This window comes from Parasteatoda tepidariorum, chromosome 2 (assembly GCF_982258835.1).
Source record: "Parasteatoda tepidariorum strain Cologne lab strain chromosome 2, Ptep-v5.0, whole genome shotgun sequence".
Lineage (NCBI taxonomy): Eukaryota > Metazoa > Arthropoda > Arachnida > Araneae > Theridiidae > Parasteatoda > Parasteatoda tepidariorum.
In genome coordinates this window covers 100,326,268-100,398,356 of record NC_141756.1, presented here as the reverse complement: position 1 = coordinate 100,398,356, position 72,089 = coordinate 100,326,268, and the positions used below count along the sequence as shown (strand labels likewise).

The window sequence follows — 72,089 nt, the reverse complement described above, 5'->3', positions numbered from 1 at the left end:
AATATCCAAAAATAAATTTTAAAAATAAAATAAGGTAAATAGAGAAAAAAATTAAAAATTAATCCGTAACGAGGACCGAACCTCTGACCACCGAGCCTACAAACGTTTTTCCCCATGGAGCTAACAACCACACCACGACTCACATGTTGCTTCTACGAATATATAGCTTAAAGAACTTCCCTCCGGTTAATCAACAAAATCTATTTTGGCCTATTATGTGCCCCCTAATTAGAGTATAAAAATTTCCTTTGGTACGATTGTTTAGTATGCAAAACTCTAATTTATGGCAGAGTTTGAAAATTATAAGTTAATATTAAAGGGATTTACTGAGTGAGTCGTGTGCGTAGCTCCGGAGTCGAAATTTATTCGTTTTTCTGCTTATATTACCTCTTTCCCAAAGAAAAATGATCAATTTTATATATATAACACTTTATTCACGTTGAAATATCGAAAAATAAATTTTAGAAAATAAAATAATGCAAATAGAGAAAAAAATTAAAAATTAATCCGTAGCGAGGACCGAACTCCTGACCACCGAGCCTACGCACGTTTTTCCCCATGGAGCTAACAACCACACCACGACTCACATGTTGCTCCTACGAATATATAGCTTAAAGAACTTCCCTCCGGTTAATTAACAAAATCTATTTTGGCCCTTAATGTGCCCCCTAATTAGTGTATAAAAATTTCCTTTGGTACGATTGTTTAGTATATAAAACTCTAATTTATGGCAGAGTTTGAAAATTATAAGTTAATATTAAACGGAGTTACGGAATGAGTCGTGTGCGTAGCTCCGGAGTCAAAATGTATTCATTTCTCTGCTTATATTCCCTCTTTCCCAAAGAAAAATAATCATTTTTATATATATCACACTTTAATCACGTTGAAATATCGAAAAGTAAATTTTAAAAAATAAAATAAGGTAAATAGAGAAAAAAATTAAAAATTAATCCGTAACGAGGACCGAACCTCTGACCACCGAGAATACAAACGTTTTTCCCCATGGAGCTAATAACCACACCACGACTCACATGTTGCTTCTACGAATATATAGCTTAAAGAACTTCCCTCCGGTTAATTAACAAAATCTATTTTGGCCCTTAATGTGCCCCCTAATTAGTGTATAAAAATTTCCTTTGGTACGATTGTTTAGTATATAAAACTCTAATTTATGGCTGAGTTTGAACATTATAAGTTAATATTAAAGGGAGTTACGGAGTGAGTCGTGTGCGTAGCTCCGGAGTCAAAATGTATTCATTTCTCTGCTTATATTCCCTCTTTCCCAAAGAAAAATAATCATTTTTATATATATCACACTTTAATCACGTTGAAATATCGAAAAGTAAATTTTAAAAAATAAAATAAGGTAAATAGAGAAAAAAATTAAAAATTAATCCGTAACGAGGACCGAACCTCTGACCACCGAGAATACAAACGTTTTTCCCCATGGAGCTAACAACCACACCACGACTCACATGTTGCTTCCACGAATATATAGCTTAAGAACTTCCCTCCGGTTAATTAACAAAATCTATTTTGGCCCATTATGTGCCCCCTAATTAGTGTATAAAAATTTCCTTTGGTACGATTGTTTAGTAAATAAAACTCTAATTTATGGCAGAGTTTGAATATTATAAGTTAATATTAAAGGGAGTTACGGAGTGAGTCGTGTGCGTAGCTCCGGAGTCGAAATTTATTAGTTTTTCTGCTTATATTCCCTCTTTCCCAAAGAAAAATAATTATTTATATATATATAACACTTTATTCACGTTGAAATATCCAAAAATAAATTTTAAAAATAAAATAAGGTAAATAGAGAAAAAAATTAAAATACAATCCGTAACGAGGACCGAACCCCTGACCACCGAGCCTACAAACTTTTTTCCCCATGGAGCTAACAACCACACCGCGACTCCCACGTTGCTTTCTCGAATATATAGCTTAAAGAACTTCCTTCCGGTTAATTAACAAAATATATTTTGGCCCTTTATGTGCCCTCTAAATAGTGTATAAAAATTTCCTTTGGTACGATTGTTTAGTATATAAAACTCTAATTTATGACTGAGTTTGAAAATTATAAGTTAATATTAAAGGGAGTTACAGAGTGAGTCGTGTGCGTAGCTCCGGAGTCAAAATTTATTCATTTTTCTGCTTATAATCTTTTTTTCCCAAAGAAGAATAATTATTTTTATATAGAGAGCACTTTATTCACGTTGAAATATCGAAAAATAAATTTTAAAAAATAACATAAAGTCAATAGAAAAAAAATTAAAAATTAATCCTCGACTAGGACCGAAGCCCTGACCACTGAGTCTACAAACTTCTTTACCCATGGAGCTAACAACCACACCACGACTCACACGTTGCTTCCCCGAACGAATATATAGCTTATCATTATTTTATTGCGATTTATCATTGAGGGTTCACCGTCCTCTTCACAAGTGAAAAACTTTTCAGTTCCCTCGTATAGAAAAATAAAAATATTTGAATATGAAGTTATAAACATTTTAGTCCCATATTAAGTCGTTTAACATTTTTGTTTTGATGCTCTTCTGAAACCTTTCTTTCAAATAATTGAAAATATATTTTATAGGTATAGCATTTAAACTATAAACGTTTTTTTTCCTGTTGCTAATATAGTAAAAATAACTCATATGCAGGTAGGTAGGTACTTTATTGACGTCGCATTAGAGCTACACAATGGGCTATTGGCGACGGTCTGGGAAACATCCCTGGGGATTATCCGAAGGCATACCATCGCAATTTTGATCCTCTGCAGAGGGGATGCTCCCCTGCTTGGGTAGGCCGACGACCTGCGCACGAAGTCGAGCATTATATGGTAGAATAGCTTAACGCGGACCGATACGGCGCCTCCTCGGTCCCTACGCAGGCTGATCAAAGTGGTTACCCACTCGCTACTGACAGCAGCCAGTAATGCTTCACATCGGAGTTTTATCATAAGTAAATAATTTAAGTGTTTTTGCGTAAAAATAAATTCAGCAGAATCATTTTGAAATTTAAATTAAATATTTAATTAAATATTTTTATTATATTTCATTTAAGAAATTTTTTGACAAATTTTATCAGAGCTGCGGTAGATAGAGCGTTCACCTCTCAATGAGATGCCCTAGTTTGGAAACCCAGAGGTGCTGGGTGATTCGAATTCCGGTCCCGACTCGCTCCGAACACAGTGCTGTCGTAGGATATCCTCAGTGGTAGATGAATCAAGGGTTAGTATACCTCAGCCTTCGGGCTAACGGTGAGATGTTTTCGTGGTTTTCATCTCACTATAATGCAAATGCGAATCAAAAAGACCTCCGCGAAAGCTAGTTTGTTCCAATGCTTGATCTATGAGTTCTCTTGTCTTCTGGGCTGGGTTCAAAATTTCAAGGCTACGTAGTTGAACATAGATAGTCGTAAACTCAGAATTGCGTCTACTGCTCTGTGCCGGCAATATAATAAAAATGTTATTAGGCGGACCTGCAATCCATCGCCTGATTTTTTTTTTATTAGTACTACTATGAGTGAAATATTTTTAAAAATCTAATCACATATACTTTATGAGTTAACAGAAAATGTGAGGTAAAGTATATTTGAGAACATCCCTTTGAATTATCATACAAAGAAAGAAAAAAGCACATAAATTATACAAATAAACTATCTTACCAATACATTCAAGAATTCTTCAAAAAAAATTGTTAAAAACAAATAAATATTTGCATACTTTATAGTTTTCTAGTAACAAATTTCTGAATTTGAAAAATAGTATATTTAATTAAGATAAAGAATAGATCGATCGTCCAAGTTTTCCGAAAATCCATAACATCTCTTAATCATCCACAATCTTATTAGGTCCCTGCAGAAGGGCTTCACCGCCTACTGCGATAATCCCTTCCCCCCTGTCGAGAAACTATGACATAGAAAAAAAGAGAAGAATTGAAAGGCCATTATAAAAAGAAACAGTACAATTTTTTCAACAATCTGACTGGTTTGGATGTTTTTCATCTTACCTTCCAATATCCATTTAACATTATTTTATTGCGATTTATCAATGAGGGGTGAGTAGCCAGCAAATTTCAGCAAAAAATAAGCACCGTTTAAGTATTTTTCACGCTCTCAACAGATATTTTTAATCACTTTCCAAAAAAAAAATCATAATTAGGATCTGTGGAGTAATAACAATTATTTCTTTATATCTTTTAAAGTTCTTTATTTATAAACATAAAACCAACAAAATTCAAAAACATCATTTTCAAGGACTCTACATAAGACTAATAGTAACCGACCTACCCCCGAAGGAGTTTTCGGATAAGGGTTTCACCCGTTGTCACGTGAACTAAATACTACAAATTACAGTAAAGTAAAATCAAAACCAAAAAGATTGATACACATAGGAAAAAATCACGAAAATGAAAAGATCAAACAGATAAAAATAAAACAGAATCCACAAAAACAGTTAAAAGCACTTAAAACACCTAAATGAATAAAATTAACCAACAAAAAAAGTGTCCAAAATACAGGTAAGATCATACAAAAAGTAAGGTCAGGTAAAACAACAAATGGTAAAAATACGAGAAATCACTTTAAAAACATATAAAACAAAAATAAGCTTAATAAAATAAGACTTTGCATAAGCATGATAAAGTAACTAGTTTCTGATAAATTTTGCAGAGAAAATTATGAAAATCATGCATTTTTTGTAATTTAGAACAACAATCGATACGGCAATGAAAAAATCTCCTTTTGAAAGATAGAAAATCAAGCACTTTTTACAAACCCCGGATAAAAAAAGCACCTTTAAGGGCTTTTAAATAACGTAAATAAAACATAAGCACTTTTTAAAAACGCTATACGTACCCTGGAGAAAACGTAGCGGTTGAACATTGATTTAACATTTCGATATTGTTTTGTTTCTACCTATGGGGGGTGCCTCTAAATGATGTCACACGTGGAGGAGAGGAAGAGGGTTCGTGAAATTGTGACAGTTTCTAACAAAAAGGAAGGGTAGCATAATAAAGTTTGCTTTTTAAAAAAAAAAATTAAAGCAGTAAATTTAAGCATTTTATTTTTTATCAAAATAACTTTATAAATAATATATATTATTGTTGTACTCACATACGTTATTGTTACACATAGTTGTTTAAAAATAAAATAGGAAGCACAATCTATAAAATAATGCTTTATATTTTGAGAGCTGCAAATATATTTTTATGTAGTAAGTGACAAGAGGGGGTAGGGGTGAGTGTGACATTTGGATATGGTGAGTGTGACATTTTGTGATAAAATAGTTGTGGATGAAAAATAGTTGGGGAAAAAATGTGTGAGACATCATTTATGAATGATCTCCTAACCTAAATATTAATTTGTGACCCACAAGATGCATATTTTTTTACATCATATTTAACAAAAATTCTTAAATGAAGCACACATTTTAGAATTATAGAGGGAAAAAAATTGAGTTATAGGAAAGGATTATTCTAGGATTATAGGAAGAAAAATATTCATTAAAAAGGCCATTTTTTTCCCACACTATCTAATTTATTTACTGCATTAACAAAGTCTGAAACTTCATCTAAGAATGAAATTATTTAAACTTTGTAGCTTTTAATTCACAGATTAAATTTTTCAAATATTGAAGGTTATTCAGAACAGAAAACCACGATTTTTAAGTGGCAGCTTTCTTAACTTGTTAAGCGTATTTGAAATTCTTATGGGCAGCGTTTTTAAACAAAAAAAAAAAAACAGAATTATTCATATTTTGTTACAGTTTTATCTTGAAATTATAAATATATTTGAAAAACTCTTCTTTACAAAGTCGCTATTTTGTTAAACTTATTGACCGATTTAAAATTCCATCACATGCTACTTAAAATTTATGAGCTTAGAATTACAAAATACACTCAAAAGATTAAATTTATAATGTGGCAATCTTAAAAATATATCAATTTTAACTCAGTTTTAAATTTCACTCAATATCACTAAATTTTAAACTGAAGGTTAAACTAAGGAGAAGAATCAAAGGATGTACCAAACTTAGTTTGGCAATCTGACAGGCGTTGCATAAGGGGGAAAAAAACGAAAATTATTTTGTCTTTAAGGGAATTAATTCTATTGTCAATTTAATTTAACTGTCAAAATACTCACGGGTGAAAAAAAAAGAATGCTGAATTTCGATTAAAATCATTTTGCCAAATATATATAAAAAAACTTTAAAATGCAATAAACAAAAAAAGTACGCTACATTAGAAACATGCATAAGTTAAACAATCAGTTAATTTTTTAAATTTCATGAATTTATCTGTAAATCAAACCACGTTTAATCTTTTCGAAAGCTTATTTCATCTAAAGCGTGATGTCAATAAACTACTATGAAAATATGTATATATTCAAGTTCTTTATAGTTATTTAGTTTTTTCCCCTCCCGATTTTAAAATGGTAATTGTGCTCTCCCTAATAACCTGTAATGTTACGTAATTTATCTTCAGTGGTAGATGGATCATGGGTTGGAGTCAGGCTAACCATGGGACGTTTTCGTGGCTTTCCTCCCCATGTAACGCAGATGCGGGGTAGTTCTATCAAAAAGTTCTCCACGAAAGCAACTCAAATTTGGGTCTGCTGTTCAATGACGGCTATAAAGTATAAAATAACCTGCAATGAGCTTTGGGGGCTCAAGGTATAGCGTATTCGCCTTCCAATGAGGGTGAACTGGGTGCGAATCCCAGAGATGGCTGGTGGATACGAATACCGCACCCGGTTCGCACCGACCACAATGCTGATGTAAAATATCCTCAGTGGTAGACGTATCATAGGTTTGAGTTCCCTTGCTGTCAGGCAAACCGTGGTCAGACACCACTTGTGCAATACATCTGAGCAGTCTTAAGAATCTCTATAAGTTGGTGTTGCTAAGTCTCGAATGTTGGAGCTCCAGTCAATATGTCATCCATGTATAGGTCATTACACAAAACTGATGCGGCCAATGGAGAATTTTTACCCTCGTGGATGGAAATTCGCTTAAGAGTTCTCATTGCTAAATATGGGGCACTAACAGTTCCGTATGTGACGGTGTTTAGCTGTTACACCTTAACGGGTTTGTCAATCTCCTCTTTCCACAAATGTCTTTTTAATTTTTTGTGATTTTCTTTAATGTCAATAAGGCGGTGCATACGACGAATGTCTGCCATGAACGCACATCTGTGCTTTCTAAATCTCACTAACGACGAAAAAATATCATCCTGAATGACTTCACTATTGTATCGAATGGAGCTGAGAGAATTTCGTAGTTAAGGTCGATGCACTGAATACCATTCGTAGTTTTGTTGTGCTCTTTTGAGCCTTATAAATGTCATAATGGGGCATATAATACGAAACTTTGGGTTCATTACTCTGGCTTACTTCAGTCATATGCCCTCATTCTTCATATTCATTCAAAAAGTCTCAATACAATTTTAGGTAGTTTTGGTCACGAGACAAACGAATCCACAGCGATTCAAGTCTCTTAAGAGCTTTGTACCTCGAATCTCACAAAAACTGACCAATGCTTCCGAAATGGTATGGAAACTATATATTTTTTCGTCTTGTCTCTCTTACGCGTTAGCACGTAATGTTCTTCGCATATAGAATTTTCCTTACTTTTAGGTAATTCATTTCCTATCTCATCGATCTTCCAAAATTTTCTCAAATTCGAATTTAATTCATCTGACCCTCATATTAGTTGTTGTTGCTGTTGTTAATTTACGTTGCACTAGAGCTGCACAATGGGCTATAGGCGACGGTCTGGGAAACATCCCGGAGGATGATCCGAAGACATGCCATCACAATTTTGATCCTCTGCGGAGGGGATCCTCATATTAGAACGCTATAACTAGAATTAAGTTAATCGAATCTGGAGACACTATCTTGTTCTTCGCTGCTAATTTGGCAAGATTTAGAATATAAAAAAAAAATCATCAAACCCAAGATTGAATGCACTTCTTGCTTCGTTTCTGACACTTTTAGTTGCTTGATCACCAATAATTTATCCTCATCAGGATCAGGATCATGTTTTCCATTATGGGCAGCGGATGCTATAAAATGCTTGCAATCTTCTTGCATTTTTATTTGACAGTACCCTTTCTGCAAGTCAAGACATGTTAGCCAATTTGCATTTCCAGCCGTGAAGATCATCTCTTGTATGTCTTGTAGTCATGGGAACACTTGGAACCTTAATGACCACGTTTTATCTTCTATAGTCTATGCACATGCGATCGCCAATAGCCCATAGTGCAGCTTTAGTGCGACGTAAATAAATAATTGCACATGCAAATTGTAGCATCCTTCTTAGTTACACCCTACGATGGGATAGGTTATTTCCGCTTCCGGCATTAGTTTTAGCTCCAAGAGCTCCTGAATTTGGCGATCAACTTCTGTTCGATAAGACATTAGCACTTTATACGTATGAGGTCTTGGTCCATCCAGCGTAATAAGTTCTATTTTGTGTTTTATATCTATTATTATGCCTATTATTATGTCTATTTTATTACAGATTAGCACGAGCGCTGTCATGCAAACAGCATTCTCACAAAAGTTTTGAAAAATCGATGCAGATAAAACCACTAGAAAATAATTAAATATCCTTAAAACTCGATAAACTCATAGTTTAAGTGCAGAAGTAAAACGTACTAGAAATAAATATGCAAGCTAACTTTTTCGATCACTAAATTCAAATTCTGAAACTCCATATTATTATCCTTTAAATTAAAATATCACAAACTTTATGAGAAAAAAAACAGTACTTATCGGCTTTTGATACTATGAAGCCAAGTTCACCAATGCAAAATTAGATTAATTGGGAAGATTTCAATATATTTTTGACAATGCATAGCGATATTAAAATTTTCACTCATTAGTCATGAGGTATTAATGTTAATGTGCATCCGGCAACACATCGCTGGTTCAAAGTTAAAACGACTCTTCTGCACTCATTTCTCATATTATTTGAATGAGAAGTGAGTGCAGAAGTGTCTTTTTAACTTTGAACCAGCGACATGGTTCCTATGACAGAATAGTAGAGGTTAAATACTAACAGCGGATAGATGTCCAAACGAACATAAATCGTATATTTGAGTATACACTTAAGACTTAGATCAGTAAGTGTCAACTACTGGGTCTCATTAATATTCAAAAAAAGATGTTTTTAATAGCAAAAAATGTTCGTCTAGGCTTAAAAATGTTAAACAAAACTGGTTGGCAAGCTAAAGTCCATTTTAATTATCAATGAAACGTGTCAAAGACTGATTTAAACTTTCTAACGTGAATATTCATTCACTGAAATGAAATTCATTGGGTCGCATAATTAACAATAGAAAAAAAGTACACAGTTTAATTATTGATTAATTGGATTTATAATTCATCAAAGGCGCTATTAAGATAGATGATTAGGATATTCTTTTTAATGTTAGCATATGTTGTACTGAACATTTTAATAACAAATTTCTCGTGCCCCGAAGTGGACTGATCGTTAAGACACGGTTCCCAGCAGATCACCGAAGTCAAGCATCACTGGCTACTGTCAGTGTGCGGGTGGGTGACCACTAGGATCAGTCTGCGTAGGGACCGAGAGTGTGCGGTATTGGTCCTCGTTAAACTGTGCTACCGTAAAGTGCTCGACTTCGTGCGCGGTCGTCGGGCTACTGAAGCGGGGGTGCCATCCCCTCCGCAGAGGATCAAAATTGTGATGGTATGTCTTCGGATCATCCTCCGGGATGTTTCACAGACCGTCGCCAATAGCCCATTGTACAGCTCTAGTGCGACGTAAATTAGCAACAACAACAACAACTTTCTCGTGATATCATACTTACATGAAAAGGGACACCGTGACATCTTAATAAAATCAAAAAACGGTCGCAGTAATGATTGCTGTGCAATCACAGTTGCGGGTGTGACTGTTTCAATAGGATACCTGTAAGTGACATAGAGTGGGTATCTCGCTCCTGATTGGTTGTTGAAACTTAGCTTTTGCTTACGTTACCTACTGTTCTTTCTATTCTGTTTCGAGTAAGTTAAGACCTTCAAGCATCAATTTTCTTTGACGGATTTTATATTCTTTCACAAAGATTTCAATTCTTTCAGAAACTGTTTATGCAATGAAATTGCCAGATACACAAGCAAAAAGATATCACGGTGAGAATAAAATACATAAACAAATGATAAATCAAAATTAAATAAAAGACGTAGGCGAGAAAGAATTATATCTCAACAAATTCCATGGATACAAGCTCCAATACGGAGCTGTACTTAATTAACTTTAAGTTAATTATTCTAACTTATGTGGAGAAACTTAGGTCAACTTTAACACGCCATTTTGCTTATAACTGATCAGCTGGCCCTGACTTCATAGGTCATTTGTGTGGGTATTGTAATCTTCTTCTTCTTCTTGAAGTGTAAGTACCCAATTGGCCCAAGGAGGTCATAATGTGACTTTGATGTTACTCTTTCTCACGATATCACATAAAAGTCTCCATGACTTTTTATTGTGATTTTTGTCACTTGGTAATCACAAATATACTTTACTGCGACTAAAGTCACTGAGAAAATATCTTGCCACTTTGTTACAACTTTGATCCCATGCAAGACACATGGAAACCCTTTCATGATTTGTCTTGTGACGTAGCTACCACTATGAACTACCACATCAATTCACTACTATATAAGATATGCTAACTCTATTCAATCTTGAGGTGCCATTTGATGATGCAGGTTGACATTGTCAAAAGATCCTTTCCCCACATTTGTGACCTGCAGACGTAATATGATCCCGCCTACTTCGATGGAAGGTTTACATTTAACAGTTGACTTACTATTTGGGACTGTGTCCTTTTCCTCTCCACGCAGCTGCTTCTCAGTCTCATTTACACACTCGACTGCTAATAGCAACACAGGAGAGGCCACACACATAACCGTGAACCTAATACAGCTCTCGCGGCAAGCTCTCGAAATCTGGGGAACTTAATACAGCTCTCCTGGTCTTAGCAAATACTACAACTAGTGGTATCCGTTCATCGAATTCTATCTCTGATAAAATTCTGGTAAGGGTAATATTGTGGCATAACTTCCACTACGATTATTAAACATCAATTCACTAGTATTTAAGACATGCTAACTCGATTTAATCTTGAGGTGCCATTTGATGATGCATGTTGACGTTGTCAAGAGATCCTTTCCCCACATTTGTGACCTGAGGACGTGCTATGATCACGCCTACTTCGATGGAAGGTTCACATTTAACAGTTGACTTGCTATTTGTGACTGCGTCCTTGTCCTCTCCACGCAGCTGCTTCTCAGTCTCATTTACTTGCTTTTCGTGCTAACTTGATTCAATCTTGAAGTGCCTTTCAATAGATGAGGGTTGGCAGTGTCGATAACTGCTATCCCCACACTCTTACTAAAGTTTCAGGAGTATTCTTTGCGACTTATCTCCCTTTGTTCTCATATTTACCTTTTATCGAATTAGTTTCATTGAAGTCAAGTGAATATTTTCAGGGGCAAGATTATCTTATTTTTTATTTCAAGGCTATTTTCCGAAGGCTCCGCCGTCTTAAAAAAGAATGCGTTTTTGCATTCATAATCTTTTTTGCATTGAATTACATAATAACATTAATATCTTAGGAAATACTGCAGATTTGAGCTCAGAAAATATCTAATTTATTTCTTTTATTGAAAATAAAATTATCCGTTTGAAAATATCGCCTCGTAGAACAACATGTAGTAAGCAGCTGCACACTTTCTAACCGGAACTAGAGCAGGCATACAGCTCGAGATTGCTATTGTTTACATTTCTACTAAAAACACCATCCATAAAGACATCCTTGGGATGAATGTTTGTAATTCAAAAATTCACATGTTTTGTATTGCTTTGATTTTTGTTCAACAAAAACAGGTAAATGTGAATATAATAACAGAGAAGAAATCTGAAAAAAATTCTTTTTTAATTCCAATTTCAAAAAGTGAACAACTACTCTCAATGCGCGAACTGTAAACGATCGAACATCTATTGTGAGATTTGAGTGGGGAACACGCAAATATTCGCCTTTCATATTTTGTCTATTGAAAGAACACGTTATATTGAAAACACTACAAGTATAATAATATTGGATGACGTGTTTTTTTTCAAGCTTAAGCGTAAAAATCAGTCGGAAGTAGTAACCCGGTAGTTTTACAATGAATTTCAACCCGCAGCGACATCTGTGCTTAGCTTTGCTTGGTTAACCAACCAGAGTTTTTACCTATATTTCATTAAACAGAAATAGGTAGCTAGAAGCCTTCCAAGCTTACTAATTTAAAACATTTGTTTATTTTTGTATTTTAAGGATAGTGATCATTTGCCTTTCGTTAAATAAGTTACTATCTTTAAAATGTCAGATGATACTGTTTCCCCTTCTTCTAAAAACGGCCTTGAAGATAAGTGCGTTAATCTTATTTAGTTCTTCATTTATTATGAATATTTTGAAATCCTCACATTTCTAATATCTTTTTTTTTCATCCTTTAGAAAAGTTGAAACTATGGATGCCGGAGCTACGGTGTCTTCTAATTCTTATCAAAAATGCTGTAGTTACAATTGGATTAATGTGACTGAAGAGTTTTTCAAGGCAACTGAAGGTTCTAAAATATTATATTGCTAAGCTTTTATTATTTTTATGAGGTCTTTTATGAACATAAAGATGAATAGTTATAAAGTTAAACATTTCATTGCTTAAACCATGTTAAATTTAAATCTTTGTAAACCTTGGCGGTAGCCATTAAATAATGATATCGTGATTCAAACTCCGAAATGAAGTTCTTTTAGAAAATGTTCGTGTTCTATTAGCTTTGCTGACTAAGTTAAATGCACGAGAACGTCACCAAAAATTCACAAAACAAAAACAGAAAGAACGAAACTTTGAAGACAAAAAACGAAAAAAAGATGTTTCAGTTTAACGTAATACTATTTAAAACTATAAATTTTCTAAAAAATTTGAGATAATGTATATGTGTAATTTTAAGATATTGTATGCAACATGTATCTGTTACTTTCATTCTTAAACGAACTTTTAATAAGTATTGTTAACTTTTGTATTATTAATTTTTGTAAAATGAATATAAAACTATTTAATGAGATTAACCAGAAGCTGTTAAAGGAATTTTTGACAGTTTAACTTATGCTTACAATGTTTTTTTTTTTTTTCTTTTAACATTTTAAATTTTTTTTTTCTTTTTAGAATTGGAACTTGGTGAGCTTCTTCATGATGATATGTAAGTTTCAATTCAGATCAATTAAACATCCTAATTTTATAAAGCTGAATCGTGTGGTGAAAATTATTAATGTTTTTATAAACAGGTTTGGTTTGTTTGAAGCAATGTCTGCTATTGAAATGATGGATCCAAAAATGGATGCGGGAATGATGTGCAATAGAGGCAGCAAAAAAGTTTTGAATTTTGACCAAGCACTTAAAGTAATCAAAAAGTTGTTAATGAGCAATTATTGCTCAAAATTCAAAATTATTTTTTGTTTGATTTGTTAAATATTTATTTTGTCATGTTCATTAATTGCCTTGTTTTTAATGCTCTGATAACTTACTCAAACTCAAATAAATAAAAAAATTTCATGTGTGACCTATTAAAATCTACATCTACTACTATTAATCTACAACTTTATATTTTTATCCTCTTTTTTCATTTTTTTTTTTTTTTTAACTCTTATAATAGTTTTGAAAACTAAGGTGTCTATTTTGTGCAAATGTCTATTTTCATTTATTTATATTTTAATTATTTTTATAAATAATTAATTAATTAATTGTCTCATATAGTTGTATAATCTATCTTTCTATCTATCTCTGTCTAATATAGTACAAAGATGATTATGCTCCAGAAAAATTCCAGATTTTTTGCTAACTGCGATCCGGAAATCCATTATCACATTTATGTATAAAAATTCTGTTATATTTTATTTCAAAATATTAGAACTAGAATTTATACTTGGCATCTCTTTCATTAGTAAATATTTTTTTCTGGTGCAATAATAAATGTGATTAGACATAAAACTAATCTTATACATAATTATTATTTTAAATTGTGCTGCATATTATGTATTCAGAATTTCATGTTTTGAAAATATCAATGATTTAAATTTATAAAGATTTAATTTATATTAAATCAATGGGAAAATATCAATGATTTAAATTAAAACTACTTTTTGCAATGCGCCATTAATGATTTTACTGAAGAAATTTTCAGGATTTTTGAATTGGGCTCACAACCACCCCTGATAACAACATTGACTGACTCCTAATAAATCAAGAGTTGGGTGAAGTCATTAAAAGTCAAAGCAATCATTCATTGTATTAATCTGTATTAACTATTTTAATGAGCTGAGAGATTAGTGACTTTTTAATGTTTTTTAATTATTTGCATTAAGGGGGGGTAACCTCACTTTTGGAGATATAAATAATGTTATTTCTTTTTCCATGTAGAAAGTATTTATAAATCAATCTATTGACAATCAATACCCCTACTGATTACAGGCTGGAAAATTGAAGATTAAAGATTTATCTGCTGAAGAACAAATTGGTATAATAGATGCAACTTTGGCATGCTTGGTAAGAATAGCTTTATCCTTCCTTGACAAAATCAGTTATATTTGTATAAAAACTATTATTGTACTTTATTTACTGTTTATGTATTTATTTTTGTCCCGAATATACGCAAACAAAATTTTTTTTTGTTATTAACTATATAATTATCTTCTTAGATCTTGTTTTTTATTATAATAATATTTCATTGATATTCTATGTCTGCATCTGAGGAATTTTTCAGGGCTCAAACGTTTGCTTAATTTCCTTTTAAAAAAAAAAGAAAGTACCCTTAATTGTCCTTAATTATTAAAAATTTCAATATATGTCCTAAAATTTTTAAATTTTCCAAATTTTTGAAGTTAAAAGAAAGAATAAATATTATTTATCTAAAAAAAAGAATTTAAAAGATATTCAGAAATTTTGTTATATGCCTTGAAACAAAGTATGTAACAAATGGAGTCTTCATAGCATGTAAAGTATTTTATTAGTTTACTTCCATTGTTAGAGACAATTACTCTTGACTTTAAGGTATAGAACATTCCATGTGGGGAAATATATAAAAAGCTCTTATCTCTCTTTTCTCTCATCACTATATCATACTCTACTGATTTTCCCGAAAGAATACTCGTATTTTGCTACTACTTAACAATTTTCCCTATTTATACTATTTTCTCGCACTTTTTTAATATATATTAAAAAAATAAGCAATAAATTTTTTCGTATTTTTATTTTTGAAATATCTGTGTTTTCTTAAAAGTGTTTTTTTTTTCCGCTTAAGGGCATGAACTACTGAAATTATTACCTCTTGTATGTCTGTGAATGCATGATAGTATCCTAAAAATTACTCCCATTTGAAAATCAGCATCCTTAAATTTTGAGACAATTTAGTCCTTAATTTTCATATTCTGGACTTCCAGCCCTGATTTTCTTGAAATTTTTGCTGGATAAAATTTTTAATTATGTGTTAATATATTATTATGATATTCTTTCTATGGTTTTTTGCTTACTGACACATTACTGAAGAAGTCCTAGTTATGCTACGAAAAAGTTTTTTTTTTAGTTGTCAACATACTCCCTTTCAAGAATGATACATTCATTTAAACACTCCTGTAACTTTTCGATACCTATTTTGTAAGAGGATTAGTTTTTGCTCTCAAAATAGGCCTCAGTTTCAGCAACAACTTCTTCATTTGAGCTAAATTTCTTTCACTGAAGCATACTTTTGAGATCTGCAAAGTGCCAGTTGTTGTTTGGGGCCAGATCCGTAAATATGTTGGGTGTTGAGTATAATGAGTTCAAAGCATAATTCATTCGATTTAACCATCATTTTCATTGACTAGTGACAAGGGACTTCGTCTTGGTGAATAAGAATTTTATTTTTGTCAGTGAGGTTTTTTTTTTTTTTTTTCAATTTCTTCACTCAGTCTTTCCAATAATGCTTTCTGATATTCGCTATCAATAGTTTAATTTTTTTCAAAATAGTCAAAGAACAAAATACTGTGTCTTAAAAAATGTATCATTTAAAAATTTATTAAGATTACACTTATAAGTCATTTGATGGACTCTTAACATCTTTTTTTTTATTTTGTTATGCATTGTCAATATTCAGTTAAATATAGCAGAAAACTTCAATTCGATAGATATGAAACAAACAAAATATAGTCCCTGTCCTTAAATTATGTGAGTTTGTTGTTTTCCAGGTTACTTGGCTTGAGGGACACTCACTAGCACAGACTGTGTTTACCAATTTGTATCTTCAGAAACCCCATCTTGTGGAAGATAAAATTATAAGAGCCTTCAGTATACATCTGTTAAAAATGTTGGAGGTCATACGAGATTTTGTAAACAAAGCTGGCGTGTTTGAAGAGGTACATGCTTTTGAACTATTTAACCATTTTAATGTTATTTATTAATTTTTTTCTCTAGAAACTCATTTTTCAGGCTGAAGTCTATGCTATCATCTAGTGTTGCAGCAGGGTTCCCACGGCCCTTAAAAACTGCTTAATTTTTATTTTGGAATGTAAGGGCCCTTAAAAGTACTTAATTTTGGTACAAGGTTTTTAAAAGTCCTTAATTTTTCAGCATCACTAGAGTTGATCGGAACAATTTTCAGTTAAATTTTTCAAAACAAAATACCGTTCTTTTATCACCTAGAATTAGACCATGCATCATTTTAGAGACAAAAATGAATGTGTTTGAGGGGGCTACAGGCAAGGGGAAGAAAGCATGTCCTTTTATTAAAATATTGGTTCTTTCATTGTGCTCTTTTAGGGGGGGGGCAGTTTTAAGGTACCTAAGTAGAAGACCCACACTAATCTTCAACATTAACAAAATTCGAGAAATTCTGTTCTACTAGTCATCTGCTTATAGGAATTGAGTAAAACCCTAAGAAAAGAAGTATCAGAAATATTTTTTGAACTGGAATCCATGGCAATAACTATTTCCTAAAATCTTGAAGAATTTATATTTCAATGTGTAATAAGTAACTAAATTTATTGAAAGCAGTGATATTTTTGTAAAATTCATGATCGTACTAATAATTAAACAGATCTGTAATTAACAGGGTTTAAAAAATTCCAGCCCACCTATTTTTTTCATCAAAAACCTGGGTTTTATTGGGTTTTTAATGAAAGTTTCTTGAAAAACACTTTAATTTTTTTTCTGAGTACTAAATAAGAATGCATGATTTGCTTTCTATCAAGAAAGTTACATATTTGTTAACTGTTTATAATTTGTTTAGTTGCAATATAAATTTTTTTTTAAACTTTTAGATTCTTACACTATTATTTTTGTTTCTTAAAGATAAGCAGATTGTTACATATTATTTAAATCTACTCAATTAAAGATGCTTGGATCTTAATAAAATCTTTATTCAGTTAACATTGCAACTTAATATACTGTTAATTTTTTTTTTAAATTTTTATTCAATTTTTGGTTGCTTTAAAAAAAGTTCATGTTTTTCACCAAATTGTTTATTAACATCATGTAAAGTTAATTCCTAATAGCAAGCTTGCCTGGAAATAATTTTGTGTAAAGCTCATCATAAAAGTAAATATAGCACATTTGTTGTTTAGTAATAATTTTTAAATTGTTAAGTTGTATACCGTTTTCAATATGTTTTACATAAAATATTTCAATATTTTTTTTACAAAACGTTAAATGATAAGATGATATTACAGGATTATTTTATAATAAAAGAATACAACTTTTTTTCTGGCCATAGGAATATGTTGATACTTTTGAAAAATCGTTTTAGACCCTCTTGTATACATGTTTACTAACTAATAAGAAACTAATAGTAATAAGAACTAATAAAAAGAAATTGGTTTGAAAATTATAAATCTTCTCAAATGTAATTGTATTTTTATTCTATAAAAATTTGATAAAAATATTTATTGTAATGAATTTAAAAAATATATTGAGTTAAGCCTTATGAAAGGAATGTGGAATGATTTAAGGTGCTTAGATATTAGTATCGCCTGTTTTTACTCAAAATTGGACTTAATTTTACATGGCACAGTTAAGAAAACTATTCTCAAGCATAACTCTAATTCAACTTTTTAGTATTAATTATTTTAATATATACCCTTATAAATTAAACATTTTATTAATAGAAAAGAAAGAATTTTTTAGCGTAACTGAATATTTTGCAAGATTGGCCCACAAATGAATATGTGATGCAGGTCTAGTAGCGAAATATAAAAACTTGTTGTAATAAATTTTTCAATGTTTTTGCCAAATTTCTTTATTTACGCTTTTTTTAAATATACATGAAAAAAATTGCAAATCTAAATTTCTAGCTTAATTTTACAATTCAATTTTCAATGAAATCATTAAAAATTGAATGTGGATTAGTTTCATAGATTATGTTAACATTTCATATGTTAACAATCTGAAAATATTTTTTTTAATAAAACCCAACCTGCTACTTCTTGAAATTCAAAAATTGCCCGCTACTTCTTTGGCGAGCCCTGTTAATGAATGCAATTATATCAGTGCTTACATTGTAATAAAATTGTTTATTTTTTATTTTTTTATTTATTGATTTTTTTTAAGAAATGTAAATAATTGGCACTGTCACTGGTAGTGACAGTGACAAGAGTGGGAACCCTCTGCTGAATATGCTTAGACAGGGATTATCTAAATATACCTACAACATCTGTTCTGACAGTCAGCCTGCTCTTCTATCACTATCAAGATGTAACTTCACCTCTTCACTAGTGTGGGAGTGCTTCTTGGTCTTCAGTGACCTTTCTACTCATAACAAAGTATACCTACATTGGGTGCGTGAACATATTCCTGGTAATCAACTGGCTGATGAAACAGTACGGACTGGCTCCAGTGCGATTTTCTGGGACCCTAAACCAGCTTTGGGAATTTCTCCCACATCCTTCAGGTCATCTATATTAAAGCTCTATGGCACGATTGCTCATGAGCAATGGCGCAACTCAACCTGAAGAGTTAAATCGTGACTGCCCTAGTGTGCCTCAAAAAGAGCTACTTAAGCTAAACAGGAACAGTTTGAGGAAGATCATTGATCATCTCACTGGACACTGCACCCTCAGGAGACACCTATACATAATAGGTATTGAATCTGATTCTCTTTATCAAGGTTGTTTTCTTGAAAAGGAGACTTCGTGACATATACTTACTTTATGAGGTCTATTCTGCTCAAAGATTTAAGCATTTAGGGCAGCATTGCATTAGGGCCTGGGGATTACAAGATATTCCTGTCAGGTGTTTGCTGAACTTAGTTTCAATTTTTCCGCTAGTCATGATCTAGGGTTTGAGTAAAATAGAACCCTGGTCAATGTGCCCTGCTCTTTGGAGCTGCCAGGCCTCTCAGTCTATCTTTAAAAGCCCCATCTTGTTGAGGATAAAATTATGAAGCCTTCCCCGTATATATTTGATTAAAATCTTGGAGATCATAAAAGATTATGTGGATGAAAAATGGCTGCTTCATGTAATAAATTTAAAAGTATTAAGCTTGAGTATATTTTTTTTTATCATAGCAAACTAGGCAAGGAAAAAAATCCCTTCTTTTTATACATTAAACATTTCATTCTTAACATTTGGACTAAGAATGACATAGATTTTTTTTTTTTACACTTTTTCTATTAAATCCATTTTATATTTGAATTTAGGAAGATTTTCAACCTGTTATGTATGGCTATAAATTAGCTAATGAAATACCAATCGGAAAAGCAACCACAATGATGAAAGAAGTTGAAGATGAACTTCAAAAAAAAGTAAAGGTAAGTTTATCTTTTAATTACAATTAAAAATTTGTTTGCTCAACATGGTTTTAAGTTGATGCAGTTTTGTTGAAAAAGTCTTTTCAAGAAATAAATTATAATTAATTCATTATATTTTTTATATGTTTCATATTTTTTCTTAAGGTTGTTCAAATATGAAAACTACAATAAAAATAACTTCACTCTCATTACGCTATGATGTTTATTTGAAATAAACTGACCTTATAATAAATTTACTGATACTGGTACCCAAAAAAAGAAGACATTTGAATGCAAGATAGTCTCTTTAGAAAAATACCTTAAAATCATGGACATTAATAGATTGGAGAAAGTTCTTTTTAGTCTGTTAAAATAAAAAATTTAAATTCTTATTAATTGTTCATAAAGTTAGTATCTTGTGAGAAATTTGAGCTGTTGATTTAATTCACTTTTAATGAACCAATTAAATCAATAGCTTTAAATATTTTTTTGTTTAATAAGAATTTAATTAATTTAAATCTTTCTTGAAAAAAACTCAATTAAAAAATCATTCAAAGTGGGTAAAAAAAATTTTATGCACATAAAGTTATCTTAATGTACAGTAAAATCTTACAGGACTTATAATTTCCCTGATAAAAAAAATTATGTTAAGTAATAACGCTAGTAAAAATTGCGAAATTCGGTTGTTTGGACATAGGCACATGGTTCAAATATAGAGCCATACCCGTAGAGTTCATCATTTCTAATTTTTGGGTATTGCAGTTATTTATAAAAAAAGAAAATTGACAATTTTTTGTTATAAAATTTTTACGTTATCCAGGGGTCACATGCTTATATAATGCTTGCAATAACAAAGCTTGTAGGGGGGAATTTAGTAGTTTCAAATTCATCTAATTTAAAAATAATTGATTTTAATGATATAGAACATAAAATTTTAAAATGGTAGTGATTTGAGGGATCATCTATTACTCTATCAAAGGAAACCTGCAAAATAAAGGGGATTTAAAAATCACCTAAAGTAACAGGGAGGAAATGCTGAGAATTTAGATTTTTTTTTCTTCACAAACTGAGAAAATACAGGGAATATTTTTTTCCGTGTGTCTTTAAAAAAGGTGACCACTGAAAAATTAATCTGTGGAATATTTAGGGATGATATTTCAGCTATACTAAACTATATTATTCACTATAGCACTATTTAAGTGTGTTCAGCTATTCCTTTTAGCAGTTCCAGCAGTTAAAACTAGTATAGTTATATATAACCACCCAATATAACTCACTCAAGAGCACAGTAATTGTTGTGTTTCCTCTTAATATATTGTGCATAATTTAACAGGGAATTTTTTTTCTCCAGATTTGAGTGGCAACTCTGTATTAAATATGTTCAGTTGTATCTTCACTGGTAGGGTGCGTAGCGCTTTTAAAAAGTGCTTAAAGGTGCTTATTTTCGTTTTTTAAAAGCCCTTGAAGGTGCTTTTTTTTCGATGGGTGTTTTTAAAAAGTGCTTAATTTTAACTTTTCCGAAATGTGATAGTTTTCTTTACCATGTTGATTTTCGTCGCAAATTATGCAAAAAGACATTCTCCTATTCAACGTTTTCACAATTAATTCAACCCCAATCTATTTCGGCTTACCGCCGCTCTGTAGTGTATGAAAACACCATTTGTTTTACATGTTTGATAAAATACTTTCGTATACTGAGCTGGATTCAGTGGTAAGGATTTTTGACTCTCATGTGCAATCCTGCCGCATTTTGCAAGAGATTCTCAATTTGAGACTTCATTTTCCTCCCTCTGTAATAGAATCGAAAAATCTCTTGAATTTTAGCTGATTACAGGGACCAACTAAACAATGTCAATTTTTTTTTTCTCTATTAGTGATAATTTCATTTCTCTTAATTTCATCGTTTGTAACACGTCATCATCGTCGTCACTGTAAATAAAACCACCAATTGTCAATAACTTACCAACTCTGTCTAATTATGATGTTTTTCAAAGTGCTTAAAAATATTTTTTGAGTGCTTGAAAAGGGTTTAAAAGATGCTTATTTTTTGTTGAAAACTTTGGCTACGCACCCTAACTGGGTTTCTTTTGACACAATTGAAATCCTACTTTGAAATTATTTGATTAGGGAAATCTTGGACTCAATTACAAATTAAAATTGTTCAAAGCTCCTTCAATAAAATAATAATTTATTGCTCTTTTGCATTAAAATTTGTCTTTATTTGTCAAAGTAATGCACTGTTCAGAAAATTAAAAAAAAATTTTTTGTACTTTCAATTTAACTTAATTTATTATTATTTTAAAAACTTCGTGTATGCTTATTCAAGTACATGTAACTTTTTTGCATTATTTTGTTAGATTACTCGTTCCAAACCTGGCGAAGAGCAACCAACTGAAGTACAAATACAAGTTAGTTACATTTTTTTTCTTTAATAAATTTGTTATTAAAATAGTTTAGCTTTGATTATTCAAGTGTTTTAATATCAAAATGATATTTTGCAGCATGAAGATGCCGTAGCTTTATGTTCTCGGATAAAATTTTGCAGATTATTTTATCAAGCTCTCATGACTTTTCAGAAAAAAAAGGTATCCACGGTTTCAGTAGTCATTTATTATTTACATTTATCAAATTTTTGATACTTTAAGATTTATTTTAACTAATGTTCTTATAGAAAAATAAGTCTATAAATTGATTAAAAAAAAACTATAGAGAATTGTGTAGGTCCTTTTTGTATTAATTTAGGGATGTGTTTGCATTATTTTTCTAAATACATTGGTGTAAGAAATTAAAAGAATTTGCAGGCTTGGTCGATTATCTCTAGAACTACTGAGATGAAATTTTATCTGTGCATGCATTGATACAATACCAAACAAATAACCATTCAACAATTGTAATGCACACGCATGATCCTACATAACACTCGTAGGAGTTGGAAGGTAAGAAACAGCTGTTGCAGAATAAACAAAAAAAAAATGGAGGTTATTAGGGGTATAGTCCCCTCTTACAAATATTCAGGCCTTGCAGCGTTATTTCATGTTTGAAATAAGGCAGAGCTGTTTTCATTCCCCTGATGGTTCTTGGAGGAGGTAGCGAGTTACAATTGCCCTTCCCAGAGCATCCCTGACATGTTCTATGAGGTTGAGGTCTGGAGATCTGGCTGGCCTATCTGTGCGGCAAATATCCTCACTCTCTAGAAATTCGTCGACCAGAAGAGTTCTATCCATTAAAATTAATTCAGGGCCAACTTCACCACTGAAAAAGCAAATATAGGGCTCAAAAACCTCATCCCTATACCTCACACCAATCATAGAGCCCCTTTTTAAAAAAATGGGCCATCCAACATGATGCCTGCCCAGACCATTAAACTTGCTCCTCCATAATGATCGATTTCGCGGACATTGGAGGGTAGGTAGCAGAGTATCTTGTTTCCTCCATATGAATGTACGGCAAGAATTGGTGTTTAAGCTCATCCGAGACTCATCAGCAAAGTAAATGGTCGTCCATTGATCCATACTCCAATCTGCACCACGCTGAACGAACTCTCCTGTTCATAAAAGTGAGCAGGGCATAAACAACAGGTCTTCTTGCAAACCACCCTCTCTTCATCATACTAAGCGCCGTAAGCAGAGGGTTAAGTATGTTCAGCTGTTCCTTTTTTTTCCTTATGTTTTTTCAGCAATTATTACTAGTATAGTTAGCCCTATACAGCTCATACAAGAGTACAGTGATTGTGTTTTTTCCTCTTAATATATTGTGTATAATATGTACGGGGAAAACACAGGAAATTTTTTTCTTCCAAATTTGAGTGGCAACCCTGTTATTTTTTGATTAGAGGGAGCGACTTCAGAAAAACTAAATTATGACAGTGTTTACAGAATAGGAATGCATTTATGAAATGAATTTATAGTTTTTCTTTCTCTTTGCAGTGCCAAGCTGTTGAAGAATGTGATCGTTTTTTAATTCAGTGTTTAGAGCTTATTCCTGTCATTGAAAAGACTATACATTTAGGTATAAGTCCAGATCCAAAGGCAGAAAGCAGCAACAGAGGTTAACAATAGTTTATAGTTAAATTCTAATCTTAATATTTCTTTCAGACAGTTCATTTATTCAGAGATTTGTTTCATGTTAAAAAATATGTATATAATACTTCCCTATTTTATTAATTGTCGGTTACTTTTTCTTGTATTTAGTTGAAAGTATAAAAAATAAAACATCATTATAAGGTTTCAATACATTATGCAGAAATATTTTTAAAATGATGCAATAAGGAAATGATGCAATTTTTTTAATGCTGTTTGAAAGCTAAGAAGAAAGCTAAAAAACACCTAAGAAGGGAAAAAAAATCAATTTTTGGAAAGGTGGCGAAAATTAAAAAAATAATAAAAGATCTGAAAAATGCTTTTAAAAAATTGATTAAAAAAAGTTCTAACTCTCGGGACACTTTTACTCTTCTATGGAACCCTAGAGTTCTGCGGAACATCATTTGGGATATTGCTGCTGTAATACAAATAACTAACACATGAATTCAAGAAAATGTACATAAATGTTTTTCAATCTCATTATACTATTCTGAAACTCTCATGTTATTGAATCAATAAATATATATTTGCTTTTAATTAAATATGCTGTTCATAAAGAAGTAACAAGTGCAATAGCTCTTCTGAAATATTTGTGACATTTTTTGCTTCACTCAGGATTATCATTTTAGATTGTTAACGATTTAATTGAAAAATAAATTTTTAGAAAGTTATTAATCATGGTGCGTATTGTTTTTAAAAACTTGCTTAAAGTGCTTATTTTCGATTTTCGTTTTTTAAAAGCCTTTAAAGGTGCTTTTTTCATTGCGGTTTTTTAAAAAGTGCTTAATTTTTCCCTTTTCGAAAATGAGATTTTTTTTCTTTACCATATCAATTTTTGCCCCGCATTATGCAAAAACCTGCTTTTTGCGTTGTTTTATCTATAATTTTCACAATTCATTCAACAACTATCAATTTTGGTATAATGTCGGTCCATAGCGTATGAAAGCACCAATCATTTTACATGTTTGAAAAATACTTGCTATTCCATCTGTGCATATACACTGAGCTAAGTTCAGTGAGATTCTTGCACTCTCATGTGCAACACAGCTGTATTTTGCAAAATATTCTCAATTTCAGACTTCATTTTCTTCCCTCTGATATCGAACCGAAAAATCTCTTGATCATTTTATAATGGCTAATATAATCAAGAGGAGTTCTTTGTCAGAAACTAGTTATTTAATCATGATCATGTGAAGTCTTTGAAAATTATTCTGCATTTTGTTAATATATATAGTGCTTAAAAATATTTTTTGAGTACTTCAAATGTACTTAAAAGGTGCTTATTTTTTGTTGAAAGACTTGACTACACACCCTGTTAATCGATCATTGTTTATATGAGAATGACATGTTACTAGAACAGTCAGAAGAAAATGCATATAAATTGATCTATCTATCCTGCAATAGTTTTGAAATTGCTTAAAATATGTAAAAAAAAAAAAAAGTTTTTATAGTGTGATTTTTATTTTGTCTTGTGTGTGTTAATATATGGTCTCTATTTATATCAACATATTGTAATAATTTCTTTTTTTTTCTAGCTTTTATTAACTACATATACTGTTGACTTTTTGTTTTTTAAGATTTGTTGACAATAGAGTTTTTGTATGTGTTATTATTTACTTCTAAAATATTAAAATTTCGTTATTTTTCTCTTGCTCTTTATTACTTTTTTAACACAAAAAATTAATATTTTCAGCTGACTATCCAACAATTTTGGGTTTTGAGCCTTTGGTCAATCAACGTCTTTTACCTCCAACATTTCCTCGTTACACTAAAATCAAAACCCGCAAAGAATCTATGAATTATCTACTCTACCTGGTGACACGTCTCAGAACTATCTGCAACATTACTGAATGTATCACTTTCCATTCCGCATTGGTATGCATTATTATTATTACATTATTACAGTGTAACGTCCCATATCCGGACGTCCCTTTTCCGGAAGGGTCAATTTCCCGGACACTTTTTAACAATCACAATAAACAAACATTTCTTCATCTTCCCCACTCTCTTAAAAAAAAAAAAAAGTATTTTGACAGGTTTTTTCCTTTCTTAGCTTCTAATGGTCTATGCATTAAACCCATAAATCAACGGAAAAGAGAACAGAAGATCTACCAAGACCGTACCCTTAGTAACGCTCCTCCTCTGGAAGGCAGGAAAGGGGGGGAGATTTGTTTTCAAAAGAGCACAATTGAGTCCCCTCCCCCCTTCTTTCCTGTGCAGCTGGCTAGTAAAAGAGGCATTTCCTGGAACCTTTCTGATAAAGTGTTAGGGAAAGAAGTACTGTGAAAAAGGGTAAACACAGCAAACATTAAAGTGGAGGGGGAATCCCCTTTAGTCACACAAGAAAAAATAAAGAGAACCCAATCAGCATGCCACGCCTTTATGCTTGATTGATAGCCAATGACAGGAGAGAAAATAAGAACTTGTCACTCCCCCCCCCCCCTTCAACTTGAATGACAAGTAAGAAGGAAATGAATTTTGCTTCTTCACCTACCCACCTTAATGAATGAATGACGGGAATTTCCCCTTCTTGCTTGAAACGTTCTAGTTCAAAATGGCGGAGAGAGCAATTAATATTTTCATAACTGTAAATTTTTTTAGTTTCCTATATTTATTTTTATAATAGCAATAATTATTATTTTTTAAATATTTTGTTTTTGATTGATTAGATATCATTCTAATACTAAAACATTATAGCCAGAAAAATAATGTTATTTAATTTCTGCTTCTTAGATTCAGATCATTTTAATCTCTGTTTACTTTGGGGGTCTATTATACGGAAAAATCGATTATCCGGACTTCGGAAAGTCCCATCGATTCCGGATATGCGACTTTCCACTGTATTACATTATTATCCGCATTATTATTGCAGAAATGAATCCTTTTTTATTTATTGTATAAAATATAGTTGTTAGCATAAAAACTAATTCTTTAGTTTAATATGAAATAGCCAGGAAAGTACTTTTGAACTAGGATGTGAAAGAAAGCAAGAGAGTATTAGAAACTTATTAAAAGGAGAGCTTTTAGATTTCCTGTACATCAAAAAGTGTTTTAATATGTGTCTTAACTCTTCTGAAATTTTATGCCTCCTCCCAAATCATTATTTTTATCAAAAAATTTTAAAATTTTCAAGAATTTTCGAATTCAGAAAGGGAATTTCATTAGAAGAAAAAGGAACTTTCGTGTAAGAATAATATCATGCAAATAAATTTTAGTTAGTTATGAATTTTAATATTTTAAAAAAATAAATTTTTCTATGAAACTCCTATTTTACTAATTATTTTATACTAAAAATTCTCTAAGGAATAGATTATTATATTTAAAAACATTCAGTAGGGAAAAAAGCATTTTATCAAAGATTATAACAATGATTAAAAATGTTATAATCATGTGTAAAATAATGTTAAGAAATCCTTCATTAATCAAAAATTTCTTCTTTTTGCTTTAACTTTTTTTTTCTTTTTTTTTTGCTCCATATTAGTAATATCCTTTTTTTTATGCCTGTTTATTTGCAATAAAATAATGATACATGAATTATGGAATTTGCCAATTGTGGATTTTTTTTTTTATCCTTCTCCATTTTGTTCTCAGGATTTTATGAATGAATTCAGTAAAACTTCTCCTTGTGTGCTCTCTAGATCTGTATTACAGGTAAGTTGAAAATTCTAAATGAACTTAGCCAATCCATGTTTTAATGTTCTTTTTCATACCTTCATTTTATGTTTCAGTTGTTATACTTAAATCATTCTAAATGCAGTGTTCCTGGCAAAGTGCTCGGTACTATGCACATAGTCGATGTCTTAAGAGATGCCATTCGATCTTTTATTAAGCCACCTATTCTAATGCCAAGGTATGTCAGTATTCATAATAGCCTATCAATTCGTTTACACAATAACTTTTCTTACTTCATCACCTTTCCCATTAAAAGAAATTTTTTTATTTAAATCAAAGTGTATCTGTATAAGTTAATTTACAATATCATGGCTGCCAACTCTACTGGATTTTCTAGTAGACTTCTGGATTTTGCCAGTTTCTCCTGGTCTACTGGTTGAATAAAAATTTCTCCTGGTTTTTGTACATTTTTAAAAATTCCTTAAATTGAGTAAATTTCCTTTAAAAAAAACCCTATTGAAATAGAATTTTCGTATAGATTATTTCTTGCATGAATATTTAAATAAGTGTCACTAATACATAAGGAAGCGAGCCTCATTTATAAAATTCTGTTAACTATCTTTGATCCATTAAATGCCTAATACTATTCAAAATTATGAATAAACATAATACATAACATAACATCATTTAATGTGGAATCATAACTGGAAAATATTTAAGTTTTTTTATTTTGATGACTATAAAATCCCTAAATTTCCCCGTGTGTAAAATGTTGAGTATATTTTCAACAATTATCGTAAAGTTTATATTATTGCGTAAAATCTACTGGATTTTTTCATATCCGCGTTTGTAGCTATACAATATGATTAGTTTTATTCTGTGATTGTCTAAGTTCTGTAATTGTCTAAGTAATTAGTAAAATATATTCCAATTTAAAGTTAAGAAATGGATATTTTATGAAATGTATTTCTGAAGACACTCCTTGATACTTTTCAAAAAATGCTGTAGGAATCTGTATATGAGGAGATTTTTTTTCCCTATTTAACGAATGAAATTTATTTCCACTCCCATAACTGGGATGACTCTCAAGAGATTGAATTTGGTACCATTAATTAATATGTTCAATATATCAAACCTGACTATTTTTATGTGACATATATTTCTCAAGTTACCACCCCAGTTTAAGCAATTTTTACTTGATTTACATTTTGCAAGTACAATGCCATCTTTAGTGTAAATTGAAATACAAAAACCTGCAAATCAAAAAACAGTATTATTATTTTTTTTTTAGCAGAGAGAATTTAAATCTGATATAAAAAATGTTGGTTCCAATTTAAGATTCTTAAAGATTTGTTTCCCATAAGAAACTATAAATCCCAGTTTAATTAAGCATATACGAATAGGTAGCATGTGCTTGGTCAGATAGTGCAGTATGGTAGTCTAACCAGGCGCTTATATCATATTATAGCGATTTTTTTAAAAAATTAAACGAGGCGCTCCCTCTGTAAACTTTACAGGGAGTTGACATTTGAACATTATTCTAAACATTCGAACATTGTTCCAAATTTATTCTAACAGACCTTTATTTTTTTTATGAAACATTTTTTTCTCTGTGAAACTTTTTTCTATATGACCCCATGGGAAATGTTCTCATACTGAAAATAACTTTTAGTGCAAGTACTGGTAAATACATGTTTTTTTTAATATTTTTTTCATTCAAGTTGAAATTTAACAATGGACAATGATTTTTTTTATGGATTTTTAAATTTAGATGCAATCTTAAGCCCAAAATTTTACAATAGCTAAATTATTTTGGAATACATGGGGAAAAATATATAAAAATTTACCAGTCATAAATAATTTTTATTTGTAGTGACAATTTTTGAAAATATCTTCTTACTTTACCATATTTTTGTTTTAATTTTTTAATATAATTTTTAATTTTCACAAATTATGTCTAAATTTTCACAAAATAGGTACCTCTCATAAAAACCTAGGCAGACCCCTGAATATTTTGTATAATTTAATTTATTTTGTGTGAAAAGGATGTTCTGCCCCCTACGTTACAACCTATTAACGAACTATTTAAGTGTAACATTAACAATTTCATTCTGTGTTTCAAAATGTTTAGATCCCCTCTGATGATGAATTTGCAAACTAAGGAATATGTCGAAAGCTTTCTCGGTCATTGTGTTCGACCTTTCTGCACATTAATACAGATAACTGGGCACAATAGAGCAAGACAGAGAGACAAGCTGTCTCACTTAATTGAGGAGTTAGCTGCACTACAGGAAGAAGTAAAAACATTTTTATATTCTATTGATTAATTAAACATTTTGATAAGCTTACAAAATACAATACAATTACAATTCTTATATGTGTTGCTGTTCCAAAAATTCAGTCAGGAGAGAGTTATTCGATGTTATTCATTCTTCCTGTACTTTATGCTTTGTCTCGGAAACTATTTAAGATAATAAAAATAATTTACAACTGTTTTCAAAATTTACTTATACTAAGACAATTTTAAACAAAAAAAAAGACTATTTTTAATTATTATTTCTGCAACAAACATAACAAAACGAAATAAGAACAATACAAAACCACATATTGTGCGGTTTTAAGGAGAATCTTACTGTATTCTTCAAGTACTGATCCGGTAAGTAAAGAAAAAAAAAAAAAAAATTTTAACTAATTTAACTCAAATATCTCAATTTTTAAATTTTTTTTTTAAAATTACAATCATAAACCTTCCTTTTTAAGGAATCCTTTTCCTAAAATTCTTTTCTTAAGTGTTAAGCTGTTTTAAATATCAAATTGTGAGTTGGAAAAAATCATTTGTAACTGTATTATCATTTGATGAAAATTTGAGTTCTTATAGAAATTTTAGAGAATTTTTGTGGGCAAAATTGTTACAAAATATAAAGTAAAAAAAAAATAAAAATAATAATAATTATTGAGACTTATTTTTAAGAATTAAGCTCTTAAGTTTTTCATTGTTATCATTATTGATGTAAGTAGGTTTAGGGTGCTGATTACCTGAAAATTTCTAAAAAATGCCCTTAAAAGCTGCAAAAAAAGAAAAACATCAAAAATAACCTTAAAGTAAAAGATAATCTTTAAAAATTATTGAAAACATATTTTTATTCGCTTTTTATGTAAAAAAAATTACAACTTGTGACTTGTATTTATAAATTTAATGAAAAAATAAGGTAATTAAATGAAAAGACATGTAATTTATAAATAAATTAAATTGTAAATAAATATATGATGCAGATAAATAACAATTTATCTGTTGATTGATTTATCTTATTGATTTTTAGTTACAATCTTCAAGAACATCAGAATTGCGTTGTATTATTAAATGTTTTCTGATATTGCCTTTTGTCCGACAACAAATTTTTTATGTTTTGAAAAACCCTGTTTAATCAACTCTCGTTTCGGGAGAATACTTATAATAGCTAGATTTAATTCAAAATGTATACCTATTTATAAGAAAAGAATTATTTCTCGAGCAAAATGTGTTTAAATTGAAAAAACTGATTCAAAATTCATAAATTATTATTTTAAAAAAAGTGAGGAAAAAGATCACCAAGAAAAACCAACTAAATATTAAAAAAATGTATCCTAGACCTGGTAATAAGTATTGATTTTAAAAAGGTATTTTTTTTTTATGTTAATTTAGCTTGTCCTGATCCTGTTTAAAATTTTGAAAGTGATGGTGCTTCTCTTAATGAACATTTTTTCTTATTCATATGGAAAAAAAAAACATTCCTTAAATTTTGATTGCTATATATTTTTCCAACTTCCAATGCTACTTCTTATTATTCTAGAAGCTTCATTGTAAGTAAGTTAGTAATAACAGTCTGCGAGATTAGGGAGAAAAAAAAGTATTTTAAGTATAATGTTCATATTTCATTTTAACTGGAACAATCCTCCAAAATGGTAAAAATTAAGAATAATGTTCATAAACAAGAATGGGTTTATTTTTATGGGCTGATATAGATGTTTTTTTCTTTTTTTTTTTTATAGGCTGATAAAGTGGATGCGTACCTTCACAATGTTTCGACTAACTTGGACAACCATTTTCCACATTTGGCTTGTTTTGGAACTTGGGTTCTTTACCACATCCTAAAAATCATGATTCAATATGTTTTGTCAGGATTTGAATTGGAACTATACTCTAGTCATGAATATACCTACATATTTTGGTATGTTTCTTTCTATCTCGTCCAATTATTAGAATTTATTTTACTGTTTTTCATAGAATAATTTTATGTTATTTAGATTAATGTTTTTAATGATTCAATGCTTACTTTTTCTAAAAGGTGTATTTCATTAGTCATTATTGATTATTAACTTGTTTACCACACTTTCTTTTTCCATCCGATTTTCATAAAGTAGAGTGTAAGGCATTCAAAGGTTTTCCCTGTGCTATTACCTCAACAGAATTAAATCCCGTGCTCTCATGTGTTACTGTTCTGAACGCAAGTAGAGCCAGAAAAATACATTGATTACAATTATATGTATAGAAAAATACATTGACTACCACTTTCTGTTACCCACAGTAGGAAACAAAAAGTTATATTTCTATCTATTTATCCACCTTATTTATGAATTTATTTTTTTTTTAAATAGAAAATTTTAACATATTGCATTTTTTATCCTCTTTTCTTAAAAATGTCATTTGATTAAAATATGATTCAATTTCAGTTAAATGTAGATTATTTGTATAATATTTTATAAATTTTTTTATTTTTAGTATCATATTTTTTTAGGATGACTTAGTTATTGAAAAGATGTTATATTGTTTATTTTTCCTGCAACAGTGTTTCATATTTTAGGATAATTTGTTTATTAATTTTGTACCTAAGGATTAAAAATATCACGTTTCTATTGTTACTTTATTTAATTATATTTTTTTGCTTTGTTTTCATATTTTGATAAAAAGGATTTTTAGCTTAGCTATTTATTCTATTTCATTTAACTTAATAAATGTGAATTAACTATAATTAAACATGGATTGTTTATATATTATTCTTTGGCTGCTAGGCCTATTTTTATTTATAATTGTTCCAAAACTATTAATAACTCTCCAGCCTTCATTAAAAATTATCCCAACCAAACATTCAATTTTGACTATTCATGTTATAAGTAACATTAATGCTTATTTTTACATATTTTGATAGGAATTAATAATCAACTGAGTTAACTTATTTATATGTGTCACAACGTGTCCTGTGTCTTGCATTACACTCGACATATTATGCTGTAACTTATACATTTTTATAAAAATCGACCCAATTATTTTGGTACAAGGAAATTAAAAGGAAAAACTATAAAAAATTGTGATGTATATATATATATATTAAATTTTACCTTGTTGTTTCCCCTTAAATAAATAATCTTTCAAAATATTTATTCTTGTTGATTTTGAATTTATGTAGGATTTAGTTCTTTGATTTAGTTTAAAAGCTTCTTTACCCGAAATTATTTTTGACTGAATCCAATGAATAGTGAGGGAGAAAGGAACTTTCATTGCATTTATTGTTTAAATCCTTCATATAAATTAGTTTTTTGTTTTCACTAGGTATTTGTATGAGTTTCTATATGGGTGGATGGTATCTGCATTATCAAGAGCTAATAGTTACCTCAGTGAACAAGAATGTAAAGCTGGTATTAACTTTTGATTTTTCCTTTCTATACTTATTGAAATTCAAATGTTCTATTACAGTAACAGTAGTGCTGATGAATAGTTTATATACTAGATACAATTGTTATTCTTACATGCTTTAGCATTATCTGTTTTGTAATGTTTAATATATTTTATGTTTATTGTAAACATTTTTTTATGGAAAAAAAAAATGATGAGCATATTCTAGCAACAATATTACATTGACACCAGTTGTCATCAATATTGGTCCTATGTGAACATGTATTGGGGTATCAATATTGAGATGTCTAGAATTCTCAATCCCTATATAGGGCAAATATTGGCCTACATACGATAATATGGGCCTATATTGGCTGAATAATGAATATAAAATATATGGGTTCTATATAAGGTAAATATCAGAAAATAATGACCCTTAGAAAACTTATTGAGCCAAGATTCGTGAATATTGGTCCAATAAAGGCTCGAGTTATTTTGCTCCTAGGGTAGTTGCATAATATTTTGAACTACTTTTCAGCATTTAACATTTACAGCATAAAAGAGGGAATATAACTTTAGGTTACTATTTAATGGTTGTAAGTTATAAGAAAAATTAGAACTTAAAACTCTTTAAAATCATTTTTCAAAAAAACTATCCCACCCATTGTGTTCCCATTTTACATTTCATAAGTTAAAATTCTGTAATTTGGAAAGGTTATAAATTTTTTACCGTGATAAAATTGGGTAATAATTAAACTTTTTGCAGAGTTATCTTTTCATTTTATTTTTAGAACAAATGTCTCAAAAAGGAAGAAATTCTAAAAGGAATAAAAAAAAGAAGAGGATTCAACCACACAAGCGAGAAATTATACTTACTCAAGCATTACAAAATTTATGTGGTGGCTATTACAAGGTTAGTTTAATTTACCAGAAATTAATGAAATGTTTTCTAATTATTTGATCTTCTCTGTAATCATTTGCAGTTATTTTCTCACTCACATTTTACATTTATTTCAACTTTTTGTTTTCTATTACTTCAATAAGCTCAATGTTTTGTTCATTATTATTATTATTTAAAACACTTTCTGTTCTATAAAAGTAACTAACAATGCGATTCTATTAAGAAGGTTCAAATCATTTTTTTTTTTAATAATTAATCTTTAGTCTGTCTTTGTATTTCATTGCGTATGTTGTACATTGCTTAGTTGAAATTTCAGAAAAAAATCATTTAATTGTAATTTTAAGAAATCATTATTTAAAGTTATAACAATGTGTTATGTCTCAATACTAAATTTTATTATATATAATCACACTAAGACAAGAAAACTTATTAAAAGAAGTAAACAATAAAAAAAATTTAAAAAATCAGAAAACAATTAATTGTTTAAAATAAAGAAAAATTAACATTGAAATAATATAACCTCTTTTTCAACTCATTAGGTAATATCCACAGAAAAATTTGTGGATTTAACACTTGCTTAACTAAGCATGGTATAATATTCTCGAAATACTTAAATATTAACGAAGTTATTAAAGATTGTTTTTCCAAGATTATTACTAACAATCAACCCATTTTTTATTTTATTAAGTGCAACAAAATTACTCAAATATTGCTACCATTGATTTTTTGCATGTCTTTAATAGTATTGTATTTTCTAAGCTTAAAGATGTTTTTTTTTATTAATTATTACTATGATCCTAAATTGGGATTTTAAACTTTGGAAAATTCTAATTTATCTATGTTTACTTAATAGTTATCTTTATAATGAGGAAAAAAATATTTCCAATGTTTGCCATACCACAAGAATCTCATTTTTTGCCAGTTCTAGTTAACTTATTTTTGCACTATTATGCTAGTATGAAAAAAAAACTATTCACCAAATATTAAAGATGTTTTCAGATTTATTGATGATTTAATTTTCTTTAATTATTTTTAATTAATAATTTTTATAAAAAATATTTCCCTTGAGAAATTTATCCAGCTTTTTTTTATCTTGATGATAACATTAATTTTTATTCTTTTTTTTTATTTCAGTATTAAAAGATTAGATAATTCTACATTGTTGATATACACAATAAAAGGAATAATTTTAAGTTTAATATTTAAAAAAAACTAATTGCTTGGAATTCCAAGGTTTATAGAAACATTTATAACAAATAGGTTTATAAAAACATTTATAACGGAGTTTAATAAAAATTTCACAGGGGTCATTCACTAATTTACATTAGTAATATGAATTTACTAAGTTTTCTTAGTTAGCTTAATTCTTTACATATCTTTATAAATTCAGTATGATCAATAATATTAATCATGTTAATTTTTGTTGAGTAAACTTTTATAAATAAGTTTTATTTCAATTTAAAAAAATACACCCAATAGCTTTTTTAAATTATAGTTTATCTAATTACAATTTTGGAATAATTTTTTTTACACAATCAAATAAAAATACTATTAATTTAAAAAATAGAATGTGCGACTCACTAGTGAATATATTTAAAATTCTGCATAAATTGTTTTTATGGTGGCTATCATAATCAAGAGTTCTCGTCAGAAATTATTTTTTCCTGATCAAGTAAAAATTTTGATAACGTTTTAGCATTTTGTTTATTTATATACATATATGAACTTTTTACAATAGGAAGAAATTCTTTTTTTTATTTGTGCGTTAATTATGATTTTCTGTTAAAAAAATACTTTGAAGGTGCTTATTTTTGTTGAAAAATTTGGCTACACACTTCTATAATTATTCTCATTTATAAGGCAAACGATTTTGACAAAATTAATGCTTCAGCAGCAAATATAAGCTCCAGTTTAGTGTGTACTCATTACTAATTTCATTCCTAGTTTGTGTACTACCTTTAAGAAATTCCTAAAATCCATCAAATACACATTATTTTGCTAGCATCCCAAAATTTTCACCGCCCATTAGAGGGTGTTATCCCAATGTTGTGAACCTATGGTATAGATTGATGACAATTAAGAGTGTTTTTCTAAGTCTTTCAGTTTTATAAGGATTTTTCATTTATGTCCAGTTCAATATAATAAAGTCTACTGTTAGGAATCGATCCTTTCATTGCATTAAGTGTTGTTAATAGCTCATCTTATTTAAGAAAATTTGCTAGCACATCTTTATTTACGAAAATTTGTTAGCACATAAATTGTTTTGAAAAAATAATGTTTCAACTATAATATTTTTCAAATCTTAACCTACAACTAAAACTAAACTCAGTGGTGCGAGCTCAAAGAGAGCCAAGGCCTACTGTGCCCATCTCAGTTTCTATGGTGCAAGAGCAGATGTTCCGGTCGGGTGGTCAACCGAATGTGGAACCCTCAATATTTAATTCTCAAGCATTCTTGGTACTAATTTTATCGACCCACTGAAGGGATGAAAGGTCGAGTTAACCTTGCCCGACCGGAGGATTGAACCGAGGACTTGTGGCAGAAGAGCGTAAAGCCCTACCACTTAGCCACGACAGTCAAATCTTAACCTGTACATTAAAAATGCGTTTTACAGGGTGCGTAGCTAAATTATTAAAAAAAAAATAAGCACTTTTCAAGCACTCAAAAAATATTTTTAAGCACTTTATAAAATATATCATAACTAGGCAGAGCTGGGAAGTTTTTGACAATTGACGGTTTTATCTTGTTTTAACTGTCATGTCAAAAAAAAAACTTTTGGCATTGTTTTTGACGACTGTCAAAAATCATGTAAAACGAATGGCGTTTTCATACGCTACGGACTGGCTATACTCTGAAATAGATTGGAGTTGAATTACTTATGAAAACGTTGAATAGAACAATGTGAACAGTGTCTTTTTGCATAATTCTAAGCGAAAATCAACACAGTAAAGAAAAAATCTCATTTTGAAAAAAGGAAAATGAAGCACTTTTTGAAAACACCCAATGAAAAAAGCACCTTTAAGGGCTTTTAAAAAACGAAAATAAGCACTTTTCAAAAACGCTACGCATCCTGGTTTTATTATTTATAAAACTTATTTTCCTTTGCAGGCTGTTTGTGGATTCAGTTTAGATGGAAAACTAAAGCGACCCTGTGTGGAATTTGATAACGAAAGAGTCCGCTATGAACATAGATTTGCTCCTTTCAACTCTATCATAACTCCACCCCCAGTCCCGTACTCTCAATTTAAAGATGTGGCAGAAATGTTGCAGTTCCATTCAACTCCAACTGACCTTTACATGGATGCCTGCAAATGCTTTCATCATGCTCGTCTTAATCTTGAAACATTAGCGGATCCTAACGAAGAGGTTTGTTTTATTTTATCCTAAACGTTTCTTTATGTGAAAAAAACATTTTTTTAAATAACTCTGCACACTAAATCTCCATTCATATTGATTGCAGAAATTACTTAAGGAAGATTGATTAATCTGGGGATGTTCGTCGTTAAAAAATTTTGCACTGCTGATTCCAAAAATTTTGATCTGCTGTTTACAAAGATATTATGTAGTTTTCAAAAAAAAAAAAAAACTATTCAATTTAAAAAATTGCTGTACATTATTTTTAAAAAATTACATGAAACTAATTCTACGATCAATAAAAACACTGCGTTCATCCAAGTGCCGTTTCTTTTTCCGCTCTGTATTCCTTTCTCTCTAACCTTGGTGCCATGGTTTTGAAAATAAAATATAACTCACCGTTTGTAACAGATACGACAAGAACTTTTCGCACATTTTCTCTTTCCGGATTATTCTATGATTTATACAGTTGCAGAGTGACTTTGTTGTTTATTCGTCATTTGAGGTCTGTTTGATTTTTAATCGTAATGTGTGGGTATTTAACAGAATAAACTTAAAAGAAAAAGAATTTATTATAACTGAATTGAATAAACAGAACATAATTATACTTTTTAAAAGTGAAAAGCTATTGCTTCATGTTTAAATTATCAGTGTAATAAAAAAAATGCCTTACATATTTCATGATGCATTAAGTGATCTACATGTAAATCGCAAATTGGCTTTAAAAAAATATCATAAATGAAAAGAATCACTTACTTGATAGATTGTTATTCACTCCATCAGGAGTAAGTAAACTTAAAAATAAATATAAGTTCACTGACTATACAGTGCAAAACATAAATTAATCTGGCAAAATTGTTTAAATAAATAAAGATCTGCAATATTATTTTAAACTATTTAATGACAAAATTACTGAGTTAAAAATATTTTTAAATGAATACATTTTAAAATCTGTCAATAATTTTTTTGAAATATTAAAATTTAATTCTCAACCATTATAAAACAAAATTATAAAAAATAGTAATTAATAAAATACTATTTTGATGGAAGTGTTTTATTTAACAATATCCGAGATGAAACTTACACTAACAGAAAAACTGTAAAATTAAAATGACCATAAATATATTCAATTTGCACAATGCAGTCTAATCACATAAGAATCTGATATGTGAGAGAATTACTGTTACCATTTCCATGTTTACTTGAATGAAGATTTAGTACTATAAATAATTATTTGCTAAAATAATCGGGAAGACTTAAATTAACTAGATTGGAACCAGACATGCAGCAAGAATCTTGCCAAATTCAAATAATAAATAAGTAAAATATGGAAAAAAATTTCATTAAAATTGTTTTACATTTGAATTTCAGTTTTCCATTTACATCTATCAAAAAGTTACTGTGTTCGCTCAATATTTTTCCTAATCTCTATTGTGCAAATTTCTTGGGGTTTTTTCTTCAATATTAAAATTAGAGGCATAAGAATTTTACAAAAGCTTAGGTATGGTATAGCACAAAATGGTTGGGAAGTACTGTTCTGTTTCCACAAAAGTTGCATTATAATAAATATTAGAATATCTGAAAGCTTTGGTCATGGTCTTTAGAAAAAAAAAATAGTTCTTTATGGAAGTGCTTTTCTCATAAAAATAAAATACAGTTACATACAAACCATAGTCTGTGAGAAAACGTTTGGCAAATTCTTAATGCAGGGATGTCATTGTGATAGAAAATGGCAAAAGCGGGACACCCTGCTTTTCTTCCATAAGCTTATATAGTGTGTTTATAGTTTGGAGCTTTCATGTTGCAATTCGAGAATTAAAACTCCAGAAATGAACTGCCTATTATTTTTAAGTTTGTACCACATTTAAATAATTTACTAATTATTATTTCAGATGCTGAACTTATTAAAAGTTGCAAAAACTAACTTCATTGTTATGAAGCTCCTACATAGTGGACATAAAGAAGGATCAAAGGTGACAAACTTTTACAATCAAATTTATAACTATAGAAAACTTTCCAGGCGTGAATACTAACTGAATTTTTTTCTTCTTCTTATAGGATCCACCAGAGTTTGATTTTTCTGTTCATAAGAATTTTCCAACACTGAAAGTGATCTGAGTTGTATTTTATGTTTATAATGCATTATTATTTTTATTTTATTTTATATAAAATTGTACAGCTTTATTGTAATTTGACTTAAATAAATTCAAAGGTTTGTTTCTTTTTTCAAATTTATAAAAAGAACTACTTAACATTCTTTCTTAAATTATATAAAAATCTCAGGATACTTGACAAAAATGTTGTATCTGTAAAAATACCTTCATTAAAATTGGATAATGCGATTTTAAAATTGTACATCGCGATCCCTATTTATGCGAATTAAAAATCTAACATCTCGATTTATATTTACGCCTTTTTAAAATCCAAAATCATAATTCATATTCACGTGAGTTTAAAATCCAACGTCTTGATTCGTATTCATGCATTTTTTAAATCCAATATTGAGATATGCAATCACGAGGCTGTAATAACAAAAATCTATTTTCGTATGTATACATGATTTAAAAACTACACATTTCGATTCATGCTCACATGATCTTAAAATTATACATTGTGATTAGAATTGAAGTGATTTAAAATTCAATATCGTAATTAGCATTTTTACGAATTAAAAATTCCAATATCATAGATTCGTATAAGTTTTCTCTTCAATAGTTACTATAAAGGTGTGACATTCTTCATTATTAGGTAATTTAATTATAAATGCTAGTTGAAAAATTATGATTTATGTATAAATTGATTTCTTGCACATAAAATTTGCAGGGTTTTTCACTTTGTGTCACAATCAACCCTGTTTATTTTCAATTTGTTCAGTATGAAAAGTATTGAACAATACTTTAAAAATCCAGCACAAAAGTGAAAGACAATAAAGTTGAAATAATTCCATTTTTTAAATCTATTACTATTATATTTTATCTTTATCAGTGGCTTTACGTGAATAGATTAAGCGAAACACGTACTTGGTTACTTCGTATAAAAATTATATTACCGAATTCAGCAACCACCCATTTTCCTATTCCAAATTATGTTTTGACTAGCTGATGAATGAAAATTTCAAATTCAACTAAGAAATAATACTTGAGTAGCTTAACTTTTGATTTTTTTTCTTCTTTTCTTTATGCAAAGTTTTCTGATAAATTTTATATAATTATTTTCTAGTTTTTAATTTTAAAGGTATTCTTCAATTCTTTTTTAATTTAAATTGTTTATGAAACATATTTTATAAAAGTCTTTAATCATTTGTAATTTTACAATTATCAAACATTATTCCAATTATGAAATTGCGCAATAAGAATCATGCTGTATAGCTTTAAAGTTATATTTTCATTTAAATCGAGTGGAAATTTTAACTTTAAAAAAAAATTCTTACTATTTAAAAGTATAGCTATGTCATTATTTCCGTAAAATAAAACTGTAGGTTTATTTAAATATTTATTAAAGATAAAAATAAAATTACTGTTTGAATTCTTAAATTGTCATATTTAGTAACAGTTTTGATATCAAGCAAAATAATTTAAATTTAACCAAATATCTTCCGTAATTTTTCTTCCACTTTTTTTTATTGAAATTAAATGGAGAAATATTTACGTGACTTAATTTTTTCATTATCTAAAATTTTACTTAAAAAAAAACATGAAACAAAACTTATAGGCACTTGTAGAAAGTTTTTCAGGGGGTGAAACCAGGAAAGCATTTAATATTTTAAAAATTGTCAAAATAATTTTAAGTGAACACATCGGAAATTTTATAATTATTTAAAACTACTATGTATAAAAACAACTATGCTTGACAATAAATTTATATAACAATTAAATTTCAAAAAAAAAAAACTTTGTAAATATTACATTTTATCTAAATTAAATTTGCACAAACATGTAGTAGTTGCATACAAGAATGAGACCAAAAAAACATTTTTTAAATAAACTTTAAAAAGTAGCCTTTAATATTAATGATTAAAGTTAAATTACCATAAGTTTCTATTGTGAGAACGCTGCTATCACAAAATTCATTTTTGTTTAAAACAAAGCAATTCCATTGCTTGTATTTTGCTGATAAGAGATCATGAACATAGTAAATAGGCAGGCACAGTAAAAAATATTTCATATAAATTTTTAAAAAAAGCTAAACCGTTTCACATGCTCAAAAAAAGTTCAGTTTTGAGATTTTTCTATTTCCCGCCATTTAGCATGAAGAAAATTTATATTTAAACATGCGATAATATGGAAATAGGAAAACAACAAAGAAAATATCTTAAAATTAGATATCACAGTAAAATAAATTATAGAAAAAGTTAAAGTAAATAACTAGTGATAAGCACAGCTTTAAAATTTTCTGGGCACTAATTTAAAAGTTTTTTGTTTTTAAATTCTTTAACAATATTTTTAAAATCTTATTTTTAATGGTGTGAAATAAATTTGTATAGTTTAGTTCATTAGCTTTTTACTGATGAGGCTCTACCTAATTTTTGAGCAGAAAGGTAAAAATAAATTACATCCTGCTGTTATAATAAGCATAGACGCTAATAACTATAGATTTAAGGTATCGCTACAAAATTACAGTAAGTTAAGGCAAACAATAGAATAAATGTTTCCTTATTTTTTAAGTTATAGAATAACTCTTAATATCTTGGAATACAAGTATAAACTTTTTTGTGGGTTTATTAACAAAATTGTATTCTGCAATTTAATTAAAAATCATAATGATTCTTCAAAAAGATACCACAAAAATTTCAACAAAAGTTTTGTTAAATATGTAATTTTTTTTATCAGAAAAAACGGTTTTTTATCAACGTGAAATAGTTAAATCTAGTACTACGGTGTCTAAAACATCTAAACCTATCTATGCTATATAAAACACCAATGCATATGTATGTGTGTTACCAAATAGATGAAATTTCTTTCTCGGACTTTCAACAAAGAACTGAAAGCTGAAATACACTCAATGAAAGAACCCATAGACAACTAGACTAACTACTCAATACAGCGCTGATTGTTCTAAATGGATGAATTATTTTAAAAGCTTTTCCATACATGTGATTAAGAAGTGATATGTAAACATAAATAAGTGACATATAAACTAACAGAGTGACATATAAACTAACAAAAACATTTGAATTTATATAAAATGCTTGTTGTGAATAAAATTATGACAACTGAGGCATATTATTTAGTCTTTTTATCAGTTCCGCGCTGAAACAATTACGGAATTCACTACTGTATTTATCAAAGAGCGCATAAGGAGTTTCGTAATGCGTTTTGTCCGGATAATCATCACCTGCTTCATCGAAAGTATCGGACACAACTCGGAAACCACTAGCGGATAATTCAACGCACAACTTCTGCTTTTCTCGTGTTTCAATGTTGAGGAAGATTCGAGACTTTGTCTGAGGTAAACTTGAAGAGATGGCTATGCTATTAAGTGCAAAGCCAACATCTTGAATCACATACTTTGCTTCTTCTTCCCACTCTATAATCTTTTCATCAGCCATTGGTTCCTAAAAAATAAGTTTCAATTTAATTATTTAAATTATGCATATACGGGATATCTTCTAAACCTAACCCAGGGTGCGTAGCCAAATTTTTAAACAGAAAATAAGGAATCAAAAATATTTTTAAGCACATTTAAAAAAATATAATCAGGCAAGTTTTTGACAGTTTTAACTGTCATTTGTCAAAAAAAACCTTTTGGCACAGTTTTTGACAATTGTCAAAAATCATGAAATTTTGAATCATAAAACAAATGGTGTTTTCATACACTGAGGACCGACGATACACCGAAATTGATTGGGGTTGAATTAATTGTGAAAACAATATAAACAGTGTCTTTTTGCATAATACGTGGCGAAAATCAACAGGGTAAAGAGAAAATTAAGAACTTTTTAAAAACACCTTTAAGGGCTTTAAAAAACGAAAATCAAAATTAAGCACTTTTTAAAAACGCTACGCCCACTGTAATCTTCAAATCCATGACTTTCCATAATTTTCCATGAACTTCTACCAATAACTTTCCATTACTTACTCAAGGAAAAACATTATTCAATTTAGTCAACAAAAAAAAAATTTCTAAACGAGTAACTTTTTTTCTTAAAAATAATATTGTTTTATCTGAGCAATGCTTTGCCAATTTAAACAAAAGCAATAAAAATTAACTGAACAATTAAGTAAAGTAAAGAACAAATAACCCAGCAATTATTAGAATATGGTTTTAAAAATATTTAATAATGCCATCAAGGAACATTCACAAAGTTAACATGTTTTCAAAATCTTAAAAGTTAAAATCTTTTTTATCTGGCTAACTCAAATATGCTATTTTCAAAAGGTCAGTTCTAGGGATGATAATTTAATTTCAAAGAAACAAAAGTTTCAACATCATTCCATGTGCTATCAAGTTACTTTAAATATATCAAAAAAAAATTTAATTCCTGCGAACACTGATCACAATGTGTAATTTTTAAATTGGACAAATATGGATTGATTGAGTTGTTGGCTTTTAAAATCTTAATCTTGTGAATACTAACTGCAATTTGTGATTTTTAAATTGTAGGAATATAAATCAAACAATGTGCAATTTTTTAAATCACTCAAATGCGGATTGTGATAACTGATTTTTAAATCGCATGAATATGGATCGCTATGTATGATTTTTAAATCATGTAAACACAAATCGCAATGTGGGATTTTTTTATTTGCTCGGCAAGAAAAAAGGCTCCAATATACTCAAAATCCAAATGATGTACTGGGAATTTCCATGATTTTTTAGCATTTATCACTGAAAATCCTGACTTTCCATGACAAGGTTGAAAGCCATGACTTTCCATCTAGGGCATGCAAACTGGGAAGGAAGAGGGGGAAGCCGCCTCCTCTGTAATCTAAGAGCAGGGGCGAATAATATGTTTCGGCCCTCCTCGAATTAAAACATTAGCGAAAATACATTCAACTAAATTCCAACTAGCATGACAGAAGGAAAATAAAATTTATTTCAACTTTGAAGCTACTTTTTAATTAGAAAACTTTATTTTAGTCTTGAAATAATTGAGGGGAGCGAATAATGTGCTTCACTCTTTCTGAAATTTAAAAATTAATATTATAAATAAGAAATGTGAATTAGATTACATAATTTTTTTTCATTATTTAAGTAAGTTTTTACAGAACATGTTACTAACATTTATAAATATTTAAATATATTATCCATAAAGTTATAAAAAGGCCTCTATAATACCAAATTCTTTCTTCTCAATTTAGAAGCGATCATTTAGGCATGGTACCTTCTGCATTAAATAAAATAATAAATTTCTCTGTTTTTGTATTTGAAGACCAAGGGGGAGGTTCATTTATTATCCATATTTAATTATGGCCATTTCTCACAATAAAGATGACTTGCACTTTGAGGATTACTTAACTTCTACATATCCATAAAGTGGAAAATTAGTTCAGACTGAGAATTATTACACAGTGAAGCTAAGCCATGCTGGGAAAAAACATTTCCTGTCCACGCATACATAGACAATAAAAGCAGAATGAAGTAGACAATGGGAATATAGCTGATTAAGTAACGATTGCAGGGAAAAAACGGTTTATTATCCAACCTAATTAACAAATTAAATTTTTTTGCAACGTTAAATAATTCAAATTTAAAATTTTGTTTTGCAATTTTCAGAGGGCTTGTGAGATTTGTGTATAATTTCATTCTAAAGATTTCAATCAAATACTTACTACAGTAAATTCTGATACCTTGAAATTTGATTTACTCAGAATTAGCTTTCATGGACAACATAAAGTTTTTCTCTCTTGATTTTCATTTGTTGGGTATCACATCAGGTTCATGACTACATTTTAAATTCAAAATACATTAACAAGCCTACATATATATATATATATATATATATATCAGTGTTTTCACTACAGCGCGAGAACGCGAGAATCTCGCATATTTTTTTCTTTTCTCGCATTAAAAAATTATTACCGCGAGAAATTCGCGCATTCTATAAACCAATTTCAAAATTCGCGAATTTCTCGCATTTTGAAAAAAATTTCTCATTGCGCCATTTAGAATAAAATGCGTTTCACTTTTCTTCCTGGATCTTTCATTATTTTCAACATCTGCCCCATTATCTAGCTTCCCTATTTACCAGTATTGTTCAGAACCTTTAAGAACAACAGAATATCATCCCTCCGAACCACGGAACCTCTTTCAGAACGCATTTCTCTGCAACCACATGTTTACCGTAGGTAACGTTTCTCCATGTAAGAAATTCAAATTTTTTGCGCATCAATGTAAGATGGACAAATACCTTGAAAAGGCAAGATCTTCTACTCCGAAACGGACAAATGAAAATGAAACAAATGTGGGTAGAAACGATCAAAACGAAACAAACACGCATTTGATCAACCTAATGAGAACAGCTGTTGAAAAAGTAGATGTAGAACATTTTCCATATGATGATGCAACAAAAATATTAAATGCTTTAAAAATTAGAAGATGTTAAAAACGTATTATAATTAAAGAAATGAATTTTTTTCAAGTCTCTTTGTGTTTTTTTTTATTTTTTTTATTTTATTTTTTATTTTTAGAAATCTCACTTAACTTTTTGAAATCTCACCCTGTTTTTGAGAAAGGGTGAGAAATTCTCACCCATTTTTTTTCTGCGATGAAAACACTGTATATATATATATATATATATACACACAGTTAAACCACGTTATAGTGAACATGGTTTATAGTGAACTCCCGGATATAGTGAACCAAAAGAAGTGAGGAAATTGGATATTATGAACTTTTTCCGTCTTCGACGGATTTTTTTTCATTTTTTGGTAATTATGAAATTTTTGCATAAAATACATATACCAATTTTTAAAACCATCTATTGCGTGGGATGCAGCCAAAAGCATTTTTTTTCCTTGCTTTTCTATCTCAGTTTCCCATCCCTAAACTTTTTGTATGCGAGACAAAAAGTAATAAAAAATGACAAATTTTTTGTTACTATAATCATTTTTGTATTTTAGTCATTTATTTAAATAATGTGCAACAAAAGGGAGCAGTTCAAAAAAAAATTAGTTAAAATTGTTTGCATTACGGATATAGTGAACTGAAATTTCGGTCCCTTGAAGATTCTCTGTATATATATATATGTTACGGTGAAACACCGAAATCTGGAGAACGTCAACATTCACGTAGTCGCTTGGTGTATGTCCGAAATATTTGCTAAATGTATACTATACATTTAACATATAGGGAATTTTATGGATTGTTATTGTCCTCAAAATACAGAAACTTCGTTACACTATCAACTATAAATGGTTTGCAATATTTTCCATTTATGATTGACTTTAAATGGACTTAAAATGTTTTTTTTTTTTTTCATTATGTTAACTCATAATTTTGAATAGTAATAGAAAATAAAATTTTAATTAATTTAAAAAGGGAATATTAAATAAAAATGAATTGAAAAATTTAGAGTAAAAAAAAAAAAAGAAAGCTTCAAACTGCTTACCATTAATGAAGCTCGCTTTATTATATATTAGTACTAATACTCATATAAATATTCAAGCAGGCAATAAAGTGCATAAAAAGTCTATTGTAATAGAGATTTCTCGGAAGAAACTAACTCAATTTTAGAGAATTTTCTAATATGTACAAAACCCAGGAGAAACTGGCAAAATTCAGTAACCTATTGGTAAATCCAAGGGTTGGCAGCATTGATTACAAAAGTGTAGAATAATTGCCAAATCTTGGAAACTTCAGTTCAGAAACATTACATAAGAGGACCAACTCGAAGAGTATAATTAGTAGCCACAGCCAGGCAAACTTCTAAAGATTGTTTTTTTTTTTTCTTCAAAATTATGAAGCAAATCGATACCTAGTCAACAACTTATTAATATATATAGAGAGAGAGATAGATTATAAGCTTACCCTAGGAACTATATTATTTCGAATCAATTCGATAACGTCGAACCATAAAGCGAAAAAATTATTGTTAATCACAGCTTAACTTTCAGGTATTGTGTTTAAAAATAAACAGAATTTAGAAAGGGAGGATTGCAGACTGTTAAAAAATGCGAGGAGCTCTCTGCTTCAGCTTATAGCTCTGTGTTTCCATTAATGCAGTTTATGATTGAGGCTAGATACCTAGCGAATAAATGCAGTAAAAAGTCAGAAACGGGCTACAGATGGCGCAGAGCAGAACTCACTACTTATGGCAACGCTTTGCATGCTTTCATCACTATCGTGTGGAGAGATAGAAAAAGAAAGTACATCAGAGGATTGATTTACAAATTTCTGGAGTTTTCTATACTAGAAATCTCTGCAAGCTCATGACTAGTTATAATTCCGGGTAGCAGTTTTTGGTGCGAAACCATTCGGCTCGCAATTGTGAGTTTTGAGACTTTTTTGCTCGTTGTATTTCCTGTATACGTGTATTTGTAACCTGATTTATAATTTATGTTTAAGAAGAGAATCGTATTAAGAATCGTCATTTGAAGAACTGTTATTTCAAGACGTAAGAATTGTCATTTGAAAGAGGAATTGCTATATAACACTTCTTACATTGTTAACAATATACCAACTTCGAAATTTAAACCTAAATGATAGTTTGTAAAATGAACTTTATCTCGTTGCTTGAACAATATGCTAACGCAAACGTATAATGGTGGACGGTGAGGGTCGAACTAACCATTAAGCAAACTAAGTACGTTCGTAGGACACCTGAAGTGAAGGGGGCACCACAAAGCACGTGCTTTGTGGTGCCCTCTTCACCACGAGAACCTCCCATATGGGAGGTTCTCGTGGTTTTCCTCTGCGTGTAACGTAAATGCGGGTTAGCTCCATTAAAAAGTCCTCCACGAAGGTAAATTTCGTCCAATGCTCGATCAAGGAGTTCCCTTGTCTTCTGGATCGGGTTCAAAACTACAAGGCTACAGAGTTGAATATTGGTGGCCGTAAACCCAAAAAATTGGATCGGCTGTTCAATGACGGATATATAAGATAACCGGGAAAACTTTTCAAGTCAATGCCTGAACTACGAGTAAACTTACGTAATAAGTAGTACCTATAAAAAGTTTTTAAAAGAAAACATTTGCGCTGTATTTTTCTTCCTGTCATAAATAACGATACAAATCTTCGCCGATATATTCTATTTAATTGTTCTTATTTTTAGCAGCGATACTTCGGATTTGTCATTTCATTAATAATTCGGTTTTATTACAACCTTTAGCAACTTTATTTGCAGGTTTTAATAAACATTTCACGGTTGTCGAATCAGAAAAAAAAATTATGCCCTCTTTTCATTTTCTCCCTACAATTGGCTGAGTATACAACATCATATTTGGCATTATAACTTGGTTGTGCAGAATATTTTCTCCTCAGAAAAGATTATTCTGTCAGCACTTTTGCTATCATGCAGATTAGCAATTTCTTACATTTTTGTAACCTTTTTAATTTTTATGCAGTTGTCAAACCTTGAACTTTTCTTTTGCAGTAAGGTTGAAAATCCATATCTTCATTTAATATAACTAGCATAGTTCTCCAACTCATGTTCTCCTCTGCAGCTATTTTATTAGCAGAACAATGTGGATTTCTTCATATCTTTTCACGAAGTCTTTTATTGCACTATTTAGTACGGCCAGATCTGGGTAGATCATTATTATCCACTAATCGATTTATAGTTCCATACACAAATGTTCTATTAAACGCAAGAGATTTTAATTGATTAAAGATTCTACCTACCTTCAAAAAATACATGATCGAAAAGTTGTTTAACCATCAAACTTTTTGATTCCATCTTTAAACTGATTCTAAGTATTTTGCCATAACCCATTTTACGCCAAGGATAGAAATTTTATAAAATGTAGTATTACTTTCATTGAAATATGTTTAAATTACATTCATTACGACAAAAAAAAAAGTTTCGTGCATGATAAATATTTTATTCAAGAAATAAAATGGTGAGTATACGTATCATTGGCCAGATTAATGAACAATACGTTTAGTTCAACAATTATATTTTTAATGGAAATATTCGAAACATTTGGATGCAAATGAATTTAGTAATTGATGTATAAATAAATCATGCTCCCCTCCCACTTTACATCGTCTGCGGGCCTTTTGTTTCATGCTCACTTATTGTATGTCCGATTCTATCACCTCATACTTCTTTTGGTAGAGCTGCAGACGATGGGCGACCTTTGTCAGGATGAGTAACTTGTAATGCACTCTCACCAGATAAAATGCTCTTGGATTCAGATTTTATAAGGGCAATAACTATATAAGATCTAAAGTGGGCCGAGATAGCCTGGTTGGTAGGGCACTGGGCTCATGACCAAGAGCTCGTGGGTTCGATTCCAGGTCGGCCAAAGGTGACTGATGCAAGTTAAATCTGTCGAGTCGCAAAGTCCTCCATGTTCCCATAACAAATCAATACCTCTGGGAGTACTGATCCAGGAGTTTCCTTGTCTTCTGGATTGGTTCAAAATTACAAGGCTACGGAGTTGAACATTAGAAGTCGTAAACCCAAAAGAATTGGGTCGGCTGTTCAACAACGGTTATAAAATAAGGTCTAAAGTCAATAAGTGATATTTTTGAACTAGTTGAAATTCTATCTAGCTTCCATGAATTTACTATAACGCTATCAACGATGTTTGTAAATAACGGCCATCACCATTTCTTACCTTGAATCTTGCTGAATGCAAAATCGTAGGAACCCAAATTTTTCTTTCCATATTTTTGGAGTCATCCAATATACAACCAGCTATGAAATATCGTGAGCTGTGCCATATGCAAAGAAAACTTTTCCTTCCGAATTTGGAATAAACTATAGGAAGAGTTATCAAAATAAATTTTGTGCTGGTTTTGAAACGCTAAGAACAACGCTCAGCACAATAAAACTCTGCCTCAGCACAATAAAACTCTGATAACAATAAAGTTGCACAATAAAACTTTGAATACTATTAACTTCAATAAAACTCTGAAACATTGCATAAAAGAGGGTTTTCAAATTTTGCCTATTTCTCATGCATTTAGCCAATGGTGTGTTAACGCACCATTAAATTTGAATTCAAAAATTTTAATTTTTTAATAATATATACATATATATTTAAAAATTTTATTTTCAGAACTTACAACTTTAACTCATTATAAAAACGCATAATAAATCTCAAGTGGAATAATTATACAGTTTCAAAAAAATTGACTTTTTCAATAACCGTTTGAAGTTAAAAAAATAAATAAAAAATAGCTTGTTTTGAAAATTTATCAACAGAAAGTATTTACTCCAATTGAATTACTAATATTTTATAGACGTCTTCAAAACCCTTAAAAACAGCCGAAAATAAAAATATTGAAAAACATTCGCCACAGCGTTAATAAAAATGATTTATTAAAAGGGTGTGTTTATGCACCTTTGACTGAAAATGGGTTAAGCAAAAATCATCTGCACTCATAGAAAGTGCCAATCGCAGGAATACTGAGACAGCAATTGTAATTACAATTTTTTTGGAGTGTTACAATATTTAGTAGCCACCCTATAGATGAGTATCAGCTTTTCTTGGAAGTAAAGGTGGCTTGTGTGGGATGCTGACCATATTGCCACAATCATGCCATTGGTCGCAAAATTGTCAAGCCTTAACCTCTACAATCCCTATGGCCCACAATGGATTGCTGTGTGAATGTTTTATTTTAATCATTAAGCAATAATGAGGTCTGCATTTGTATGTAATTTTGAACTCAATTTACAACATAACTATCAACAAAGAAACAGTCACTGCTTCAAGCGCAATTAAACAGACTCTTATATCAATTAAGAACCAAGAGAGGAAAACACATGCTATATATATAAGATAATACAAATTTAAGAAAATTTGTCAAGAAATGTAAAAATAAAATCATGAACAAATATAAAAATACTTTATTTACACATGGCTTAAATCTTTTGATAATTTTTATTTTAAGAGCCCCCTGTTTGCAATGCATGAATATAGTTATGAATCTATTTATAAGTTTCATTTTATAACAGACATTAACATAGATCCCTAAACTTTATGCTACTTAAATACTGCTAAAGATGTGTTTATCAAATACGTTTATATGTTTTACAGTAGACTACTGAGAGTTAAGCAAGTATTTAATTTAATATGTGGAAAAGAATTATTATTTTTATTTTAAATTTTATTTTTAAAGGAATTTTTTCACACAGGGGTGCAGAACATACTCTTATTATTCTCTCTGTTATTTGTACTTCTGTGATTAAGATACTGTACAAATTGTTTGACTACATAGCAATTATGAAATTAAATCTATAAATATGCATTAAATATTTTTTAATTGAATTATTAAGTTTGCTGTTAATGAAAATATATTGATTTATGAATTCTATTTTTCAAGACTATTTGCGATAACACAAATTTGATGGGTGAAGATTTAACAGCTGACATAGAAGATAAAATTGATCCTATTTTCACAGTATGTTTCGTTTTGTGTAAAGGAATAAATTTTTTTACCCCGCAGACGTTACAATAAGATAGATTTACATATATTTATTCTGTGAATTATCTACAAATATAAAAAATAATATATAAAAAAATAATAAAAATTATAACAAGTATCACAGGATTAAAAATAAATCACAAAAGTTATGAATTGATGTCCCCATGGCAGAATCGCAGCAACAAGCCGACTTTATCGCAGAACCTTACAGAGTTCATGCAGAAAGATTTTTCTTTTGAAAAGTAAAAAAATTTACTTTTCTTTTCCACTGAAATTTAGACATAATGTTTTGATTATGCATTTAGATAATCACTTTTTGAAGCGCTCAATTTATGCCGATTGTATTGTAAATCGACGTAATATGTTTTCATTGTATTTTCAGCAGCTATTAAAATTGATTTTCATGTGGTTTTTAAATATCCCAATATATTTTAAACGATATGGGAAATTCGAATCATGCATTTGAGAATTTACTTTTTAAGGTAATAATTCTATGGAATTTTTGGCATGCATTTGAGAATTTACTTTTTAAGGTAATAATTCTACGGAATTTTTGGCAGTTATTGGTATTGATTTCTCCATTTTTTTTATACGACATTATTTATTAAAGCAACCTAAGCTTGAAACAATATTATTTATTATAAGAACCTAATCCGGAGTCGTGATGGCTCAGGGGATAGAGTGTTCGCCTCCCAATGAGGTGAACAGGGTACGAATTAAAAGTACCTTGCAGAAAAATATTAGTGCTAGAGAGTTTTGTCGCAGATAGCTCGAAAAAATTCTGCCACAGGGATTGATGTGAAAAAATCACCAAGTCACGAAATAAATGGCATAAATTAAAAATCAGTAGAATCCTTTTCAGTAGAATGATTTAGACAGGTTGCATACTAATAAATAGAATTTTCATCTGGGGCAACATAGGAAGTTTCAGTGACACTACCATCTGCTGAAAAGAAAATATCATAAAACAATTTAAAAAAAAAAAAAAAATGATAATATATAATAACTGTTTCCCTCCAAAATTATAATATAAAACAATCCTACCAGCACATCAAATTCCAATTCTATAGTTGCCTTTTAGTTTTAGTAGACAGCAGATTGACCAACATGCTTTTTTTTTTACTACAAGCTTAACAGTTAATAATTGTCGAATTTGTAACTTTTTTTATTCTGTTATACCCCCTATTCCTTTTTCTACACACCTTTGCGACTTCAAGTTTCTAAGTCTCATAAATTTAAACAGCAAAGCAAAACGTAACATAAAGTAGAAAAAAAATTACCAAAAATAAAAAAAATTATTTAAAATCGCAATAAGTTTTGAAGAAATTAGAATTCTGAAAGAAAAACTCTGTGTTAAGTTCATAAACAAATGGGGTCCTTTGAACTCCAACACTATGGTTGCATTCCTATAGCCTATAGAGCAATCCGAATGGTATTATTTCCAAATAGTTTAGCAGTTAATAATTCATGAACTCCCTATTGTTAAATTCTTTTTATTTCATTGAAAGTATTTCTAAACATCTCAGTGATTTCAAGTTTCTAAGTCGTGTAGTTTTTCCTCAGCAAAACAAAAAATAACCAGGGGTTGAGGCACTCAAAGCAGCGTTTGCCCTTTACGATTTTAATTTAGAGAGAAATTATAATCATTCAGATTTCAAGCAAGAAAACTGAACTGATATTCATAGGGAAAAACTTTTGAGAACATTTAAACCAGGAATGTCTATATTTTACTTTCTTTCACACAGATATTAAAGTATTTCATTAAATTTAATACAGTGAAACCTCTCAGGGAGCGACCACTCTCTGCTCCACAGTGAAATGGTCGTAAATGGAGGTTGGTCGTTTTTAAGGGTTACCTCCATTGATTTCAAAATGTTATCGAAGGTACACGATTTTTCGCAAAGGATTTTAATTTTAGTTAGTGTCATTTTCTTAGTGCGGAAATGACACTTTTGTTGGCTCATGAAAGCCGGATTGATGAATACAATTTAGCAGAAATAAAAATAATCCCTACTTATTGATATATTGAGGCATAAAAGCAAATTAACCAATTATGAATGATAGAACTATTTCAAATAAATAAACAATTATGTTTTTTTGTTTGAGTTTGCATTTAATTTTATATCATAAAAATTAGTTAACTTCAGAAGATGATAAGAGGTTTGTTAAAAATACTTAGCTTTTCTAAAATAACTTTTTTTTCCCTGCTTAACTTTCCACTCTGAAAATAAATCATTGACAGCCCAGTGCATTCTGACTGCAATATGACGTTGTAGATCACTCTTAGAGATCGTCCAAAAGAGCTCTCTAGAGCCTCATACAAATACAGTACAGAACCCGTTATCCGGAAATCAGAAAACCGGAACGAAATTCGATACATTTTCCCGCCATTTTTGAAAAAAAATATTTTTTTTCCTCATAAGATTTTAGAATTTTTCTTTCTTTTTTGAAAGTTGTTTACCACACCATCATTTTAGAAATAATCATTACTGTATTACTTCTTCGTTTTTTCTTCTTTTTAAGATTATTTCCAAAAATTTTTTTTTTTTTAGTTGGGTTTAACATCGAAAAAAAAACGGCTTTTTGTAGCGATTCAGAAAACCGGAAAAATCAGTTATCCGGAATAGCGATGGTCCCGATCGTTCCGGATAATCGGTTCCCTACTGTATTTGGAATACATTTAAACCAACTTATTTGTAAGATAGTATCGAAGTTGCCCCAACAAAATCATATAAGAATGCCTGGAGTAGTAAAAGTTTTGCGATTGGAAAATGACTCAGAAAACTGGATTGAAGAATAACGAGAAAAAAAGATTCTCAGTACCTAAGATTAAAAATCATCTATACGCTAAATTAATAGCTAAACAGCTTCAAGGTTTCAAAGGTGGGCCAATTTGGTGCTATTATTTTATAAAAAGGAAAAAAATATCTGTTAGAACAAGACCACAGATATGGATCTCGTTGATATGGAAACACAATTACTGCACTCTTGTGAGAGTTACATTGGGTTGACTATACAAGCTTTAATTGCTGGAAAAACTTAAGAGAAAAAAAAGGAACAGCTGATCATACTTAAATAATGTTATAGTAAATGAAATAGTTTAGTATAGTTGGAATATAATCCATAACTATCCCATAGATTATGCATTGAGTGGTTACCATTTTTTTAAAAGACGAAAATAAGAAACATAATTCGTTGTATTTTCCCCAGTTTGTAAAGAAAAAAAATCAAAATTCCCCGCCTTTTAGGTGATTTTTAAATTTCCTGTATGTTCCAGGTTTTCCCTGTTCCTCCCGTGGAGTGGCAATCGCGAAAACCTTCCCCCCCCAAGGTAACTGAAATGCAAATTAGGGTTGTAACTCAATTGCGTCTAGTTATACTATCAAGTGAATCCAGTTTCAATCAAAAACTATAGAAAAAGCTTTTAAAATGATTCTTCAAATGCAATATGATAGATTTGCTATGACTAATAATAGAAAACACTTACCATTTACAACAGTTTCATAGACCATAACATATTCATGTCTTGTAAAATATAGATATCTAAAAGAGAATTAAATGTGTATTAAATATAAACATAAAAATGAAAAAAAATTTATTTTTTTTAAATCAAAACCATATTGCAAGTTTTATAAAAATATAAAGTAACCACTATTTCAATTGAGTGTAGTAATATTTTTTAATTTTTAAAAGCTTCACAAAAATGTAATTAGAACAAGCTAATTTTGATTTAAAAAAATCCTTTGACAAAATACTAAGATAATTGATATTGTAAGAGAAGGAGTAACTGACAAAATTGCTAAGATACTGTAGCACTATGAATGGAATTCTTAAATCTGAAACAAATGCATTTTGAAATCGACAAACGTATGCATTGGGTGTTCTTTTTCATAGGGGAGGGTGTTTATCTGACCATTTAATAATTAAGAAGTATCAAAAAGTACATCATAATTCAGACATAAAAAAAAGCAAACTTAGGGATTATATAATTACATATATACAAATATAAGCGTGCCTGAATGTGTGTGTGTGTATATATATATTAGTTACAATACAATAGTGTGAAACGATTCAGAAACATTGAAAAGAAAATAGAATAAATAAAGCTAAAAATGTAAAATAAAACATATCAAGCAAAAAATAGAAAATAAAAATTCTAGCAAATACAGAATAAAACACAAATTGTAATATATAAAGCAATTAGTGAATTCATATGCACTTCCACTTATCTTTCAAAAAATGATTTAAGATATATTCGTAACAAATTTGCTTAATTACAAATATGAAAATAGAAGCGTAAATAGAGGATGATGGGATCATTTCATGGTACATTCTTAAGGAAGTCCAGAATAGAGTTTGATTTGTTAATTACCTTGGATTGGCCCGAAACTGGATCTACACAAGGTAGTAATATTATACTGGATAATTCTGAGTTTATAATTAATATAATTAATGAAGTTGAATTTTAATTTCAAATTTGATGATTTTAGAATAACCATACTAGATATTGAGTCTGATTCCCTTTGTTGAGGTTGTCATCTTGAGGAGGAGACTTAACAACATATAATTTGTGATTGTAAAGTCTATTCTCCTCTAAGATTTGAGTATTTTGAACAAAGACTGCATTAAGGCCTGGAAATTACAAGACATTCCTGTCAGATGTTTGCTGAACTTTGCTTCAGCTATAAAGCTTTTGAGCTAATCAGGATTTAGGGTATGGGTATATTAGACCTTTAGATGATGTGCCCTGCTCTTAGGAGATGCCCAATCTCTAAGTCAGAGCCAAAAGATGCAATTTCAAGCATGACTATTATTCTAGTTTTAGGCCCTAAGAATATAGGGTGCATATAGGTTTGAAAAAAATAGTGGTTATCAAATCTCAATAAATTAAATAAAGCAAAAAACAACATAAAAATATCTAAGAACTTATTTATTTTAAGGACTTACATGATAATTATTAATGCAATTCCTTGTAAACCTGCAACAACTTCAAAGCACAACCCTTTAAATGAAACCTCTGTAAATATGGTTGTAAGAATAAAAGAACCCAAAAGATAACATAAATTTTGCAGGCTTGCAGTAAAGGCAAATATTTTCCCTGAAAAGCAACAACAATAAAAATTTTATTCATTGTGTGCAAAAAAAAACATTAATTATAAAGTTAAAGAATTAGCATAGATTCAGTAAGAAAAATCTTGGATTGAAACAAACTTTACCCCTTTCCTTTTAACTAAGTTCCTGTCCCCCACAAAAAACCTCTTGACTGACATTTTAAGTATCTTATTAGAAAATTTAATTGCCTGTTAATTTTCTAATGATAAGTATACATATTATCAATGACATACTTGAAAAGTAACTTCCTTTAATTTATTAAAAAAAAATTTAAATAAACTCAGATTTTAGTAAAGAAAGTACAGGTAGGAAAAATAGGCAAAATGATTACGAACTATTTTATGGAATTTCAAATTTCTGGTTGTGAATACATCCCTTTTTTCTTAAATGGCGAGAGTTTGGGTCTATTTCCCATTGGCATCAGAAATTCCAGAATTGCTACTCTCTTATCGTTGTATAAGTTCTGAATTTCGTATAATATTTAAATTACCAGTAATAATATGTTTATCGAAAATTCAAAATATTCTTCTTTACAGTGACATTCATAATCGGATATACTAATTTTCCTTAAATTTTTGCTAATGTCACTGTAATTAAAAATAGTTCTACAAAGATATTTATTATATTTAAAGCTTTTAATTATGTTAAAATCTTTTAATAGAAACAAATTTTTTTAAATTCTCCAAAAATATTATGAAATTCTATCTTATCGAAAATAGGGTTTTGAAAGTTAATAACGAAATATAAATGAGTCAAATTTTTCCTTTTATTGTTGAAATTTTACTCAATTTAGCTTTTACAAGATCGAAACAAAGAATTTTGAAGTGTAAATTAATAAAAGACAAGTTATTAAGATCTCGAAGCTTATATATATATAATTATTCTTAAGGAAGAAAACAAAACCTTTCATTGGTTTAATATTATGACATTAATTAAAAAATAATAATGGTCTAATATTATGACGTTTTTCCATATTAGAAATAAAATTTTCATTTAATTTGTCATTATTAAGAGAGTTTTTATTACTTCCTGATCCCTGTTTACTTCATATTCATTTGAATGTTCATCTTTAACGTGAAAAAGTGAGTAAGTTGAGGAGTTTTAAAAGCTAATTTGTGTATGTTGGAAGGTATTGTTTAGCCCATATGGCAAAATTGTTTTGTATAAAAGCATGTAGTAATTTTCTTTTTGTAGTCTTAAATTGATATCTTTTACTATATCTAAAATATTAATTTTAGCACTGTTAAAATTATGTACCCTTAAAATGATTCAATTCTAGGTTATTGATAATTTTATGGCTGTTTATATCTAAACGATATTGATTAATTCTAATATTACTGGTTTGTTCAACATATTTCATAACACAAAAACAACAGGTTAACATATAAATAATATTTTTAATATTATTATTAGAGAAATGAATACCCTTTTCATCAGCATTAACTGTTTTTGACAACATGGATCGCAAGGCAGGAACAGGAAATTCAGAAAGCATGTATAATGCAGCACCTGCAAAATTCAATGTAAGACATTAATAAAGGAAAATATATAAATTTATTACTTACAATGAAAAATTATAAGTTAGAAGCGAATGAAATTTTTAATGAACAGCCAAGTTCACAGTGCCTGGAGAAAAAAAATACATATTTATAAAAATGCAAATATGTTATTTTTATAAATATGACAATATATAATGACAATATGTAATGATAACTTGATATAATGTAAAGATGATAATTTAAGAGAAGAAACACAAGTAAACAATAAATTTGAAAGACAATTTTCCTTAAATTTGTAATATCTTTCTAAATGAGATGCTTTAGATTTTTCAAATCAATAGTATCAACTAAAATGAAGTAAAAGCATAGTAATACTTTTCTTACACATGCTTTTATCTTACAGATCACAAAAATCTTTTTGCATAAAAGGGGCATTTAATATGCTTTGAAAAAAAAAAAAACTCCAAGTAAAAATGCCATGGATGTATAAGTTAACACCGAAACTTTTTTCTCATTTAGGAGTTCAAAAAGTTGACTTATACATCAAAAGTAGAGTAATTATATTTACGTGGATATCCAATTAGCATAAAAAAGTTGAATTCATAAACCACAAAAGTATTTTAAATTTCGTAAAAAACCTAAATTGAATATATAGCTAAAATTTTCACTACTTAGTACTTAAAAGTACTGCTAAATATGAGATGATTTTCATAAAAGGATTAATAGTACAATAAGTTAAGTTGTACAGATCAAAATCTATTTTTACATAAAATACTGAACTATCTAATTGTAATTGCTAATTACATTTCCACAATGTTATAACACAATGCTTGTCAGAACTCGGACTCCCAGGTTAGTGGATGACCCTTGGCCTGAGGATCAGAGCATGAGGGTGAAAGGAAATGTCCTCTAAGTGCAGTTGAGGTAAAGTATTTTTAAAAAGAGGACACTCTTTCATTAGGTATGGATATATGTGCAGTATTAGACTAGATCAGGGTGTGTAGCCAAATCTTTCAACAAAAAATAAGCACCCTTTAGGTACTTTTTAAGCACTATATACGTTGCAAAATAATTTTAAAAAACTTTACACGATCATGATTAAGTAACTAGTTTCTAACTAAGAACTCTTTTCTTGATTATATTAGCCATTATAAAATGATAAAGAGATTTCGCGATTCGATATCAGAGAGTGGAAAATGAAGCCTGAAATAAAGAATATTAGCGAAATGCAGCAGAGTTGCACATGAGAGTACAATAATCCCACCGAACCCAGCTCAGAAGACGCACATGCGAACTCGCTAGCATTTCATCAAACATGTAAAATGATTTGGGCTTTCATACGCTATGGTCCGACAAAATAGATTGTGGTTGAATGAATTGTGAGAAGGTTGAATGAAACAATACGAAAAGCTCGCTTTTGCATAATACGGGGCAAAAATCGACATGGTAAAGAAAAAAAAATCTAATTTCCGAAAAGGGAAAATTAAACACTTTTTAAAAATACTCAAGGAAAAAAGCACTATTAAGGGCTTTTAAAAAACAAAAATAAGTACCGTTAAGCACTTTTTAAAAGTGCTACATAACCATACAAATATCGAGCGACACAGAGAGAAGGATGAGAATCGGAAAATGTGGCTCCAAGAGTAAATTTTAAAGATACTATATTTCCAGGAATAATTATGTTCCTAAGTTTGAAAAATGTAAAGCCAAGACACCATATTTTATTCAATTTAAAAAATCGCATATTTATTGCAAAATATTTTAATTGCTTTATCTGAAAGGGTGCATTTATAATTTTTATAATTCACATATTTTAAAATACAAAGCCACGGCTCTGCATGTTTTTTCAAAACAAAAATAGCCACATAGAAGGATTTCAATCGTCTATATGTAAAAAAAATCTTTCGTTTGAAACACAGTTTTCTTTTGAGGCGCACCTGTCTAAAGGCAGGCTGGCAAGAGGCCCGGAGGGCCTGAATCCTAAAAAGAATCTAATTTTAATATAGATAATAAAAAGTAATCTAGATTTTAATTTAAAAAAAGGGAAAGATATTGATAGAATTGATAGTATTTGAGTTAAAAATTAAAAAGGATTTTGATTTTATTAAAGTTAAAGTTTTGTTTCTTAGAAATTGTTTAAAAATTAAAAATACAAAACAATATATAATTTTTTTTTTTTTTTTTAAATTTTAGAAGCTTCAAACAAGGTATTTTATGAATGCTAAATACATCAAAAATTAAAATAAATAAAGATTGAATACTTTAAAAATAAAACATTATTTATATCTTATATTCTTATTAAAATATTAATAGAAGGTAGGTTACTGTAATAAAGGGGATAAAATACAAATGTTTTTTTTTCCAATGCGAATCTGGATAATGACCTAGATCATATAGGCATCTGAAGGGCAGATTTGTTGGCCACTCTTTCAGGGGCAATATATTAGGTGTGCCAACGTTGCTCCCACAGTAAGGACAGATAGTACAGAGAAGGAAAAAACATCCATGCCTTGTATGGGATTCGAACCCAGAATCTTTCTGATGCAAGGGCAGTTCCCTAACCCTTACACAGGCCGGTCAGCTAAAATACAAATGTAAATGGTGGCAGAAAAAAAAAGTTAAATCATATATTACATATTAATGAATTTAAAACTTCATAGAAAGTGAGACAAATAATAAAATGCATATCTAAACAAATATAACAAGAAATTACAGAAATTCGAAAATTCCAGATTGTTACTCATATATCTATTTAAATCACAATAACTTTGAACAATCTACAAATAAAGAAAACTAAGCACTTAAATATGCATTGGTTTAAAAAAAAATTATAAGTATGTATTAAATAAGTATACATTATGCTTACAACTATAAACCATGCCAACTGTATAACTCAATCCAAACATAACAAAGCCAGCAATTCTTGAAATCATTCCAAGAGCAGCAAAGATATGGTCAGGTACATGGCAAAAGTAAAGTAAAGTCGGTAATCCAAACAATAATGCTAGTCCTTCAACACCAAATTGAATGGAATGAAATAATGTATATTCCTGGAAAGTCCATCCCAGGGTTTTAACAAAGTAGTATCCTAGAGTGGTCTGCACTAAAATAATAAAAAAAAAAAAACATTGTGTATATTACAGAAAATTTCATTCAAAAGAACCAGCTACAGGTTATATATAGGAAAAAATAATTAGAATAAATATATAGGAAAAAATAATTAGAATAAATATTTCCTTTTATAAACTCAGAGAATTTTGAAGAATAATTTTTTGATTGTACAAAAAGAAGAAAAAGACTAATAATAACAAAAAGATACTTTTTCTCAAATGATTCCTCGCGCTATGCTTAGGACGATGCTTTGACAAGCATGCTCAAAGTGCTGTTGAAAACACAAGAGCAGTTAAAGAAAATAAAACTTAGGTGAGGGAAAAAAATATAAATATTAGTTTAATGAAATCGAAGCATTATTTGAAATAAACAACCTATGAAATCTCATTCCCTCATATTCAACTCCGTACAACATTATTTTTCAATGAAATAACCATTTTTTCTTTCTTGTTCAACTTTTATCTTTTAAAATCAACACTCATAGTAATGTTTCGATGTATTAAGTGAAATTTTTTGGTCTTTAAATTGGTTTTTTATTTAGCAAAAAAGCTTGCAACTCATAATTTATATCATTTTTTTCACTTATAGAAGTTCAGTATGTTTCAGATCAATGGTATTACTATTTGGATATAAACAGTGCACATGTTCTGATAAAACTGCAAAACAAATTTCAGCAATTCAGGTGCCTTGAAGATTTTCAGGGAATGTAAAAAGAAACTATAGAAGCAAACTGAATAAATGTCAAGACGGCACTCTCATTTCTTCATTTAAAGTGAATTTACTTTATAAAAATATATTGATTAGTGTTTTAATTTCCTGGAATGGGACAAAGAAAGAATATATAAAGTTATTTTAATTTCATTTGTAGGAATAAGCTCCAGAAGCAAATAAATGCATATTTTTTCTTTCAATCATTGTAAAGAGAGTCACAATTTTGTAATTTATTTTCAAAAAATCTAAATATAAGTGTTTTAATTCTCCCATATGGGATAGTTTAAGAATATTGTTATTTTAATTTTATTTATGAGAAAATAAGCGAATAATGCTTATTTTTTCAATGTGAGAGAATGACTCTTTTGTAACGTTCACTCTGTAATTTTTTCAAGCAGTTAAAAACAATTAAATACATGTTACTACACTAAAATTATTATTTCTGCACCATGCTACATTTCCTCTAAAAAATAAACAAATTATTAAATTAATAATTAAATTAATAATAAATAAATGCATATTTTTTCTTTCAATCATTATAAAGAGAGTCACAATTTTGTAATTTATTTTCAAAAAATCTAAATATAAGTGTTTTAATTCTCCCATATTGGATAGTTTAAGAATATTGTTATTTTAATTTTATTTATGAGAAAATAAGCGAATAATGCTTATTTTTTCAATGTGAGAGAATGACTCTTTTGTAACGTTCACTCTGTAATTTTTTCAAGCAGTTAACAACAATTAAATACATGTTACTACACTAAAATTATTATTTCTGCACCATGCTACATTTCCTCTAAAAAATAAACAAATTATTAAATTAATAGTTAATTATATAAGTAAGAAAATATTGAGTCATTTACCTGCACTACCAAAATAGATCAAGAATAAAGAAAAAAGCATCAGCAGCACTTTCGTTCGTCGCCCCCCTTCTCGAAATCGAAATACCGTTCTAAGTGAATCACTAATATGTTTCAGATTAAACAATCCAGTTGTGTGAGAATCGAGCAACTGCGCATCCGAGGAATGTTTCGGAATACGGAAAGCTATGTAATTCACAATAAGAGCAGATACAATTCCTTCGAAGATAAAAAGCTGAGCAAAGCTGTTCACTTTTGTGTCATAATTCACATGCTTTAAAAACAATCCAGCTATGTATATACCTGTCGTCCCACCTGTAAATAACATAGATTCTAATATCACTATTCGTTTGGATCGAGATTGCTCGTGAGTAAAGTCGGAGATATAGCCAAAAGTGGTGGCAATAATGCCGACACTGCCAAAGGATAAACCCGATATGACTGAACTTATAATGAAAAACGCAGGGTGAGTTTTGATGTACACAGAGAGAATGCAATTGACTGCAGCTGCAAATGTGCTGCCAATTGGAGGTATGAGCATGGGAAACTTTCGACCAAAGCGATCGCTCCAAGAACCAACAAATAGGGAACTCAGAAAAGTGCAGAAGAAGAGACAGCAGTTGTTATACTTCGACCACATAGCCGCTTCTTCAACAGATTCGGTCAAGTTTTGTTTCAGTTCGTAGCTACAGTCACTAATGTTGACTGGATTGTTTAATTGTATGCACGACTTCACAAAAACCAGTTCCTGTATAGCATTCGATTCCATAAAAATAATCATCATGTAGGAGAATAATATGGGCTCAACGGCCACCATTTTTAATTTCATTAAAGTTGACTTAAACTCCATGATGACAATTAGCACAAATGATGACAATTAACACATGTTCAACCTTCTCACGTTATTAGTTTTGTCGTAAGAAAATATGAAATGGTACAAGAAAGGGGATAAATTCAAGCTGATAAAAAAAAATTAGTAACACTTTTGGTAAATTATCATAAATGAGTAAAGAGATAAAAAAAAATAAAGATCGTTAAATGATTATTAATGGTTGTGAAAGATGACCGGTTGTCTGTTGGTAAAGCACTACACTTAAAATTTATACAAAATTTAGTATTTGCTTACAGCTTTCATTGCAAAATGCCTATTTCGATCAAAATGGGCTGCAGGTGGCGTAAGGCAGAGCTCTCTACCAATGGCAACACTTCGCATACTTTTCCCATTAGCGTACGGAGAGTCATAGAGGAAGGAAGTATGTTAGTTTCTCTCTTGATTTTCATATAGATTAAAATCTTTTAAGTTGGAAAACTATATGGAACTGAAGACTGCATTAAACACAGTTCTAAAGAAAAGCATCACGGAAATTTCAAAATATATTTTTATTAAATAAAAAGGAAAAATATTAAAAAAGGGGAAAATATCGTAATACACTCCTATACAACTGAAAAGAGGAAGAGAGGGAAGGGCCAAGACATGAAACCAGTCTCTCCCCTGATCGCATATTCGAGCGATGCTATCGCCGATTGGAGATCGAAAGTCAAGCAGAACTATATACATATGGCAACATTTCACATGCTTTCACCATTAGCATGTGGAAAGACATAGGAGAAGGAAATGAAAAGTGCTAACGATAAAAGTTCTTCATATTGAAAGAAAGATTTTTCATATAAAGTAGATTTTCTTTCAGTCAACAATGTTTTTTTCTTTTTCTAATTTTTGAGATTTTTAGTTAATTTTGTGTGCACAGTAAATTGTTCATTATATAAATCATTTTATTATAAAATCAGACAAAATTATGTAAACAATATAATGCTAGAGAATTAATTATGACCCTGTCAATTTCAATAATTTTTTTTTTATAATGATTGACTCTATAGCATCAGTAGATGATTTTAAATCTGCATCTATTACAAAAGTGTTTGGCTTTGTGTGTTTGGGAACTGAAAATTTGTTTACAGATAAATCTATAGCATCATATTATAGAATTTTTTGCACCTTCTGCACAATAAAACACACTTTAATTGATTAATAATATGTTTAGTAACCTAGCATTATATTTTTAATAGAAGTATAAGCTGAATTTTATTGTTATTTATTTATTTTTTTTGAAATTCAGAACTAATTGGACATTCACAAAAAAAATTTTTTTTTTTGAATATCTTTTCCCCCGCCTAACCGAAAGTACCAAAATTTGTAAACAAAATATTTTACCTTTTTAGTTTTATGATCATAATGGTCTTAAAAAATTAAATATTAAATTTAGTAAAATTAAATATCAAATCTAAGATTCATGAACTGAAAAGTTTTGTACATTAATTTATAATGCAATATGAATTTAAATAAGCAATTATCTTCTCAATTTATAGTAAAAAAAAGGTTTTAATAAACTTTTTGCTGTTTTGTTTTTCTCCAAATTCCACAAATGAACACTTTGATTACAAATTCAACGTGTTTTAAGGAACACTACAATAATCAATAGAAATTGTTTTTCTTTCAATTTAGATATTTACTATTCTACAGTTGTGTCAAGACATTTCGATTTAAAATACTTATTGTTAACACTACCTGCTTCATAAATTCAAAAAAACATATAATACTTATCTTTTGGAGAGGAGGAGCATAATATATTTGGCAAACTATTGTTGATGTGATCGATACTTTTTTAATCGTCGAACTAGGTACTACTTGTTTTGTGTTAATAGGGGCATTATAAAAGCTACACAAGATACTCATATAAGAGCCAGATATAGCTGCTGTATTAATAATTGCTATTTTACGTGTAAAGACATATAAGATCAAAAATGCTTTAAAAAATTGACCCCAAAATATTTGATATTAAGTGTTATTTTTTTAAATTGGAAATTTCTTTTTTGCTTTCAAAGTTTCTATCCGGACTTTAAATACTATGGACTGCATATTAATTACTAAATTAATAATTACATAATTAAAAAATATATCAAAATCTTGTAAATAGAGCAAGACAAGTGAATTATCTATGACCCAAATTATTTACTGTGTTTAAATTTAAAATACATTGTTCGCATTGTAATTCTTATATCAACCGACAAAATCATCAGCAAAAGATTTAATATAAATTTCAATTATTGCGATTTGTGTTTAAATTTACTCGTAATTTTACCATTTAAATGAGTTTTGTGATATTTATAAATTTTAACAGGTCGCGAGTCAGAAAAAAATTTATATCACACCATAAAGAAAGTGCAAGGTTTATATTTTGCAAGGCTATATTTTGAGTGTTATTCCTCATTTGGTTATATTTGTGTAAAATAGCATCTTTTGTTATTTTTTTGGGTAGCATCATAGCAAGCTTGTGGAGTCACCAGAATTCATTTGTTGTTTATTGTTTTGTTGAAAGTTAAATTGAAAGAACGTGTTATATTGAAAGGACTACACGTATAGACGTGAAAATTAGTCGGAAGTAGTGACCCGGAAGTTTTACTACGAATTTTAATCCTAGAGCCATATGTTTAGCTTTACACGATCAACCATCCGTAAGGGTAGTCCACTATAAGCGTTTTTATAGTTGAATGTGACTTCAATATGTCAGACTTTCTAGATAAAATAATGTTCATTAGTTCATAACAAAGTGCTGAATTTTACTTGATTTCGTCCCATTGTTATCCATATAAATAAAGCGGAATGTATGAGTGTGTGTTAATACTTTTACAAATCCGCAATTTTGAAACGGTCCACACAAAATTTAGTATGCATGCGTTGGAAGACACGTTTACCATTTTGCTGATAAAGATTAGGTGGCGCTGACGTTATTGGTGATCGAAATGGGCTACAGGTGGCGTCGAGAAGAACTCTCTATTTATGGCAACACTTCACATGCTTTCACCATTAGTGTCAAATGTTGTTAATACAATTCTAATGGAACACAAATAGTTCTTTCATATTCATTTTATTTATAGTATTTACAATGAGATTATTTCTGGATTAATATAGTTCATCTTTTAAGCATAACAACTCTTTAGCTACACAGCCATTGCAACAACAACTTATATCAAAGACAACAATCAATCAATAATGGTACTGTTGCCAACACCAACTTACAATGTACAGAATTATCATGACATCCCCCTTTTTACGTTATACAATTATACAACATAATCATTTAAATAAGATGGTGACTTACGAACACGATTACTTTTTCTTTGCACATTACTATTTGATATATGACAATTCTGTGAGATTTGAGAATTTGAAGAACTGTTTAAATCAGCTTGGGAATTGCTAATTATATCATCATTAGGATCTATTTCAATTTTAAACTTTGTATTTGACTGTCTTATGTGTTTTCTGTTACGCCTGAAAACTCTACCAGAACTATTTCTAACATAATATGAACGAGGATAGAATTTATCCTTTGAAATTACTTCAGCAGGTTCCCAAGTCTTGTTTTTGAAATTTAGTATTCTAACATTTTCCTTTGGCTGAAGCTCTGATAGTGTATGAGCAGTTTTGTCGTAATGAGATTTTTGAATCTTTTGCCTTACAATTAACTTTTCTTTAATGTTACTAAACAATTTAGCATTTAACAGTCTGTTAGATATTGGTAGTTTAGTTTTTAATCTGCGATTAAACATCATTTGAGCAGGAGAAAGATCAAGGCCTGAAATTGGGGTATTTCTATACTCCATTAATCCTACAAAATAATCTTTCCTATCTTCCCTTGCCTTTCTCATAATGCATTTTACAATTCCTACCCCTCTCTCAACCATTCCATTACTTGGGGAAAAGTGGGGACTAATAAATGAATAGTTAAAATCCCAATCATTTGCAAATTTCTTGTAAACATAACTATTAAATGGAACATTATCTGAGATAACAGTATTAGGAACACCAAATCTAGAAAAAATAGATTTAAGTTTAATAATTACCTCATCTGCTGATTTATTTACAATTTCACTAACTTCAATCCATTTTGAATAATAGTCCATTACAATCAGATAACTTAGATTACCAAAATCCATTATGTCTACTCCAACTTTTTCAAAAGGTCTATTTGGAACTGTGTGGGGCATTAAGGGCTCTTTACTATTAGCTCTTTTAAATTTTTCACAAATTTCACACTGTGATACTAATTTCTCTATATCAGAATTTATCCCAGGCCAATACATTATATCCCTAGCTCTTTTCTTGCACTTTTCTATCCCAAAATGAGCTTCATGAATTAATTGCAACATATCTTTTCGTAAATTTACAGGAACAATTACTTTTTCATTAATAAATAATATACCATCATTAATATGAAGATCATTTTTAACTTTGTAATATGTCTTTGCACTGTTATCTACATTTTTGTAAGAGTTGGGCCAGCCCTCTTTGATATATCTCTGAACTATTTGCAATTCTGAATCTAATGCAGTTTCATTTTTAAATTGTGCAATTCTCTTTTCACTCATAGGTAGATATTTAGAAATAGTATGAACAATGTTTAACATTTCGGGATCATCACTAATGGTTTCATTTTCAAGAAATGCACGTGAAAGTGTGTCAGCTAAAAACATTTGCTTACCTGGTACATAGTTTATTTCATAATTATATTTTAACAATTTTAATACCATTCTTTGCATTCTAGAGGATATTTTATGCATAGGTTTTTTTACAATTGCCAATAAAGGCTTATGATCACTTTGTATAATGACTTTACGCCCATATACAAAATTGTGATACTTCTCAAATGAAAAAACTATTGCCAACAACTCTTTTTCAATTTGTGCATAGTTCTTTTCACTAGTTGTTAAGCTGCGGGAGACAAATGACACAGGTTGATCATTTTGGATTAAACATGAACCCAGGCCATCTTTTGAACTATCACACTGTATCACTATTTTTTCATTTGCGCTAAAAACCTTTAAAACCGGAGCCTTAGTTAACAATTCCTTAATGTTATTAAATGATTCTTCTTGAGTTCCTCCCCAAATAAATTCTACATTTTCATGAATGACTTCTCTCAATGGGGCAGTTACTTTAGAAACATTCGGTATAAATTTTGATAGAAAATTTATCATGCCTAACAACCTTCGAACTTCAGTTTTTGATTTAGGCGTTGGCATGTTAGTAATTGCCTTAATATGACTAGGATCAGCTTTTACACCCAATTCAGAAATTATTTGGCCTACATACTTTACTTCGGGTACTCTATACTGCAATTTATCAGGATTGAATTTTATATTTAGAGACCTAGCTCTTTCTAGAACTTTAGCCATAATTATGTCATGTGTGGCCTCATCAGATCCCGCGACAATTATGTCATCAAAATAAACCTCGACACCTTCGATATCTCCAAACAACTTTTGATTTCTTTTCTGAAATATTTCAGGGGCAGAGGATATTCCAAAAGGCATTTTATTGAATTTATACCTCCCAAATGGGGTATTGAAAGTACAAATTTCAGAACTGGCTTCGTCAAGTGGAACATGCCAGAATCCGTCTTTCAAATCTACGACAGAAAATATCTTTTTACCTTCTAATCTACTGATTATATCATCAGCAGAAGGAATTTGATAATGCTCCCTCTTTATAACCTTATTTAAATCCCTTGGATCTAAGCACAATCTTAAACTCCCATTAGGTTTTTCAACTATTACAAGACTTTGAACCCAATCTGTTGGTTTGTTTACTTTTGACACAATCCCTTCTTTTTCTAACTTTTCAAGTGTGTCTTTTAGTTTAGGCTGCAATGCCTGAGGAACACGCCTTGGAGGGTGAATTACTGGTATTGCATTTTCTTTTAATGTTATGTGATAAGGTTCATCAGGAAATTCACCTGTACCAGTAAATATATCTTTGTAACGATTGATCAGGTCATTTTTATTTATGTTTATACACTTTACAGAATCAATTCTTTCAATTAATTTTAACCTAGAGCATGCATTTAATCCTAATATTGGTTTAGACTTAACATCAACAATGTAGAATTGTAAAGGAACATTTTTAAGTTTGTCAGTTGAGCAATTAATAACAATCGTACCTTCTGGCTTCAATTTAAAATTACCATATGCTGTTAATGACAAATTAGTTTCACTAAGTTTTGGTTTAACATTAACACTATTTAAAACATACATAGGTAAAATATTAACTTCTGCACCCGTATCAAGTTTAAAATCAACATTAAAATACTTATTGTTTACATACAATGTTATACTTTTCAACCATGTCTCACTTACCTTTTCTGTGTTTTTACCCACAGAATTAGCATAAATTTTTAGTTCATTAAGTTCACTAATGTGTTTTACATGAACAACAGGGTCTTTTGAACATATTTGTACACTTAGATTCTTTTCTGGAGGTACTGTAATCACAGAATCAACGAATACACTTAATTCGTCTTCAGGAACCTTCATTTCATGCACATACTTTGAATTCTGGTGGCACCTAGCTGCAAAATGATTCTTCGTTTTACACTTGGCACAAATCTTTCCATAGGCTGGACACTCACGAGGTTTGTGTTTTCTTCCGCACTTCTTGCAATCATACTCTTGTCCAGACTGTTTCAACTGATTATGCTTGCGATGTTTCTTTACACTATTAACAGACACTGTGCTTTCGTCTTTCATGTTTCGGAGTTGTTCTCTACTACTCTCAGCTGCACGAACGATTTCAATCGCTTTTTCTAGTCCCAGACCAGATTCTCGAAGCAGGCGTTCTTTCAAACCACTGTCCCTAATTCCTAGGACGATGCGGTCACGAATTAATCCATTTTCTTGATCGGCAAATTCACAGGTTGAAGCTAAAGTTTTAAGTTGAGTCACGTAGCATTCTATGGTTTGTCCCTCTTGCTGGACGCACGAAAAAAATTTATAACGTTCATAAACGACATTCTGCCGTGGTGAACAATAATCCTCAAACTTCTTTAGGACATCTGGATACCTTTCTTTGCTTTCAGGAGACTCAAATTTGAAAGTGTTGAATATTTCAAGTCCTTCACTTCCCAGTAAATTCAGCAGGATTGCGATTTTAATTTTATCTGCGCGTTCATCTTTTTCTGTGGCAAGCAGATAATTTTCCAGCTCCTGTTTCCATTTTCTCCATTTCTCTTTAACATTTCCACTGGAGAACTTCAAAGGAGCAGGTGGTCGGAACGCATCCATGGCAAATCGAAAAAAACGTGGATTAGACTCGATGGAAATCTGATTTCATCAATTTCCTTTCTGACACCATGTCAAATGTTGTTAATACAATTCTAATGGAACACAAATAGTTCTTTCATATTCATTTTATTTATAGTATTTACAATGAGATTATTTCTGGATTAATATAGTTCATCTTTTAAGCATAACAACTCTTTAGCTACACAGCCATTGCAACAACAACTTATATCAAAGACAACAATCAATCAATAATGGTACTGTTGCCAACACCAACTTACAATGTACAGAATTATCATGACAATTAGCGCGTGGAGAGTCATAGAAGAAGGAAGTGCATTAGTTTTTGTGTCAGGATTTTCATATAGAGTAAAATCTTTTTAAGTCGGGAAACTATATGGAACTGAAAACTACATTAAACATAGTTCTGAAAGAAGGCATCATGGAAATTTAAAAAAATATTTTTATTAATTAAAAATGAAAATTATTAAGTAAAGGAAAAAATATCGTAGTACATTCCTATACAACTGAAAAGAGGAGGAGATGGAAGAGAGAAGGGCCAAAGGCATGGAACCGGTCTTCTCCCCAGATGGCGTATTTGAGCGTTGTGATCGCCCATAGGTTACATGTGCGTATATAGGTGGTCTTCTTGTTCTTGAAGTGCAAGTACCCAATAGTCGATATTTTTTTTCAAACTCAGTTGACATTTTTTATATTTTTAAGAATG

At 29.8% G+C, this 72,089-nt stretch overlaps 3 protein-coding genes across 5 annotated transcripts; 1 reads left to right on the top strand and 2 right to left on the bottom strand.

Annotated features, from left to right (window-relative positions):
* The first annotated feature begins 12,149 nt into the window (after nucleotides 1-12,149).
* Naa35 (N-alpha-acetyltransferase 35) lies at nucleotides 12,150-39,657 on the top strand. Its single transcript, XM_043053734.3, has 20 exons — nucleotides 12,150-12,439; nucleotides 12,525-12,634; nucleotides 13,234-13,267; nucleotides 13,353-13,467; nucleotides 14,536-14,610; nucleotides 16,287-16,454; nucleotides 19,731-19,841; nucleotides 22,178-22,228; nucleotides 22,322-22,405; nucleotides 23,747-23,867; nucleotides 25,593-25,774; nucleotides 27,491-27,550; nucleotides 27,628-27,749; nucleotides 29,643-29,808; nucleotides 31,541-31,719; nucleotides 33,099-33,184; nucleotides 33,953-34,074; nucleotides 37,171-37,428; nucleotides 39,309-39,389; nucleotides 39,475-39,657. The coding sequence occupies exons 1-20, from the start codon at nucleotides 12,390-12,392 to the stop codon at nucleotides 39,532-39,534; spliced, it is 2,235 nt and encodes a 744-aa protein (XP_042909668.1). The 5' UTR covers nucleotides 12,150-12,389; the 3' UTR covers nucleotides 39,535-39,657.
* Nucleotides 39,658-42,568: 2,911 nt separating this feature from the next.
* Nucleotides 42,569-47,536, bottom strand: LOC122271668 (GSK3-beta interaction protein-like). Of its 2 annotated transcripts, XM_087157877.1 has the most exons (3): nucleotides 47,386-47,507; nucleotides 45,189-45,301; nucleotides 42,569-42,970 (listed from the first exon to the last, which is right to left on the bottom strand). In XM_087157877.1, the coding sequence occupies exon 3, from the start codon at nucleotides 42,962-42,964 to the stop codon at nucleotides 42,620-42,622; it is 345 nt and encodes a 114-aa protein (XP_087014003.1). In that variant the 5' UTR covers nucleotides 42,965-42,970; nucleotides 45,189-45,301; nucleotides 47,386-47,507; the 3' UTR covers nucleotides 42,569-42,619. The 2 variants fall into 2 exon arrangements, with proteins under 2 accessions (XP_087014003.1, XP_087014002.1); XM_087157876.1 differs by lacking the exon at nucleotides 45,189-45,301 and having other exon boundaries at nucleotides 47,386-47,536.
* A 4,996-nt stretch (nucleotides 47,537-52,532) lies between these two features.
* LOC107440805 (proton-coupled folate transporter) lies at nucleotides 52,533-64,244 on the bottom strand. 2 transcript variants are annotated; one of them, XM_016053849.5, is made up of 6 exons: nucleotides 63,248-64,244; nucleotides 61,429-61,665; nucleotides 58,489-58,572; nucleotides 56,899-57,049; nucleotides 55,439-55,494; nucleotides 52,533-52,897 (listed from the first exon to the last, which is right to left on the bottom strand). In XM_016053849.5, the coding sequence occupies exons 1-6, from the start codon at nucleotides 64,092-64,094 to the stop codon at nucleotides 52,839-52,841; spliced, it is 1,434 nt and encodes a 477-aa protein (XP_015909335.2). In that variant the 5' UTR covers nucleotides 64,095-64,244; the 3' UTR covers nucleotides 52,533-52,838. The 2 variants fall into 2 exon arrangements, with proteins under 2 accessions (XP_015909335.2, XP_087014001.1); XM_087157875.1 differs by having other exon boundaries at nucleotides 52,696-52,894; nucleotides 63,248-64,242.
* Nucleotides 64,245-72,089: the final 7,845 nt, after the last annotated feature.

Coding starts and splice junctions, on each gene's coding strand:
- LOC107440805 (XM_016053849.5), bottom strand. CDS start 64,094: ATGGAGTTTAAGTCAACTTTAATGAAATTAAAAATGGTGGCCGTTGAG. Junction 58,573..61,428: donor AGTTGGCATGGTTTATAGTT/GTAAGCATAATG, acceptor TGAATTTTGCAG/GTGCTGCATTATACATGCTT. Junction 55,495..56,898: donor ATTGCATTAATAATTATCAT/GTAAGTCCTTAA, acceptor ATTCTCTTTTAG/ATATCTATATTTTACAAGAC.
- LOC122271668 (XM_087157876.1), bottom strand. CDS start 42,964: ATGGCTGATGAAAAGATTATAGAGTGGGAAGAAGAAGCAAAGTATGTG.
- Naa35 (XM_043053734.3), top strand. CDS start 12,390: ATGTCAGATGATACTGTTTCCCCTTCTTCTAAAAACGGCCTTGAAGAT. Junction 12,635..13,233: donor GTTTTTCAAGGCAACTGAAG/GTTCTAAAATAT, acceptor TTTTCTTTTTAG/AATTGGAACTTGGTGAGCTT. Junction 23,868..25,592: donor GGCAGAAAGCAGCAACAGAG/GTTAACAATAGT, acceptor TAATATTTTCAG/CTGACTATCCAACAATTTTG.